Raw genomic sequence first — 72,089 nt, 5'->3', positions numbered from 1 at the left:
GCTATTAGAATATATTTGTAATATATATTATATAATTTAAAAAAACAATGATTTTGGTGTCTGATAATGCATTCTTAAATAAACTTGGTGCCAAATATCCTGGCTATAGTTTTATTGCTTAACGTTTTGTTTTCTTTTTTTTCCTGTTTCAATGATAATAAGCATAATTATTTGGTCATCTTTAATTTGCTCAATTTTCATATTTGTCAGCTCATTATCCAGAATCTACATCTTCATATGACAATTTGGGGGCTTTCTTGGTGGCTCATTGGAGAAAGCAATGGCCACCCACTCCAGTACTCTTGCCTGGAAAATCCCATGGACGGTGGAGCCTGGTAGGCTGCAGTCCATGGGGTTGCAAAGAGTTGGACACGACTGAGCAACTTCACTTGGTGGCTCAGATGGAAAAGAATCTGCCTGCAATGCAAGAGACCTGGGTTCAATCCCTGGGTCAGGAAAATCCCCTGCAGATGGAAATGGCTACCCATTCCAGTATTCTTGCTGGAGGATCCCATGCACAGAGGAGGCTGGTTAGGTACAGTCTATGGAGTCGCAAAGAGTCAGATGTGACTGAGGGGCTAACACTTTCACTTTCATGAAAATTTTAATTTAAAAATTAGACCAGAGTATAAGACAAGAGAAATAATAATATATGCATATTTTAATTTATGGAAATAAAAATAACATTTGATTAAAAAAAAGATGACTCTGTCATCAGCCTAGGACACATTTTATTTCCATTCCTTCCTGTTTACAGTCAGGCTGCCAACTTAGAGACTGGCATTTAAGCTCAGAGTAGAAGTTGGCCTAGTCCTTGTCAATCTCTGTGAATAATCTAGCCTATGTCTCAATTTTTGGATGTCACAACACAACAAATCATTCTGTGTTATGACAACAATTATGAAGATATTTTTTAAAGAAATCTAAAGATTTAACATCATGATCAGATAAGATTTATTTCATTTATTTCACATGAATTGTTCACCATCCAGAAATCAATCAATGCGGTAAACCACATTATCAAAAGGAAATACAAAAACCACATGACAGTATCATGGATGCAAATGTCATGCATATTTTGAAAGTAATTGCATTAAATATGTGGATTTCTTTGGGTAGTGTAGCAATGTCAAAAAAGCATTTGACAAAATTCATTGTCCTCTCATGATATAAAATTATCATTAAAGTGGGTATAGAGGGAACATATCTCAATATGTAAAGGCATTTTATGGCAAACTCACACCAACATAATCAGTCAGTTCAGTCGCTCAGTCGTGTCCAACTCTTTGCAACCCCATGAATCGCAGCACACCAGGCCTCCCTGTCCATCACCAACTCCCAGAGTTCACTCAAACTCACATCCATGGAGTTGGTGATGCCAAAGGAGATCAGCCCTGGGTGTTCTTTGGAAGGAATGATGCTGAAGCTGAAACTCCAGTACTTTGGCCACCTCATGTGAAGAGTTGACTCATTGGAAAAGACCCTGATGCTGGGAGGGATTGGGGGCAGGAGAAGAAGGGGACGACAGAGGATGAGGTGGCTGGATGGCATCACCGACTCGGTGGACGTGAGTCTGAGTAAACTCCGGGAGTTGGTGATGGACAGGGAGGTCTGGTGTGCTGGGATTCATGGAGTCGCAAAGAGTCGGACACGACTGAGTGACTGAACTAATTGCAACTTTCATCCTTCACTTATTACATTATACCTTAATATTTATTTTTCTTCATTATATAGCAGTTTAATTCTGATTGATTCCTACTCCTTTTGCTCTTATTGTCAAATATTTTAACTTTACATACAATTAAAACTTTAGAAGATTTTTAAACAATATTTAAAACACAATATATTTATTTGTGTTATTGACATAGTTTTTCCACTATTATTTCTAACTTTCTCTTTTTTTCATTTTGGAACTTTTTCCTAGAAGAACCTCCTTTAGTATTTCTGTCAGGATAGATATACAGGAAATTAGATCATTCCACTCAACCCTGAATTGATTGCTTATGTTGAGAAATCTGCATTCAGTCTCACTGTAGCTCTTACCAAAATAAGTTAGTTTTCTTCTCTGGTTGCTTTTCATATTTACTTTTTGACTTTCATTAAATGAAAATATCATGATGAATCTAAGGAACTCAGGAGTATTTTGAATTACATTGCTACATTTATTCTCAAACATATGCTATATAAATTCCCTGGTGGCTCAGATGGTAAAGCGTCTGCCTACAATGCAGGAGACCCAGGTTCGATCCCTTGGTCAGGAAGATACTCTGGAGAAGGAAATGGCAACCCACTCTAGTACTCTTGCCTGGAAAATCCCATGCACGGAGAAGCATGGGAGGCTACAGTCCATGGGGTGGCAAAGAGTCAGACACGACTGAGCAACTTCACTTTCACTATGCTATATAAAGTTTATCAGAGTTCCTTTACAAGTAGGTCCAGAATTAAATAAAGTTGGGAAAACATTGGATTTGTCAAATCTAAACTTAACTTTAGAATCACAGATAAGTAAATACCCATGAAAGTGTTACACAGCATATTATGAATATTTGAAAAAATATTACCATGTTGAAGAAATAGATGCCCATGGATCAATTTTCAAGACAAACAGTCTCACTGTGATCCACTTCTACCATATACCCATTGTTCTGCACTGTGTATGAACACCGTTCCTAGGAGAAGAGCTGCTGCTGCTGCTGCTAAGTCACTTCAGTCGTGTCCGACTCTATGCGACCCCAGAGACGGCAGCCCACCAGGCTCCCCCGTCCCTGGGATTCTCCAGGCAAGAACACTGGAGTGGGTTGCCATTTCCTTCTCCAATGCATGAAAGTGAAAAGTGAAACTGAAGTCGCTCAGTTGTGTCTGACCCTCAGCGACCCCATGGACTGCAGCCTACCAGGCTCCTCTGTCCATGGGATTTTCCAGGCAAGAGTACTGGAGTGGGGTGCCATTGCCTTCTCCGTGGAGAAGAGCATAAAGTTTAAATGTCATACATAGGACTTCTATAGCTTGATTTCTCACATGTACCTGCTGTGTGTTCTTTGGAAGTTACTTAACTTCTAAAATGTGTCTTTTTTTCTTATTTTTAAAAGATAATAATAATGCCTATATGGGGTTTTTGTGAGTACTGTATTATTTAGCCTGACATATAATATATGCTCAGCAGTCATATATATGTTATGCAAATAACATAATCTACATTATATATAAGTTAAAGTTAAAGTGACAGTCACTCAGCTGTGTCTGACTCTTTGTGATCCCATGGACTATACAGTCCATTAATTCTCCAGGCCAAAATACTGGAGTGAGTAGTCTTTCCTTTTTCAAGGGGATCCTCCCAACCCAGGGATCGAATCCAGGTCTCCTGCATTGCAGGCGGACTTTTTTACCAGCTGAGACACCAGGGAGCCCACATAATATATATGTGAACACACATATTGTTGTAGCCACATGTTCCGGGAAACAAACTCACTCAGAAGGACAATGCAGATAGTGGAGTGCAGTTTATTTCACCGGCGGGCCCAAGGCAGAGTATCCTCTTAGCCAAGGACCCCAACCAGTTTTTGTGAAAACCTTATATACCCTAAGTGTATAAGGTTCCCTGAAACTACTTTGAACAAAGGAAAAAGAAAGATACAATCAAAGTTAACCAGTGATTCATATGCCTTAAGCTTAGGTAGTTAACACTGGACAATTATCAATAGGCATGTGGTCATACCCAAATAAGCATAATAGAATGTATGATTCTATTTGATTACACAGATAATTAGGGTATTCTTTTAGGTGATGGAGAGCCCTGGGGCTCTTCCTTCCGGGGGTCTGGTTTTCCAGTTGGTTTTTCATTTCCATAGATACTGGGCATATAGCTCTAAGTCCACATTCCGGCCCAAGATGGAGTCCTGCTTTCAAGATGGAGCCTGTTCTAATTCCTCCTTCAACATGTATCAGATCAGATCAGATCAGTCGCTCAGTCGTGTCCGACTCTTTGCGACCCCATGAATCGCAGCACGCCAGGCCTCCCTGTCCATCACCAGCTCCCGGAGTTCACCCAGACTCACGTCCATCGAGTCGGTGATGCCATCCAGCCATCTCATCCTCTGTTGTCCCCTTCTCCTCCTGCCCCCAATCCCTCCCAGCATCAGAGTCTTTTCCAATGAGTCAACTCTTCACATCAGGTGTACATATATATATATATATATATTATACTATTAATGAGGACAACATTGCAGTCATTCTAAATGCTAATAGCAACTGACTTGTAATTTTCTGACCATAATCATCACTTTCTATTTGTAGCATAATAATTTGTATGCATGTTCTATATTCCAATTTAAAGCATAAGCTTCTGTGTTTTCTGGGAAAAAAGGATTTAATATTTGTGTGTTCTTAAGGGAGACTTAATAAAAGAATATAAGCAATAATATTATTTTTGAGTGATTATCACTTTAGGCCATATAATGAGATTATATATAAAAGTTGCCTTCCAAGGATATTGTGATACAGTGATGCGTGCAGTAGTATCATGCCTATGTTACACATGTTTAGAGTTTCATAGTAAAAAATGGGGAATCTGGTATTTATATGTCTGCCTGAACTTTATATGCTCATCTCTCTCACACGATATAGCTGTTGCCCAACCATGGACTTAGAAGAAAGATTCTAATGCATTTCTAATAATAAGTGTAGCAGCTGTTTCTTCCAGGATGAGAACAGTAAACAACAGACACTGGTCGACTAAGATGGTCTCAGTACTCTGGTGTATGAGAATTCCATTCAGTCATGCCTCCGTAGTGTAGACATGAGTTACTCAAATTGTTACCAAGTCTAAGCTTGCTCTGTTAGATGCATGAATTGGAGAGAATGAATCACAGGCCAATGAATCAGAGAGGGTTGGGTGACTGAGAAGATACAGACTAATGTCCCAAAATATCCATTTTATGGGGTCTGGATGCCAGGTTCTTTTGTGGATCAGGAAACAAAGTAAAAAGTCCATTAATCTTGCACGTATATCCAAGGGTGGCAAGCCTCAGGCAGGGGATGTGTTAATTTCTTCCTTCCTGACATCTCCAGATGGACAAGGGTCTGAACAAAGGCTCTTCAGATCAAAAGTTAGGCAGAGGGGCAGGATTCTCTGGGGCGGGCCATTGTGTATGATTTTAATGACAAAAGCAACTAAAAGCAAGTCAAAGAAACAGAATCAGAACTGATTTTTAAAATTCTAGGAATTACTGCACTGAGGCTTTTCAAACTGATAGGCTGTAAGAAATAGATTTTAGGTATGATGGATTCTCCTTGAGAAGTAGGTTACAGCTTGGCACACAATGATGCATGTTTCCAAATCAGTGGGAATAAAATGTACTCCAGTCTGAACCTGATCGTCAGTCCCAGTGGTTTTTGCTTCATGCAGGACAGGATTTGAGTTATACTAACCAGTTGTCCACGCTGGTCCTATGGTCCACACCAATCATTCCTCCTGATAATTTTGGTGTTTGGGATGGGCATTTTTGTTTGCTTGTATTTGTTTATGAATTTTGTTCTGGAAAGGACACTGAAAACAAACTTTCCAGGAACAAGTCTTGCTAACTGTGCTGCAGTCCCTCTGGCTTCTTTAGATTCTGCCAACTTCCTTGACAACTTGAAGACACTGTACCTTTTCACTTTGTTTGGGCAATCCTTCCTATGCTGTGGAGAAGGAAATGGCAACCCACTCCAGAATTCTTGCCTGGAGAACTGCATGGAGAGAGGAGGCTGGTGGGCTACAGTCCATGGTTGCAAAGAGTCAGCCACAACTGAGCAACTGTCATTCACGCTTACTATGTCTATTCATCCTTCATGCATTGGCTGAGGTGTTGATTCTCTGAGAAAACCTTCTGCCTGTCATTGAAAGCGTGTTTTTATGGGGCTTCCCTGTAGTAGTCAGTGGTTAAAAATCTACCTTGCAACTGCCTTGCAATTTAGGCAACAGATTCAATCCCTGGTCTGGGAACTAAGAGCCCACATGCAGAGGAGAAACTGAGCCCTCTTGACACAACGAAAGATCCTGCCTCGTGCAACGAAGATCTCATGGACCAACTAAGATCTGAAACAGTCAAATAAATGAAGATTTTCAAAAGTAGATTTTCATTATTCATTCTCATGTGGGCACCTTGTCCTAATTATAATTTTATATCCTTATTTGTGAGTTTGCTTAATGCTTGTCTTCTCCTATTAACCTGAGCACGTGAAACTATGAACATGGTTGTTTTGCATGGATATTTACATCCATGGTCAGGACTATGCCTAAACTCATCTGGGACCAATACACAATTGAATGAATGAATGAATAAGTTTTGTCAATGGTGCAAATGTTTGAAATGAATTAAGGCATGCAATTCTGTCTGAAATCCATTTGGCTTAATAACAGACTTCTGTACCTGTTATTCCATGTTTATGCCAATATTCAGCCCTAGAAGTATTGTGTAACTTGATTTTAGCATCATCAAAGAGAATTAATTCAAGCTATGTTAATACACTCACGGTCTCCCCCAGCAAGCAGAATCGGATTCCTATGCACACATTCATCACTTTCTGTCCAGTAGTCTGAGATAAGGACCTATTGTTGCTCTCATGGGAACTTTGTCCCCTGAGAGCTCCATGGGTGTATAACTCTCTCTTTCAGTTCCCAAGCACATTTGCTTTATATGTAAAAGACCAAGTGCCAGAGTTCCTTGACCATTCATTCACTCAACTGATTGTCAATGCTGTCTATTACCTTGTATGGCATCTCCCCGGAGTGAGATCTCTCCAAACTGGGATCCTTCAGTAATGACCAGGGCAAATACCTGCAAATGCTCATGACTTTGATTGTGATGATCACCATTTTCAAGACACTATAAGGATTCTCTTCTGTTCTCATGCCAGCTGTAGTCTTTCAGTGAGGGTGTTGTTTGGGCTGTCTTTCTAATATCTCCATTTTATAAATGAACATATAGTGACTTAAAGCAATTAGGTGACTTATCTGAGGAGACAGATCAGCAACTCTTACCGCACAGTCATGTTAGCTACTTCTGTGGCATTGCTTTTTTTTTTTCTCATTCTCTCTTGGCTCTGAAGAACTTTTCCCCTTTGATCAAAGGCTAAGAAGAACATCTCAATTGAATGTTTCTCATCGTTTATGAATTGAATTTCTGATTTGAGTCTCATACGTGAAATCAATGAATTTTCTTATTCATTGTTCAGGAGCCAGGTAAGCCTCTAATCAAATCTACAATCTGTATAAATTCTCAGGGCCAGAGGTAACCAGGAAAATATATTAAGGTACCCATTTCCCTCTTGATTTATGCATAACTGAATACTGAATGTTTTGAATGTCACTATATGCTTGTGATATTTAATGGCAGACTGAGTCACAAATACCATGGGATTTCTTAAGGAGGATATGCATTTATCTTGTAAAAAAAAATAAATACATAAAAGGAACAAGAGGTTCCTGAGTCCCTGCTTTGCCATACATGAGCTTGCAGACCTTGGACAAATTGTTAACCCTTTCTCAATTTTAGCTTCCTCTTTTGGAGTATGGTAGTGTTAGCTATCAGAGAAGGCGATGGCACCCCACTCCAGTACTCTTGCCTGGAGAATCCCATGGACAGAGGAGCCTGGTGGGCTGCAGTCCATGGGGTCAGGAAGAGTTGGACACGACTGAGGGACTTCCCTTTCACTTTTCACTTTCATGCATTGGAGAAGGAAATGGCAACCTACTCCAGTGTTCTTGCCTGGAGAATCCCAGGGATGGGGGAGCCTGGTGGGCTGCCATCTATGGGGTCACACAGAGTAATGTTAGTTATGCTGGCTAATCCCAAATTCTTTAAAAGTATCAAATTGGATCACAATTTGAAATTTTATTATAATTTGGAGAATACTTAACAACATTAATGAAAAAGAGAAGGAATAGAGAGAATAAGAAAAGGGGACCCAGGCTAAGTGACCAACTATAAAAATGCACTGAAAGGAGAGGTGTAAAAATCACATCAGAATGAAGAATTTATGGGAATGAGGGAGCCTGGACTTTAGTTTTTATTCTGAATATTTGCTTGTATTAGGCACCTACATTGATTAATTATTAGATCCACTGGCTAGTGAACTATAGCATAAATAAATGAGGCCATGGTACCATCCCACTGGCTTGAAGACAAAAGCAATGCTCTCTGCTTGGGAATAAAAAAAATAGGAATGTCTGAAATAAGCAACATTTTATATGTTTCTCTTGGTCTTCTATACTTTCTGACCAGGGAATATGTCCTTTATGTCATTCTAGACCTCATGTATTGTAAGGACTTGGTAGCTGAAGAAAGATGAATGTTGGATGAATTACTGAACAAATTCTAGCATTTTATGTGGCTTATTAATTAGGGTTACTCAAAACTTATGTAACTTTCAAACATATGTAGAGGTATTCTTTCCTTTCCTTTTCTTTCTTGATAGAGGGGAAAGGAATTTGATTGTAAACGTGTGGATATAGTCCTTGTCACTCAACTTGGATTCAGAAAGATAGTATATTAGCTAAATTCCCAACAGCTAATTGTATATTTGATTCCAAAAGTCCATGCTCTTTATTTCTCCACATTACTTGTGAACAACACACTCAATAAATTAGTCATTCATGAATCAGCTCAGTTCAGTGCAGTCGCTCACTCGTGTCTGACTCTTTGCAACCCCATGGACCAGCATGCCAGGCTTCCCTGTCTATCATCAACTCCCAGAGCCTATGCAAACTCATGTCCATTGAGTCAGTGATGCCATCCAACCATCTCATCCTCTGTCATCCCCTTCTCCTCCTGCCCTCAATCTTCCCCAGTATCAGGGTCTTTTCCAATGAGTCAGCTCTTCCCATCAGTTTGCCAAAGTATTGGAGTTTCAGCTTCAACATCAGTCCTTCCAATGAACACACAGGACTGATCTCCTTTAGGATGGACTGCTTGGATCTCTTTGCAGTCCAAGGGGCTCTCAAGAGTCTTCTCCAACACCACAGTTCAAAAGCATCGATTCTTTGGAGCTCAGCATTCTTTATTCATTCATGAATAGGCCAATATAATGAATAACATTTCTGTGCCCAGGGCTGGGGTAAGAGATTACATATAAAATATAAGGAAAATATTTCTTAGTGTTCAAAATCTCAAGCTTTGATTCAAAATGACGTTATTTCAAATACCAGCTCTGCTATTAGATGGTTTAATGGACTTCGTTATGTAACTCCTTGTCAGCAAGCTTCAGTTTCCCCATATGTTAAATGGGAATAATATCTCACATGGTTGGGTGATAAATCAATGGAGGTATAGCATGCATGAGGTTCCCTGAACATAGAAAGTGCTCAGTCGTTTCTAGCTACCATAGTTCATTATTTAAGTTTGTACATCTGCTTATATAGTATTGAAGTCCTATATGTGAGATACAGCTTAGATTAAGACAAAACAAATTATTATAAGTAACAAAGTGACCAATGGTGCTCCATAGGTTATAACAGAATGGCAGTGTTTAGCGGAGAAGGCAGTGGCACCCCACTCCAGTACTCTTGCCTGGAAAATCTCATGGATGGAGGAGCCTGGTAGGCTGCAGTCCATGGGGTCAGAAAGAGTTGGACACGACTGAGCGACTTCTCTTTCACTTTTCACTTTCATGCATTGGAGAAGGAAATGGCAACCCCCTCCAGTGTTCTTGCCTGGAGAATCCCAGGGACGGGGGAGCCTGGTAGGCTGCCGTCTATGGGGTCGCACAGAGCTGGACACGACTGAAGTGACTTAGCAGCAGCCACAGCAGTTTTAGAAAGGAGTTTTTGAAGACTTCGTGGAAGCTTTGAAACTCATGTTATTCTTTGAAGAACAAATTTGAATTGTACTAAGGGCACAGAACATCTTGTACCCTTTTAAACTATGTCCTGAATATCCAATATGTGGTGGCCCAATCAAACAAAAAAATGTAAAAAGGATTGCTAAAATGTCAACACGTGATTTAAAGACATTTTATAATTCTACCTTTTCAGTAGATTAATGTCAACACAGGAATGTGCTTGAAACTATTTTTTCTCCCCTGTAGGAAAGTGCAGGATTAAGACTCCCTTCTTCATTTTGTTGAGAAGAAAGATGGTAAAAAAATAAAATAAAATGCTTTCAGTACATTCTACCCCCACCCCCAGATTTGCGGGACATCTAATATGAGTATTGATTAAGGTAAGTAGGAACCAAGAGGGTGTCTTCTCTGAATGATAATGCCTCCCAGTGGCCCCCCTACCACCAGCAGCAGGAGTAAAGATGGAGTGGACAGCTGCAGGCTCCTGTCAAGACTTTCACCCTCCCCTTCCCCCCACAACCTCCTAGCCTGGTTGCCACCCTCTAGACCATCTAATCTAGAGATTAGACCTGAGGACTAATCTCCTGATTCTCTTTACTGGTGTGTCATTCACCAAGCTGAGGAATTCAAGTCAGCCCTAAACTCCTGTTAAATAATGTCCACATCTCTTCATATCCCTCTTTCTAAACCCAGCAGCCACTCCTGCCCAAATCCTGAAATCACTCTACTGTTCCTTCTGGAATTTACAGAAGGATTTACATTTATCAGCATAACCAGGATATCTGGACGCTCCCTTTACCAACTGCTGCTAAGTCACGTCAGTCGTGTCCGACTCTGTGTGACCCCATAGATGGCAGCCCAACAGGCTCCTCTGTCCCTGGGATTCTCCAGGCAAGAATACTGGAGTGGGTTGCCATTTCCTTCTCCAATGCATGAAAGTGAAAAGTGAAAGTGAAGTCGCTCAGTCATGCCTGACTCCTAGCGACCCCATGGACTGGAGCCTACCAGGCTCCTCCCTCCATGGGATTTTCCAGGCAAGAGTACTGGAGTGGGGTGTCATTGCCTTCTCTTTACCAACTAGTCCACCTGAAATCTGTGTCCTGGGGCAGGGCTTCCCTCGCAGCCATCTCTGTGGTGACAATTTTCATTCTCACTTTCCTCTTAATGCTTTATTGTTCCATGTTCTTAAATTTGTAACATTATCATACTCTGATTTTTTTCTCTAAACTCTTTCCTTTAATGGTCTGAGTTAGATGTGTGGGTTTAATATGATATATGAAGGTTAAACAAGTAGCAAATAGCCAATATAATTAGAATTAATAAATTCTGATGCAACCAGTCCAATTGTTTATGCAGCCCTTCTAAGTTAGATGGCCAAGAAGAATCTCCAACTCACCATGACTAATCTGAAATCATCATTCTTGCTCTTCCTCAAACATCTGCTTCTTCTACTCCATTCCCTTCACGATTCATACAAACAAATGGAATCATTTTTCCCTCTTTCTCTAATATCCTCTCTAAACTCCAGCAAGCTCTACTTTATAGAAATATATCTAGAGTTTGGTAATGTCTCCTTGCCTTTCTCCCTACCACCTTGCTCCACACCATCATCTATTGCATAGGTTAATGAGACAAATGCAGAGAATATGAATTGGGTGAAATTATAGCATCCCACACTTCATTCTCAACATGAGAGCTTTCCTTAACCTCGGACCTTACGTATTACCACCTGAGCCAGAGCCCTGGGTCAATAAGATACATAGAATGTATAATTCCACTCCACTGGAATGCATCTACCCACTCCAGTATTCTTGCTGGGGAGATCCCATAGACAGAGGAGCCTGGCAGGCTAAGGCCATGGGGTCAAAAGAGTTGGAAATGACTGAGCAACTGAACATATTAGGTCCCTTGATAGAGTCCATCACTATCTTCTAACTGTAAGATTATCTGCATTGATTGAATCCTACTACATGCCATGAAATATTGTTGTATCCACTTTAGATATGGAGAAGCTGAGGCTCAGAAACCTTAGCTAATACACAGGATGACTCAGAAGAATAAATTAATTAATACTCAGTATAGCTGTGCCCACCACTATCTGAGTAGAGGAGAAATATTGTGTGAAAATTAGAGGAAGGCATAAATGTAATATGACAGTGGAAGCGATCTGGAGCAGAAGCAAATGGAGTGAGTGAGGATATAGGATGTTTGATTTACAGTTATCTGCAATTCCTCGATTATAACATCCACTCCTTTAATCAATACAGAAACAAATAACTCTGTCCTAGTCATAGTGTGTAAAAGCCTACCATGCCAGTTTGAATTGTCACTCCAGTTTGATAATGAGTTCAAGGAAAAACTGATGGACAAATGATATTGAGCAATACCCAAAGTCAGTCATCTAGTACAGGATGGAGCAGGATTGTGCATCCAGATGTCTCTAGCTTGGAATCACACTTTTAATGTTTATTCTCTGGATGTCTTTATTCTTTCTACAGGATTTTCTACAGTAGCCCTTTGTGTTGGAATTATACATTCTGTGTATCTTATTGACCTAGAGATCTGGCTCAGATGGTAAAGAATCTGCCCAAAATACAGGAGACCCAGGTTTGATTTCTTGGTCTGGAAGATCTCCTGAAGAAGAGAATGGCTACCCACTCCAGTATTCTTGCCGGGGAGATCCTATAGACAGAGGAGCCTGGCAGGTTAAGGCCATGGGGTCAAAAGAGTTGGAAATGACTGAGCAACTGAACATGTTTCCTATTATCCTCTGAGGCTATTGAAGAATCAGTTCAGTTCAGTCACTCCATGGACTGCAGCACGCCAGGCCTCCCTGTCCATCACCAACTCCTGGACTTTCTCAAACTCAAGCCCATTGAGTCAGCGATGCCATCCAACCTCTCATCCTCTGTCATTCCCTTCTCCTCCTGCCTTCAATCTTTCCCAGCATCAGGGTCTTTTCCAATGAGTCAGGTCTGCACATCAGGTGGCCAAAGTATTGGAGTTTCAGCTTCAGCATCAGTCCTTCCAAAGAGTATTTAAGGTTGATTTCCTTTTGGATTGACCAGTTTGATCTCCTTGCAGTCCAAGGGACACTCAAGAGTCATCTCCAGCACCACAGTTCAAAAGCATCAATTCTTCAGCACTCACCTTTCTTTATAGTCCAAATGTCACATCTATACATGACTAATGGAAAAACCATAGCTTTGACTAGATGGACCTTTGTTGGCAAAGTAATGTCTCTGCTTTTCAATATGCTCTCTAGGTTGGTCATAGCTTTTCTTCCAAGGAGCAACCATCTTTTAATTTCATGGCTGCAGTCACCATCTGCAGTGATTTTGGAGCCCCCCAAAATAAAATCTGTCAGTTTCCACTGTTTCTCCATCTATTTGCCATGAAGTGATGGGACCAGATGCCATGATCTTAGTTTTCTGAATGTTGAGTTTTAAGCCACCTTTTTCACTCTCCTCTTTCACTTTCATCAGGAGGATCTTTAGTTCCTCTACACTTTGTGCCATAAGGGTGGTGTCATCTGCATATCTGAGGTTATTGATAATTTCTCCCAGAAATATTGATTCTAGTTTGTACTTCATCCAGCCCAGCATTTCTCATGATGTACTCTGCATATAAGTTAAATAAGCAGAGTAACAATATACAGCCTTGATGTACTCCTTTACCAATTTGGAACCAGTCTGTTGTTCCTTGTTCGGTTCTAACTGTTGCTTCTTGACCTGTATACAGATTTCTCAGGAAGCAGGTAAGATGGTCTGGTATTCCCATTTCTTTAAGAATGTTCCACAGTTTGTTGTGATTCACACAGTCAAAGGCTTTGGCATAGTCAATAAAGCAGAAATAGATGTTTTTCTGGAACTCTCTTGCTGTTTCTATAATCCAATGGATGTTGGCAATTTGATCTCTGGTCCCTCTGCCTTTTCTAAAACCAGCTTGAACATCAGGAGGTTCACGGTTCACATATTGCTGAAGCCTGGCTTGGAGAATTTTGAGCATTACTTTACTAGCATGTGAGATGAGTGCAATTGCGTGGTAGTCTGAACATTCTTTGACATTGCCTTTCTTTGAGATTGGAATGAAAACTGACCTTTTCCAGTCCTATGGCCACTGCTGAGTTTTCCAAATTTGCTGGCATATTGAGTGTAGCACTTTCACAGCATCATCTTTTAGGATTTGAAATAGCTCAGCAGGAATTTCAACACCTCCACTACTTTTGTTCGTAGTGATGCTTCTTAAGGCCCACAACCATTTTGCCTTTTTGCATTTGTTTTTCTTGGGGATGATCTTGATCACTGCCTCGTATATAATGTCATGAACCTCTGCCCATAGTTCTTCAGGCACTCAGTCTATTAGATCTAAGCCCATGAATCTGTTTGTAACTTCCACTGTATATTCGTAAGGGATTTGATTTAGGGCATACATGAATGGTCTAGTGGTTTTCCCTACTTTCTTCAATATAAGTCTGAATTTTGCAATAAGGAGCTTAGAACATGATATATTAAAACTTCTGTTGTTAGATCAAGTATATTCCCCTTGATACAATTGTAGTGAAATGAAGTAAATTGCAGTAACCTATTTTGTTACATGAATATTCTGTATCAGTTTTTAAAGTCTGACTTGTGATGCCAACATATCTCATTTAGTAAAAATCCTGTAATTTTTCATAAGTGACCTCTATTTCTGACCTTAAATGTTATCATTTACTAGGGTAGAAGATTGGGTTGTATTATCTACAAAATCTTTTAAGCTAGAATAGTCTGTTTTCCTGTTGTTGTTACTATTTAGTCTCTAACTCATAACAGATTCTTTGCAACTCCGTGGAGTGTAGCCCTCCAGGCTCCTCTGTCCATGAGATTTCCCTGGGTTGCAATTTCCTTCTTCAGGGGATCTTCTTAGCCTAGGGATTGAACCCGCATCTCCTGCATAGCAGGTGGATTCTTTACTACTGAGCCACTTAGGAAACCTATCAATTTAACAATGATGTTTTGTTATTAGGCCCAGTGAAATTCACAGAATCCTGATATAAATTATTCAGCTCAGTTCAATTCAGTTGCTCAGTCATGTCTGACTCTTTGTGACCCCATGGACTGCAGCATGCCAGGCTTCCCTGTCTATCACCAATTCCCAGAGTTTGCTCAACCTCATGCCCATCGAGTCAGTGATGCCATCCAACAATCTCATCTTCTGTTGTCCCCTTCTTCTCCTGCCTTCAATCCTTCCCAGCATCAGAGTCTTTTCCAATGAGTCAGTTCTTCCCATCAGGTGTCCAAAGTATTGGAGCTTCAGTTTCAGCATCAGTCCTTCCAATGAATATTCAGGACTGATTGCCTTTAGGATGGACTGGTTGGATCTCCTTGCAGCCCAAGGGATGATCCAGAGTCCTCTCCAACACCAAAGTTCAAAAGCATCAATTCTTTGGCACTCGGCTCTCTTTATGGTCCAAGCCCACATCCATACACTGGACACTATGAGAGTTCTAACTCAGTTACTTAGCAGTTCCTTTCCTTTTCTCTTTTTAATTGCTATAGGACACTCACATAACGCACAAATGACCCCAAAGAACAGTACAGAGGTGACTGAGTTCATTCTCGCCGGGATAACTGATGACCCACAACTGCAGATCCCACTCTTTCTAGTGTTCACACTCATCTACCTCCTCACTCTGGTTGGGAACCTGGGGGTGATCACGCTGATCCTGCTGGACTCTCGTCTCCACACTCCCATGTATGTCTTCCTCAGCCAGCTCTCCCTGATGGACTTTGCTTACTCCACAGCTGTCACTCCCAAAGTGATGGCAGGATTCCTCACGGGAGACAAGGTCATTTCCTACCATGCTTGTGCTGCTCAGCTTTTCTTCTTTGCTGTCTTTCTCATTATGGAAACTTTTCTCTTGGCCTCAATGGCCTATGACCATCATGCTGCGGTGTGTCAACCACTCCATTACACCAACATCATGACACCAAGGGTGTGTGCCTCGATGGTCGTAGGGTCCTATGTTCTTAGTTTTCTGGAGGCCTCTGTTCACACTTGGAACATATTCAGTCTGTCTTTCTGCAGATCCAATGTGATTGATCACTTTTTCTGTGATGCTACTCCTCTCCTGGCTCTCTCTTGCTCAGACAACAAGAGAAGTGAGATTGTGTTTTTCATTTTGGCAAGCTTCAATATCATCTCTTCTGTCCTGATCATCTTGATCTCTTACCTGTTTATCTTTGTCACCATTCTGAGGATGCACTCATCTGAAGGACATCAGAAGGCCTTTTCCACCTGTGCGTCCCACCTCACTTCTATTTCCATCTTCTATGGGACAGGCGCCTTCATGTACCTACAGCCTGGCTCCCGCCATTCCATGAGCACAGACAAGATGGCGTCTGTGTTCTACGCCATAGTCATCCCCATGCTGAATCCTCTGATCTATAGTCTGCGGAACAAAGAGGTCAAGAGCACCTTTCACAGGCTGTGTGGAAAGCAACGTCTTCTATAAAATTCATATCTTAATTATATAGATACAACAATAAGGTGGTTTCATACAGGTCAGATCAAGTTATGGGAAGTATAGGCCAACATTATGCACATTTTTGATATACTTTCTCAAGTTCTTAACCAAGTCTATGACACAAATGGCTTGAAAACAGGATATCTCAGGAATAATATCTTAGGAATATCAACCTTGAACCTAGAAGTCTTAGTGCATAGTTTCTTCTTAGTTACATTTCATTATTTCTCATGATCATCCCGTCTCACTTTATTCAATGCATATTTAAATACATGCCCACAGAAACATCATTTAAGCAAGCTGGTGCAACTCACACATCCATGAGTGACAGAAAAATGAGTTCAAAGATGAATGGGATTAGTCTATTTTCATAGTATAATTTAAAGCAGTGATTATGATATCTGATAATTCATTCTTAAATTTAAACTTGGTGTCAAATAGTCTGGGTATAGGTTTATTGCTTAATTTTTGTTTCTGTTCTTGTTTCAGTGATAATCAACACCATTATATGGTTATCTTTAATTAGCTCAATTCTTGTCTTTATCAACTCATTATGCAGAAGTTGCATTGTCATATGACAATTTTAAAATATCAGACCAGAGTAAGAGAAATAAGAATAATGGCATATTTTAATTCACTGAAAAAAATAGCCTTTAATTTTAAAGTAAGGCTTCAATCCATCTTCAGATGGTCAATCTTGTACTCCTTTAATGCTCCCTCTTTCATGTAGGCATTCAGGCCACCAAATTATAGATTGGCATTTGGGCTCAAATTAGAGGTTGACCTGATTGGTCCTTGCCAATCTCCAAGAATAACCTATCCTGGCTTTTAAATTTTGGCATATTAGGACACTATGAATCATTCAGGGTTATGATAACACTTATAAAGATACCTTTTAAGGCAATTTGAAGACTTAACATCATGCATGACAAGTTTGATTTATTCCATGGTCACATGGGTGGCTCATCATACAGAAATCCATGTGGGACAGCACATTAACAAGAGAAAAGTTTAAAAATCACATAGTAGCCTATATGGGAAAAGAATCTTAAAAAAGAGTAGATATTTGTATAATTGATTCACTTTGCTGTATACCTGAAACTCACACAACATTGTAAATCAACTACAGTCCAATAAAATTTTTTAAATGAAAAACATTTTTAAATTTCATCACATTATAATCTCAATAAATGCAAGCCAAGAATTTGACAAAATCCACTGTCCATTCATGATAAAAAAAAAAAATCTCATCCAAGTGGGTATAGAAGGAACAAATCTCAACATGATAAAGCCATTTTATAACAAAACCACAGCCAACATAACACACAGTGGGAAAATCTGAAAGCTTTCCAGTTTGATTTGACAAGAATGACCCCTCACTACTTCCATTTAATATAGTTTTGGGAGTCCTAGCCACAGAAGTCAGACAAGAAACAAAATTACAAGCCATGCAAACTGGAGGAAAGAGTAAAACTGTCACTTTTGTAGATAATATGTAATATTTTATATTGTGTAAAAATCCTTCTTCCAAAAAAAAGCCCAAAAAACTATTAGAACTATTAAGTGAATTCAGCAAGATTGCAGAATACAAGATTAATATACAGAAATCTGCTGGATATATGTACACTAGTAATGAAATATCAGAAAGAGAAAGTAAATAGTCCTATTTAAAGTCACATCAAAAAACCTAAAGTATCTAGAAATAAATTCTATCAAGGACTTGAAAGATCTGTACTCTGAAAACTATTAAACACCAATGAAGGAAACTGAAAATGATGTAAAGAAATGGAAAGAATGTAGCCCATGCTCTTGAGTTGGAAGAATTAATGCTATTAAAATTGCCATGGTATCCAAAGAGCTATGCATACTTAATGCAATCACTATCAAAATGCCCATGACCTTTTTACAGAACTAGTACAAATAACCGTAAAATTTATATGGATCCACAAAACACCCATAAGTGGCAAAGCAATTTTTGAGAAAAAGAACAAAGCTGGAGGTATCTCACTCCCAGACTTCAGATTGTACTGTAAAGGTACAGTAATCAAAGTAGCAGATATTGGCACAAAAATAGACACACAAATCAATGGAATAGAATAGAGAACTCAAAACAAACCCACACAGTTAACGGTCAGTTAACCAATTACAAAAAGGGTAAGAGAAATATCAATAACCTCAGATATGCAGATGGCACCACCCTTATGGCAGAAAGTGAAGAGGAACTAAAAAGCCTCTTAATGAAAGTGAAAGAGGAGAGTGAAAAAGTTGGTTTAAAGCTCAACATTCAGAAAACAAAGATCATGGCATCTGATCCCATCACTTCATGGCAAAATAGGTGGGGAAACAGTGGAAACAGTGTCAGACTTTACTTTTTGGGTCTCCAAAATCACCACAGATGGTGATTGCAGCTATGAAATTAAAAGACGCTTACTCCTTGGAAGGAAAGTTATGACCAACCTAGATAGCATATTCAAAAGCAGAGACATTACTTTGCCAACAAAGGTCTGTCTAGTCAAGGCTATTGTTTTTCCAGTGGTCATGTATGGATGTGAGAGTTGGACTGTGAAGAAGGCTGAGCACCGAAGAATTGATGCTTTTGAACTGTGGTGTTGGAGAAGACTCTTGAGAGTCCCTTGGAATGCAAGGAGATCCAACCGGTCCATTCTAAAGGAGATCAGCCCTGGGATTTCTTTGGCAAGAATGATGCTAAAGCTGAAATTCCAGTACTTTGGCCACCCATGCGAAGAGTTGACTCATTGGAAAAGACCCTGATGCTGGGAGGGATTGGGAGCAGGAGGAGAAGGGGACGACAAAGGATGAGATGGCTGGATAGCATCACCGACTCGATGGACGTGAGTCTGGGTGAACTCCGGGAGTTGGTGATGGACAGGGAGGCCTGGCGTGCTGCGATTCATGGGGTCGCAAAGAGTCGGACACAAGTGAGTGACTGAACTGAACTGAAGAATATACATTGAGAAAAGGACAATCTTTTCAAGCAGTGGTGGTAGAAAAACTGGACAACACATATAAAACAATGAAATTAAAACATTCTCTCATACTGCATACTAAAATAAACTCAAAGAAAGTTAAACATAAGACCTGAAATTATAAATTTCTAGAAGAGACCATAAGTGAAGAAGTCTTTAACATAAGTTGTAGCAATATTTTCTTAGATCAGTCTTCCAAGGGAAAATAAAAGCAAAAACAAACAAATGGGGTCTAATTAAACTTACAAGCTTTGCAATGAAATAATAACCCACAGACTGGGAGAAAATTTTTGCAAGCAGTGTGACCAACAAGGGATTAATTCTCAAAATATAGAAAAAGCTTATGTAACTCAACAACAACAACAGCAACAAACCCATAAACAAGCAAATTTGAAAAACGGTCAGAAGACCTAAACAGACATTTCTCCAAAGAAGACATACAGGTGGTCAGCAGGCACATGAAAAGATGGTCAGCATCATTAACTAATAGAAAAATGCAAATTAAAGCTACAATGAGATATCATCTCACACCCATCAAAATGGCTATCATCAAAAAGTCTACAAATAAAGAATGTAGAGGATGTGGAGAAAAGGGAACCCTCCTACACCATTGCTGAAAATGTAAATTGTTGCAGTGATTATGCAAAACAGAAGTTACTTAGAAAACTGAAAATAGACCTAGCATATGATTCAGCAGTTGCATTCCTGGGCATTTATCCAATAAAGACAAAAGCCCTAGTTCAAAAAGATACCTCCGCTCCAATGTTCCTGGTAGCACTATTTACAATAACCAAGACCTGGAAGCCATCTAAGTGCATATTGACATATGAATGGATAAAGAAGATACATATCTACATGAAATATTAATCAGAAACAAAAGAATGAAATAATCCTATTTGCAGTGACAAAGATGGATCTAGAGATTATCATACTAAGTGAAGTAAGTCAGAGAAAGACAAATACTATAGGAGATCACTTATATGTGGAATCTAAAAAACAGTAAAAATGAACTTATTTACAAAATAGAAACAGACTCACAGACATAGAAAACAAGCTTATGATTACCGAAGAGGAAGAGGCGGAGGGATAAATGAGAGTATGAGATTGACAGATACACACTACCATTTATAAAATAGATAAATAGCAAGGATTTATTGTATAGTGTAGGCAACAGTATTCAGTACCTTGTAATAAACTATAATGGAAAAGAATTACAAAAAAAGAATATAAAGTGTATGAATATATACGTGTATATATCCAACCACCAAATCATTGGATTATATATACTTGAAACTAACACAATTTTGTCAATCAAACATACTCAGTTAAAAAGAACGTTTTTCTTTTGATCCATAAAAAAGAAATTGTGTACTTTTTAATTTATCAATAAAGCTCTAGGCCACAACTTCTTTGTTGATACAAATTAGAATTTTTGTTAAAACATTGCTTTGATTCCCAAATATCACTTAAAAATTGTAAATATAAAACAGATTGTATCAAAAAGCTCACTTTTATTATGTTTAAATAAGAATATATTGGTGTTTTTAATTAATATTTATTCAAAATATTGAGAGTCTAGCAATTCAAAATAAATAGCTTTCAAGTTAAAAAATGTTTTCCACAACAAGGGAAACCACTGAAAATAAGAAAAGACAATGCATGGAACTGGAGGAAATGCGTGCCAGTGCTGTGGCCAAGGGCCTCTGGTTCCTGCCTTTTCTAAATCCAGCTTGTAAATCTGGAAGTTCTTGGTTCATGCGCTGTTGAAGCTCTCTGCAGGTCATGAGGTTGCACAGAGTCAGACGGGACTTAGAAACTGAAGAACAGCAACAACAGTTGAGTGCAGCACGTTCACAGCATCATCTTCTAGGATTTGAAACAGCTCAGCTAGAATTGTATCTCCTCCACTAGCTTTGTTCATAGTAATGCTTCCTAAGGCCACTCTAGGATGCCTTTCTCTAGGTGAGTGATCACACCATCATGATTACATAGGTCATTAATACCATTTTAAATAGTCCTTCTGTGTATTCTTTCCACTTCTTAATCTCTTCTGCTTCTGTTGGGTCCTTACTGTTTCTATCTTCTGTCTTGCCCATCCTTGGCTGAAATAGTCCCTTGCTATCTCCAATTTTCTTGAAGAGATCTCTAGTCTTTCCTATTCTATTGTTTTCCTCCATTGTTTTGCATTGTTCACTTAGGAAGGCTTTTTTATCTCTCCTCGCAGTTTCCTGGAACTCTGCATGCATTCAGATGACTCTCTTTCCCTTTCTCTCTTGCCTTTCACTTCCCTCCTCAGCTACTTGTAAAGCCTTCTCAGACACCACTTTGCCTTCTTAAATTTTTCTTTGGGATGGTTTTGATGATCACCTCTGTCCGTAGTTTTTCAGGCCCTCTATCTACCGGATATAAACCCTTGTATCTGTTTGTCACCTTCCCTGTATAATCATAAAGGATTTGATTTAAGTCTTACCTGAATGGCCTTGTGGTTTTTAGTACTTTCTTCAATTTAAGTCTGAATGTTGAAGTGAGGAGCTCATGATCTGTTACAACCAATGCCAGGTCTTGTTTTTGCTGACTGTGTAGAGCTTCTCCATCTTCTGCTGCAAAGGACATAATCAATCTGATTTTGGTATTGACCATCTGGTTATCTCCATGTGTAGAGTAGTCTCTTGTGTTGTTGGAAAAGGTGTTTGCTATGACCAGTGCATTCTTTTGACAAAACTCATTAGCCTTTACCCTGCTTCATTTTGTACTCCAAGACCAAACTTGCCTGTTACTCCAGGTATCTCTTCACTTCCTACTTTCGCTTTTCAATCCCTCATGATGAAAAGGACATATATATATATATATATATATATATATATATATATATATATGTGTGTGTGTGTGTGTGTGTGTGTGTGTGTGTGTGTCTGTGTGTGTGTGTGTGTGTGTGTTTTTAATAGTTCTAGAAGTTCTTGTAAGTATTCATAGAACTGTTCATCTTCAGCTTCTTTAGCATAGTGGTTGGGGCATAGACTTGGATTATTGTGATACTCAATGGTTTGCCTTGGAAACAAACTGAGATAATTCTGTCATTTTTGAGGTTTCACCAAAGTACTTCATTTCAGACTGGCTTTTTTGTTTGTTTGTTTGTTTTTACTATGAGGGCTGCTCCATTTCTTAAGGCATTCTTACCTGCAGTAGTAGATATAATGGTCATCTGAATTAATACTTTGGCCACCTAATGTGAAGAACAGACACACTGGAAAAGACCCTGATGCTGGGAAAGAGTGAGGGCAAGAGGAGAAGGGGCCAACAGAGGAAGAGATGGTTGGATGGCATCACTGATTCAATGGACAGAGTTTGAGTAAACTCAGGGAGACAGGGAAGGGCAGGGAAGCCTGGGATGGATGCTGCAGTCCATGGGATCACAAAGAGTTGGACATGACTGAGCGACTGAACAACAAAGTGAAGAGCTAATTCCTGGAGTCCACTTCACTTTTTTAATTACAAAGTATTACCCCATCCCCCAGTATTTATGTCAAATTGCAGCCCCAGAGATCATGCCATGGATGATTTTGTGCATCAGCAAAAACAATTCCTGCAAATTGTATAAATCCACTCATGGTCTCCCTCAGCAAGCAGAGCTGGATCCCCACAGACACTTCAATCACGTGTTCCCTGGTTAGGTGAGATAATAAGGTTTGTAGCCGTCACAGGGGGGTTGTCCCCTGAGAGTTCCACGACTACATAACTCCCTTCTGGTTTCCACATGACTCCAACTGTTATCAGAGCAGAGTGCAGTTGAAAAGTCAGAGTTATTTTGACCATTTATTTTTCTTTTCATCTGTTAATAATCATCTAGTAGCAACAATGACCTTCCCCCAAACTGTGATATTGCTAAGAACATTCAACAATGTCCAGGGAAAACAACCCAAAATAATTGTCATGATGACTGTGATTGTGATGGTCACCTTTACCAAGTATGAGGTACTTTTGGACTTTATTTTCTTATCATAGCAAGAGTCTTAAGTGAGGGTGTAACTTTCTATTATTTTCATCTTATAGATGAAGATATCGAAGTTCAAAGAGTTCTTATCCAAGAAGAGTGACCAGCAGATCAAAGAGTAGAATTTCAGGAAACTGATTCCAATAGCATTTTTTCCCTTCAGTTTCTTCCTATCTCTGGAGAATTTTATGCATTCTGGCCAAACACTGAAGAACAACATCACAATAGGGTGTTTACTTTTTTTTTTCATTGATTGAATCTCTGATTTAAGATCCACTCACATATGAAGGTGCTAGACTTGCATGTTGAATTGTTCCAGGAATAAGATAAACCTTTAAATCTACTAGATGAAATCTAGTGTCTGCATAAATTTGCATGGATGGAGGTAATCAGAAAAATCTCTTTAGAGAAAGGAACAGGTCTCTCATTTATTCAGTTTGATGGGCTTGATGTTTTGAAGATTTCTTCTGTTTCATGTAATTGGGAATTGTACATCTAAACAATATATAGATCCTATTAGAACATGGATGCTTATTGTGTGGCTAAGAGGAATACACAAAAATATCTTGAGTGTCTGCTAAGTATAAACTTGTTGAACTTTGAACAAATTAAGCGTCTTTAATCTGCTCTGTCTTTCAAGTAATGTAATAATATTAGTCATTTGGACTAATCCCACAGCTGTAGCAGTTTATATCTCTTAACCCATACCCCTCTCTCCTTTGCTTCCTCTTTGGTAAGCACTTTTGTTTTTTCAGTCTATGAGTCTGTTGTTGCTGTTTTTTAGTTGTATACGTTCATTTGTGTTATTTTTTTAGAGTCCACATACAAGTGATGTCATTTGTATTCATATACACAAATTCACGTTCACAAATACATCATAGGATTTGTCTTTCTCTGTATTCTTTCACTAAGCGTATTATCTGGGTCCATCTGTGTTGCTGCAAGCGGCAGAATGTCACTCCTCTTTATGGCTGAGTAATATTCCATCATACTGATGGATATGTACCGTATCTTCTTTAGCTATTCATTTGTTGATGGGCACTCGGGTTGCTTCCATGTCTTGACTATTGTAAATAGTGCTTCTGAATACTGGCGTGCATGTGTCTTTTCTAATTATTTTGTTCTTCAGCTATATGCTCAGAAGTGGGATTGTTGTATCATATGGCGATTGTGTTTTTAGTTTTTTGAGGAACCTCTCTACTGTTGTCCATAATGGCTGCCACCATATATTCCCACCAACAGAGTATGAAGATTCACTTTCTCCCAAATCCTATCCAGCATTTGTTATTTGTAGAATTTTTGATGATAGCTGTTTTGACAGGTGTGAGGTGATAACTCATTGTGGCTTTAGGACATGTCTTATTTAACTGTCTTTCGTTACCATATTCAGATGTTCTGATGCAACAAAAAAGACAATGTCAGTTGAAGTAAAGTTAATTCAGTTTCACATTAATTTTATTAAACTATTGTAGTTTAATACAAAAATAATTTGTGATTATTTTGTAAACTTTGACTTGGCTGTCTGAGCTGCTCTGGTTAGCAACTAATCTGATAAAATTGCTTAAATCCTTTCTTTTATTTTTATCTGAATTCACTTTTCTATGAACTTAGGAGATTGGATGTGTTATCTCCAAGTCCTTTTACCTGGACTATTCTATGGCTTATTTATAATCCAAAATTGCATTTGGTCGTCATGGCCATGCTTTAAATCTAAAAACTCCTGGGAACAAGTTATTGCAATACTGAAATAAGGCACGAGTAAACACGCTGACTGGTTTCAGTAGAGTCTTTCCTCTATTTATCATCCTGATTCTATTTTCCCATTGCTACAGAGCAGGCACACAATTCCCAGTTGATCTCCATGGAAAACGCTACAGAGGTGACTGAGTTCCTCCTTGTGGGGTTATCCGATGACCCGCAAGTGCAGATCCTGCTCTTCATCACTTTCTCTCTCATCTACCTCCTCACCCTGGTTGGGAACCTGGGGATGACCGAGCTGATCCTGCTGGACTCTCGTCTCCACACGCCCATGTACTTCTTTCTCAGCCAACTCTCGCTGGTGGACTTTGGTTACTCCTCAGCTGTCACTCCCAAAGTGATGGCTGGATTCCTCACAGGAGACAAAACCATTTCCTACGAGGCTTGTGTCACCCAGTTCTTCTTCTTCGTAGCCTTTATCACCGTAGAAAGTTTCCTCTTGGCCGCAATGGCTTATGACCGCTATGCCGCCGTGTGCAAACCCCTGCACTACACCACGGCCATGACGACCAAAGCGTGCGCACGTCTGCTCGTAGGCTGCTACTGCTGTGGCTTCCTGAATGCCTCCGTCCACACTGGGAACGTTTTCAGGCTCTCCTTCTGTAGGGCCAACGTGGTCAATCACTTCTTTTGTGACGCTCCTCCTCTGCTGGCTCTCTCATGCTCAGACAACTACGTCAGTGAGATGGTTATTTGCTTTGTGGTGGGTTTCAACGCTCTTTTTTTCTGTCCTTGTCATCTTCATCTCCTACCTGTTTATATTTATCACCATTCTGAGGATGCGCTCTTCTGAAGGACGCCAGAAGGCCTTTTCCACCTGTGCTTCCCACCTCACTGCTGTCTCCATCTTCTACGGGACTGTCATCTTCATGTACTTACAGCCCAGCTCCAGCCACTCCATGAGCACAGACAAAATGGCGTCCGTGTTCTATGCCATGGTCATCCCCATGCTGAATCCACTGGTCTACAGCCTGAGCAACAAGGAGGTCAAGAGTGCCTTTAAGATGGCTGTGGGGAAGGCAAAGTCTTCTATAGGATTTGCATTTTAATTACATTAAACCTATAATAAGGCAACTTTGCTGCTGCTGCTGCTGCTAAGTTGCTTCAGTCGTGTCCGACTCTGTGCGACCCCATAGACGGAAGCCCACCAGGCTCCCCCGTCCCTGGGATTCTCCAGGCAAGAACACTGGAGTGGGTTGCCATTTCCTTCTTCAATGCATGAAAATGAAACGTGAAAGGGAAGTCGCTCAGTCGTGTCTGACTCTTAGCGACCCCACGGACTGCAGCCCACCAGGCTCCTCTGTCCATGGGATTTTCCAGGCAAGAGTACTGGAGTGGGGTGCCATTGCCTTCTCCCACTGCCATTGCCATTGCCTCCCAAAGTGGAGGCAACTTTATCCACCTCCAACTATCTAGGGAAAATATTTTCCTGTCTACCCCACACATTTCTAAATTCTTATGGCAATTTCTCCAGCTGTTGATTAACTTCACAAATTAAAATCTCCAAAAATATGATAACAATGAAGAATAGGTTACCAGGAACATGGAATTTTTATTTTAAATATTCTACCTAGTAAGCCTACTCACCCACACTCTCACATGAACATATACATTTACATGTATGTATTAGCATATGCACACATGTACATCACTCATGAGAAACTCATGAAACCCACACATCTACAGAAGAGAAATTAGTTAAGACATAAAGTAATGCTCAAAATTCTCCAAGCCAGGCTTCAGCAATATGTGAACCGTGAACTTCCAGATGTTCAAGCTGGTTTTAGAAAAGGCAGAGGAACCAGAGATCAAATTGCCAACATCCGCTGGATCATCGAAAAAGCAAGAGAGTTCCAGAAAAACATCTATTTCTGCTTTATTGACTATGCCAAAGCCTTTGACTGTGTGGATCACAATAAACTGTGGAAAATTCTGAAAGAGATGGGAATACCAGACCACCTGACCTGCCTCTTGAGAAACCTATATGCAGGTCAGGAAGCAACAGTTAGAAGTGGACATGAAACAACAGACTGGTTCCAAATAGGAAAAGGAGTTCGTCAAGGCTGTATATTGTCACCCTGCTTATTTGACTTATATGCAGAGTACATCATGAGAAACGCTGGGCTGGAAGAAGCACAAGCTGGAATCAAGATTCCCAGGAGAAATATCAATAACCTGAGATATGCAGATGACACCACGCTTATGGCAGACAGTGAAGAGGAACTAAAAAGCCTCTTGATGAAAGTGAAAGAGGAGAATGAAAAAGTTGGCTTAAAGCTCAACATTCAGAAAACAAAGATCATGGCATCCAGTCCCATCACTTCATGGGAAATAGATGGGGAAACAGTGGAAACTGTGTCAGATTTTATTTTTTTGGGCTCCAAAATCACTGCAGATGGTGATTGCAGCCATGAAATTAAAAGATGCTTACTCCTTGGAAGAAAAGTTATGGCCAACCTAGATAGTATATTCAAAAGAAGAGACATTACTTTGCCAACAAAGGTCCATCTAGTCAAGGCTATGGTTATTCCAGTAATCACGTATGGATGTGAGAGTTGAACTGCGAAGAAAGCTGAGAACCGAAGAATTGATGTTTTTGAACTGTGGTGTTGGAGAAGACTCTTGAGAGTTCCCTGGACTGCAAGGAGATCCAACCAGTCCATCCTAAAGGAGATCAGTCCTGGGTGTTCTTTGGAAGGACTGATGTTGAAGCTGAAACTCCAGTACTTTGGCCACCTCATGTGAAGAGTTGACTCATTGGAAAAGACTCTGATGCTGGGAGGGATTGGGGGCAGGAGGAGAAGGGGACAACAGAGGATGAGATGGCTGGATGGCATCACCCACTCTATGGACGTGAGTTTGAGTGAACTCTGGGAGTTGGTGATGGATAGGGAGGCTTGGTGTGCTGCGATTCATGGGGTCGCAAAGAGTTGGACACGACTGAGCAAATGAACTGAACTGAACTGAGATGGGTCTATTATTATAATAGAATTTAAAACAATTATTTTGGTGTCTGGGAACACATTCTTAGTATAAATATTTGACTTAATGTAAATAAGATATATATGTTTGGCTTTTTGAAAATTGTATTTCAGTTGATCTTTTTTACATTGAAAAAGCAATAGGTTACTATTTTTTTTAATAACATTTATGAAAGTGCTTCCAACGCGTTTTGAGTATAAATTATTGAGTTTGTTTATTCCTATTTTTAATAAAACTGAATGTCTTTATACAGGCATTTATTTTCCTAAATAAATTTTCATATGTCATACCTAAAAATAATTTTTATATGACATTTTAAATAATGTGCAAAAATATAGGAAAAAGAAAAGGATCATAAAGGCAAGTTTAATTTACTTAAATAAAAGTATAATATTTAATTTTAAAATTTTGAGCACCAAGAATTACAGTAGTATTAATAACTTCTCTGCATATAAATGCTATGAATTGTTACTGTCCAAAGGCATTAATATTTTGAGTCTCAAAATGTTAACAATTTTGATTTATATATATGTCCATTGTTTGTGTCAGATTTGGCATGTTTTTGCTATTATTTCTTCAAAGATTTCCTGTCCCTTTCTCTCTCTCCTTTTGGGAATTGCATTATGAGTATGTTGGTTCTTTTGGAGTATCCCACTGTTCTCTGAGACTATTTTTTATTCTTTTTTATCTCTGTTCCTAGGACTGTATATTCTCAACTGACATATCCTAAGGTTCACTGTTTTTTTTTTTCTTCTGCCAGCTTAAATCTGCTATTCATACACTTTAGTGAATTTTATACTTTATATATTTGATTTATTTATTTATGTCCTGGGATAAAACTGCTAGAGGTCTACTGTACCCAGGGTAAGTCAGGATCACTGAGAAGGGCCCCACCTCTGAGATCAAGGAGATTTCTGTGTAAGATGAAAGCCATATCAAAACAGTGAAAGGACTGTGCTTTTTGCAAGTGGGCTAAGCAACTTTGAGCAGTAAGGAAACACGACCTACTGCTAGGAGCGGGGCAAGATCGTGGAGGTCCTGTCTAAGGCTCAAGTGCAAAGGAAAGGTTTAAAACTGATATGGTAACAGATATTGAGAAACATCTTGTAAACCAGCCTCCATCCTAAAACGTGGCCAGGCTGTATGAAGTCTCTTCATGTGTGATTCATTGACAGTAACTATAGAAACAAGATCCAAATTCAGTTTGACTCGTCTGTAACTAGATTGACTCAGCTGTCTACACTAATATTTTAGCCAAACAACAACAAGAACAAAAAGTAGACCTATCTTCAGGCATAAAGTCTACCACCAGCTTTATTGCTTCATCCACAATGCGTGGCTTCCAAAACAAAATTGTAAGAAATACAAAGAGGCAATACATTCCTGAGTGACAAAGCAACTGACCGAATCAAATGCTGATGTGACAGAGATACTGAAACTATCTGAGAGGCCATACGAAATATTGGGTTGGCCAAAAAGTTCATTTGAGTTTTTCTGCAGCATCATAAAGAAACCCTGACAAATATGTTGGCCAACCAATAAATATGATTAATATGTTAAAGATTCTGGTGGAAAAATTGGAAAAACATAGCCATCAGGCTGATGATTTTGATAAAGGAACGAAAACTTATAAGAAATGATCAAATGGAAGTGCTAAGGTCCAGAGCATCCACAACTGCATGGTCCACATAAAAAGTCTGGCTGGACTTCTATCACTATACTGAAGTGGTTAGAGAGGGCACCTTGTCTATTTCCTGATCTTAGAGAAAAACTTTCAATTCTTCACTGCAGAGTATGATACAGCTGTGGGTTTGTCATGTATAGTGTTTTTTAGTACATTACTTTCATACCTAATTCATGGAGAGCTTTTATCATGAAAAGCTGTTGAATTTTGTCAAATGCTTTTTCCACATCTGCTGAGATAATCATAGGAATCTTGTGTTTCATTCTATTAATGTGATATATTACATTGATTTATTCTTTTATGTACAACTATCCTTTTCATCATTGTGTGTGATCAAATCTAATAATATATAAAATGCTTAAAAAGTCATGACCAAGTGGGATTTCAAGTTAATTGCAAGTGGGACTTCAAAATAATATCCTATATTAAGATGTTGTGGAATTTTTTATTTGTATGTTTTTTGTTCTCTTTTAATTAATTTCTATTGAGGTTACATTGGTTTATAACATTATGTAAGGTTCACATTTACTGTACATATTTCTAATTCTGTAGACACTACAGCAGCCTCACCACCAAAAATTTAGTTTCCATTTATTCATTATATTGATTACCTTTACCAGTTTTGTCCTCCCAACTGCCTCTTCCTCTCTAGTACAACTACTCTGTTCTCTGTATCTGTGTGTGTGTTTCTGTTTGGTTTGCTGTGTTCATTAATTGTCTGCTTCTTTTTTAAATGTATACTGGAGGTGATGGAATTCCAGTTGAGCTATTTCAAATCCTGAAAGATGATGCTGTGAAAGTGCTACACTCAATATGCCAGCAAATTTGGAAAACTCAGCAGTGGCCACAGGACTGGAAAAGGTCAGTTTTCATTCCAATCCCAAAGAAAGGCAATGCCAAAGAATGCTCAAACTACCGCACAATTGCACTCATCTCACATGCTAGTAAAGTAATGCTAAAAATTCTCCAAGCCAGGCTTCAGCAATATGTGAACCGTGAACTTCCTGTGTTCAAGCTGGTTTTAGAAAAGACAGAGGAACCAGAGATCAAATTGCCAACATCCCCTGGATCATGGAAAAATCAAGAGAGTTCCAGAAAAACATCTATTTCTGCTTTATTGACTATGCCAAAGCCTTTGACTGTGTGGATCACAATAAACTGTGGAAAATTCTGAAAGAGATGGGAATACCAGACTACCTGACCTGCCTCTTGAGAAATCTGTATGCAGGTCAGGAAGCAGCAGTTAGAACTGGACATGGAACAACAGACTGGTTCCAAATAGGAAAAGGAGCTCATCAAGGCTGTATATTGTCACCCTGCTTATTTAATTTAATGCAGAGTACATCATAAGAAACACTGGACTGGAAGAAGCACAAGTGGAATCAAGATTGCCGGGAGAAATATCAATAACCTGAGATATGCAGATGACACCACCCTTATGGCAGAAAGTAAAGAGGAACTCAAAAGCCTCTTGATGAAAGTGAAAGCTCAACATTCAGAAAATGAAGATCATGGCATCTGGTCCCATTACTTCATGGGAAATAGATGGGGAAACAGTGGAAACAGTGTCAGACTTTATTTTTCTGGGCTCCAAAATCACTACAGATAGTGACTGCAGCCATGAAATTAAAAGACGCTTACTCCTTGGAAGGAAAGTTATGACCAACCTAGATAGCATATTCAAAAGCAGAGACATTACTTTGCCAATGAAGGTCTGTCTAATCAAGGCTATGGTTTTTCCCGTGGTCATGTATGGATGTGAGAGTTGGACTGTGAAGAAGGCTGAGCGCTGAAGAATTGATGCTTTTGAACTGTGGTGTTGGAGAAGACTCTTGAGAGTCCCTTGGACTGCAAGGAGATCCAACCAGTCCATTCTGAAGGAGATCAGCCCTGGGATTTCTTTGGAAGGAATGATGCTGAAGCTGAAACTCCAGTACTTTGGCCACCTGATGCGAAGAGTTGACTCATTGGAAAAGACTCTGATGCTGGGAGGGATTGGGGGCAGGAGGATGAGGGGACGGCAGAGGATGAGATGGCTGGATGGCATCACTGACTCATTGGACATGAGTCTGAGTGAACTCCGGGAGTTGGTGATGGACAGGGAGGCCTGGCGTGCTGTGATTCATGGGGTCGCAAAGAGTTGGACACGACTGAGCAACTGAACTGAACGGAACTGATAGTTGATTTACAATGTGTTAGTTTCAGGTGTACAGCAAAGTCAATCATTTATACACATGTGCAGTTTGTTTCAGATTCTTTTCCAATATAAGCCATGACAGAGTACTGAGCAGAGTTTCCTGTGCTATACAGTAGGTACTTATTAGTTATCTAGTTATCTAAATATAGTAGTATGTATATGTCAGTTCCAATCTTCCAATTTATCCCTCTTCCTCCTTAACCCTGGTAACCATAGTTTATTTTTTTCATTGTAACTATTTCTGTTTTGTAGATAAGTCCGTTTATATGACCCCTCTTAGATTCCACGTAAAAGCAATATCATATGATATTTGTCTTTGTTTGACTTCGTTAGTCTGACAACCTCTAGATCTCTCCATGTTACATGTTTGTTTGTTCTATATTCCACATATGAATGAAATCATATGGTAGCACTAGACTAAACCATACAGTCATCTCAATAGATGCAGAAAAAGCCTTAGACAAAACTCATCGTTTATTGACAATGAAAACTCTCCAAAAGGTATGAGTAGTGGGAAACTTCATAAACATGATAAAAAAACAGCTATGAAGCATAGCTGGCTTCACACTTTATGATGAAAGACTGAATGCTTTTTCCCCAAGATTAGAAATAGGCAAGGATATCTCCTCTTACCACTTCTATCCATCATGATAGACATTAATACAGCAAAGCAAGAAAAAAAGAACACATTGGTTGGAAAGGAATAAATAAAATTCCCACAATTCAGAGAATATATGACTTTCTGCTTATAAAATCACAAAGAAAATAACAAAACTATAGAACTAATGAGTTTAGTAAGTTATCAAGAAGATAGGTCAATATTCAAAAATCCATCATAATTCTATATAATGTCAGTAAATGATTGGAAATTGTATTTTATTTATTTTTTGTTTGTTTTTTCCTGTATTTTATTTTTAATTTACTTATTTTAATTGGAGGCTGATTACTTTACAATATTGTAGTGGTTTTGGCCATACATTGACACGAATCAGCCATGGGTGTGCATGTATTCCCCTTCCTGAACCCCCCTCCCACCTCCCTCCCCATCCCATCCCTCAGGGTTATCCCAGTGCACCGGCCCCGAGCACCCTGTCTCATGCATCGAACCTGGACTGGCAATCTGTTTCACATATGATATACAAATTGTAATTTTAAAGCAGTACCATTTGCAACAGTAGCAATGACATAAAGTCCTTAGGTATAAGCCTTGCAAGATATGTGTAAGATGTGTTGAAAACTATAAAATTTTGAGGCTTCCCTGGTGGCTCAGTGGTAAAGAACCTGCCTGCCTATGCAGGAGACGCAGGTTCGATCCCTCAGTCAGGAAGATCCCCTGGAAAAGGAAATGGCAACCCACTCCAGAATTCTTGCCTGGAGAATCCCATGGACAGAGGAAACTGGTGGGCTACAGTCCCTAGGGTTGTAAAAGAGTTAGACATGACTTAGTGATTAAACAACAACAAAAATATAAATCAGATATGATAAATGGAGAAATTCAGTACATTCATGGATTGGAAGACTAAATAATTTTAAGATATCTGTGTTCCCAAATCGAAGAAAGAATTTTTGTAAAATTTGGGAAGCACATTGGAATATTTATATGGAAAACCAAATAAATTAGAATAACCAAGATAATTTCAAAGAGCAGCAAAGTCGAAGCACTCACAGTCCTCCTTTCCAGATCCACCCTTAAACTACAATAGTCGAGTAGTGCAATATTGGACAAAGGATAGCTGCATTCGAGTAAACGTTACTGGAGCTCGACAGAGATTTGAGAAATACAGCAATATTGATACAGTTAGTGGCCATTTGACAATTTTTGCAAAGGCAATTTTAAATAGAAAGTATAGTATGTATTTTCCACTGATATAGTTGGAATATTTGTTAAAAACTCTAAAAGGTATGTTACGAACCAGGGGAAAGTGTTTACAAATCACATATGAGTCCTTATCAGTAAAGGACTTGCATTTTGAAATACATAAAGTATTCTCACATTGCTATCATAATAAAACAAGCACAGTAAAATGAGCAAAAGATTTTAACAGACACTTCACAAAAAAGGATAATAGGGATGGCAAATAAGCACACAAAAACATGTTCAACATAATCAGTCATCAGAGAAATGCAAACTAAAAAAAAGAGAGAGAGATACACTAGAAACCTACTGGAGTAACTAATTTAAAAACCTTGTAAATATCAAATACTGCCAAAGATATGGAGCAATCAGAACTCTCATACATTGCTGGCAGGAAAGCAGAATAGTATACCGTCTTGGAAGACAGGTTGACTATATCATATAACCCAGAAATCTCATTCCGAAGAATCCATCCAAGTGAAATATAAGCATATGCTCACATAAAAGGCTGTATGTGAATGTTTATCGACACTTTATTTGTAATAGCTAAAAACTGGAAACAACCCAATTTTTTTTCAGCTGTGGAATGGATAAACACTCTGTGCTGAGTACACAGATTACCTCTCAGCAATCAACAGGAACCGACTGCAGAAGAACTACACAAATCCATAAATTGCAAATTCATTATGCTAAGAGAAAGAAGCCACCCTCAAAAGCCAACCTATGGTTTGATTCATTTTTTAATGACATTCCTACAAAGTCAGAACTGTAAGGGCTGCAAACAGGTTCGTGGTTGCTAGGCGGTAGAAGGGTCAAGCACCAAGAAGCATGGGAGATTAGGTGAGTTGATAGAACTGTTCTGTGTCATGATGGGGTGGTGGCTGGCATGGGAGATTAGGTGAGTTGACAGACCTGTTCTGTGTCATGATGGCGTGGTGGCTGGCATGGGAGATTAGGTGAGTTGACAGAACTGTTCTGTATCATGATGGGGTGGTGGCTGGCATGGGAAATTAGGTGAGTTGACAGAACTGTTCTGTATCATGATGGGGTGGTGGCTGGCATGGGAGATTAGGTGAGTTGATAGAACTGTTCTGTATCATCATGGGGTGGTGGCTGTATGGCCACACCCTTTTGCACAAGCTGTTAGAGCTATACATTAAAAAGTGTGGCTATAACTTGATGTAAATTATGCATCCTCAGCCAGACAATGATTTTTCTAAGGCCAAGTAGTGCAAATGAATCGGTGCACTTACTCAACAGGCGCTCACACTCCCCACAGACCGTTTAATTGCTTTTCTACTAAACAAGCGAGATGAAGAGCTGTGGATGTTCTCATAAGGGGCCTATTCCCCTGACTGTTCTGTGTCCCTATGACTTCTCTAGGTTCCCGTTCAGTAGCCTTTGGAATCTCCAAAGTTACTACTTTAAACATCACAATAGAGGGCCAGTCTGTGCACACAGCCCCGGTGTTCCTTTTCTTATTCACCTGAATGGTAATAGTTTCTAGCACACATGTCAGTTTTCCTCCAAACAGGATTTGCTTAGAACCTGCAGCCACAGTCAAAGAAAACACTCCAAAATCAGGATTATACTTATTGAGGCTAAAATGATAACCCCTTTGCCCGAGTGTTTTGTACATCATTTTTCATTTGCTACTCACAGACAGATTTCTGTGAGATGTGTGGGACAGGTAAGTTTATTATTTTGTTTCATAAATAAGAAAACAGAACTTGAAAGAGGTAAATGACTCTTCCAAGGTATCATAAATAATACATTCAAGATATAGGGCTTGAACCCAGGTTTCCTAGTTCCATGTAAATGATTTTTCTTCCACTTATTCACTCTTCAGAGACCTTAAAATCTTTTTGCCAGTACCCGAGAGAGCTTTTCTGATAGACTTATACATTCCACCCTGGCTGAGTTTCTGCTGGTTGCCTTTCCCGTTTTGTCAAGGAGCAGGGTAAGCTTCTATGTTTTCCTATATAGTTTTAGTGAGAAGTGAAATCCATGCAAAAACAGTAAGGAGGCTGGGTCTACTATGTGATATTGTCACAGAATATTGGATGTTTTCAGTATTTTCCTCAAACTGTGAGGAGGAACTGGTTATGAAATATCAAAATCTACATCAGTGGGGAGTTTGTGATACTCAGGAAACGCCGCACAGGCAGTGTTCCTAAGAGGATAAGAGCAAACAGACAGCAACAAAAACAGAACAGAGCATGTGAAACAGACTGTGCTCTGATGTGGTAGCTTCATTCTGTTTACTAACTCTAGGCTTGTTATAGAAGTTAAATAGAACGGGGTGAAATGACACTTCTTTGGACCAGCAGAGGATCTCCATGAATTATGAAGCCTTTATTTCAGCCTTCTTTCCCCCTTAATGTCACTCACATTATTACCAGCACACCGTGTTGTTGTTAGATGCTCAGTCGTGTCCAACTCTTTCGTGACCCCCTGGACAGGGGTCCATGGAACCCCCACAGGGTTCCTCTCTTCACGGGGTTTCTCAGGCAAGAATATTGGAATGCATTGCCATTTCCGTCTCCAGGAGATCTTCCCAACCCAGGGAGTGAATTCGTGTCTCCTGCATTGGAGGCAGATTCTTTACCACTGAGCCACCTGGGAAGCCCCTAGCACATCCCGAAAAGTCAAAAGAGTGGTGGCTAAGGGCATAAGCTTTAAAATCTCTCTCACCTGGGTGTGACTCTTGAATTTATTTCTTATTAGGTGTGGAATTTTTTGAAGTAATGTAGCCTCTCAAATCTTCAGTTTCCATAACACCAAAATGTGGATAATAATAATCCATACCTTATAACACTGTAGGATAAAGTTGTAGAAAAATGTAACTTATAAGTTATTCCTGTCAACTCATAAATTACCTTAATAAATATCATAAGCATTGTGTAAATATTATGCTACCTAATTTAAGTCATGAGGATAAAATGAAATATATACACAGTTGCATATATAAAAAGCTCTTACTAGAGATTATAGAACAAAGAATATGCTAAAAAGTTATTTATATTAGTTTAGGGTGAACAAATACAATTGTCTTTATGCTCTGGGCATGAAAATTGTGAAGGGGAAGATGGTAAAGAAGAGTGGTTACTAATAAAGGGAAGCTGTGACATAAGCTTCAGGTCCAAATGAAAAAATTTAGAACGTGAAGATCACCTCAAAAGCAGATCTGAAAGCTAATCAAATACAATTTCAACCCTAGATTTTTGTGATGCAGATTATAGGTGATGGCCATGGGAGTAAGTTGAAGCAGAAGAAGACTCTTTCAACCCAAGGTAAAATATGGATCTCAAAGAATAACTTGAGCAAATGGCCACTATAGCCAATGACAGGCAGGGAAGACACAGTGAGGCCGGCTGGAGGGGTCAGAAGATCTGAGTGGATACCGTGTGTGTGCGTGCTCAATAGCTCATTCGTGTCCAGCTTTTTTGAGATTTCATGGACTGTAGCCCACCAGGCTCCTCTGTCTACGGAATTTTCCAGGCAGGAAAGAGGAGCCTGGTGGGCTACAGTCCATTTCCTACTCCAGGGAATCTTCCCGACCCAGGGATTGAACCCATGTCTCTTGAGCCTCCTGCATTGGCAAGTAGATTCTTAACCAGTGTCACCTGTATGAGGAAAGACTAGTTAAGAAGAGAGGCTATCACACTTCAAAAATAATCCACAGTCTGAAGACTTGACTATTGCATCCTACTTTTTTCAAACCAAGGTAGAAACCATGCTTTCATCCTGATATATTATTAGAGCTAGCACTCATCAGGCTTATGCTTATTGCTTCTCAGGCATTATTTTATTAACTTTAACTATGGCCCCATTCACAGTACATCTTTGTTTTTAATGAGAAATGTGAGGCTCAGAAAACTTAAGTTAGTACAGTGTCTCCCGATAGTAAATGGTAGGGCACTTTCAGAATGCTATTCAGCTCGTCCCAGATCTCGAGTTCTTACACTCAGGGCACTATTTTCCTTCTGTGCTGTTGTTTCTGGTTGGATACATTTGCTGTTGCGGTCACTGTGCTGCATGTGCATATGTCTCTGTTACTCCATTGTAAGTCCCAAATCCAGAGACAGTACATTAGTTCTTTCAGTATTCCTAGGAACTAATATTGAGTGTGGCCCAGTGCACTTGGTGAAAGACGTAAGTTGAATTAGTTCACTTCAGTTCAAATTTCAGTTAATATCATGAGAACTAGGAACTAGTCTATCCGAGCATAAAGCTTGGCTCTGCCAGTTACTACTCATGTAAATCAAATTAAGCAATCTTTTGGAGCCTAAGTTATCCCATAAAATCAGTGATGGTAATGACTAATGACTATGAACCTCATAGCATTGTTGAGAGGATGAAATGAATATATGTACATACAGTCAATCTTCAGATTCACAGATTTCCTATTTACAGATTTTCTTATAGTTAAAATTTATTTTAATCCTAAAATAAATATTTGCAGAGCTTTTGTGATCATTTAGGGACATGTGCAGAGTGGTAAAAAATCTGAGTTGCTTGACATTCACATTTCCAGCAGAGGTTGAACAAAGCAATTGTTCTACCTTCTTATTTCCATTTCCATGTTGTTTTTTATTTTTTGATATTTAATTAAAGGGTAATTGCTTTACAATGTTGCATTGGTTTCTTCCGTATGACAGCATGAATTAGTCATAGTGTAGTGAAGTCGCTCAGTTGTATCCGACTCTTTGTGACCCCATGGACTGTAACCTACCAGGCTCCTCCGTCCATGGGATTTTCCAGGCAAGAGTAGTGGAGTGGGTTGCCATTTCCTTCTCCAGGGGATCTTCCTGACCCAGGGATCAAACCCAGGTCTCCTGCATTGTAGGCAGATGCTTTTACCGTCTGAGCCACCAGGGAAGTCTATCAGCCATAAGTATATACATATGTCCCCTCCTTCTTGAGCCTCCCTCCCTCCCACCACCAACCTCACCCCACCCCTTTAGGTGGGGTTGAACTCCTTGTGTTATACAGCACCTCCCCTGGCTGTCTCTCTTACACACGGCAATGTCTCTGCTTCAGTGCTCCTCTCTCAGCTCATCTCACCCTCTCCTTTCCCCGGTGTCCACAAGTCTGTTCTCCGTGTCCGTGACTCCATTCCTGCCCAGTAACGGTACAGCTCATCTGTACCATTTTTCTAGATTTCACGTATATGTGCTGTTGCTTTTCAGTCACTAAGTTGTGTCTGACTCTGCAACCCCATGGACTGCAACATGCCCGGCCCCCCGGCCCTCACCATTTCCCGGAGTTTGCCCAAGTCCATTGTCATTGAATCGGTGGTGCTATCCAACCATCTGATCCTTTGCTGCCTTCTTTTCCTTTTCCCTTCAATTTTTCCAAGCCTCAGGGTCTTTTCAAATGAACTGGCTCTTCGCATCAGGTGGCCAAAGTACTGGAGCTTCAGCTTCAGCATCAGTTCTTCCAGTGAGTATTCAGAGTTGATTTCCTTTAGGGCTGCTAGTTTGATTTCCTTGCAGTCCAAGAGACTCTCAAGAATATAAATATAAATATATATAAAATAGTCCATTTTATATATGTACTACAATTTCTTTTTTTTTGTTTGTTTGCCACTTTATTTTTGTTATTGAAGATGTGTTAGTTTCTGGTGTACAGCAGAGTGATTCAGTTATACATTCTTTTTCATATTATTTTCCATTGTGGTTTATTACAGGACTGAATATAGCTCCCTGTGCTACACAGGAGGACCATGTTGTTTATTCATTCTGTGTATAATAGCTTGCATCTGCTAGTCCCGAGCTCCCAATCCAGCCCTTCCCCACTCCTGTCCCCCTAGGCAACTGCAAGTCTGTGTCAGTGCATCTGTCTCTGTTTCATGGATAGATTCGTTTCTGTCATATTTAGATTCCACATGTAGATGATACCATACGATATATCTTTCTCTGTTTTACTTCACATCATATGATGGTCTCTAGTTCCATCCATTTAGTTGCAAATGGCATTATTTCATTCTTTTTGTGGCTGAGTACTGTTCTCTTTTGTGTGTGTGTGTGTGTGTGTGTGTGTGTATCTCGTGTGTGTGTATCTCGTGTGTGTGTGTGTGTGTGTGTGCTTGCTTGTGTCTCACATCTTCTTTATCCACTCAGCTGTCAGTAGACATGTAGGCTGGTTCCGTGTCTGGGCTATTGTCAATGGTACTGCTATGAATGTAGTGAAAGTCACTCAGTCATGTCCGACCCTTTGTGACCCCATGGGCTGCAACCTGCCAGGCTCCTCTGTCCATGGACCTCTCCAGGCCGGAAAACTGGAGTGGGTAGCCGGTTTTCTTCCCCTTCTCCAGGGGATCTCCCCAAGCCAGGGACCGAACCCAGGTCTCCTGCATTGCAGACGGACTCTTCACCATCTGAGCTGCCAGGGAAGCCCATGAACACGGGGTGCATGTGTCTTTTTGAACTATACTTTTGCCCTGATATATGCCAGGAGTGGGATTTCTGGATCACACGGCAACTCTATTTTTAGCTTTTTAAGGCACCACCATGCTTTTCTCCATAGTGGCTGCACCAATGTACGTTCCCACCAACAGTGTAAGAAGGTTCCGTTTTTTCGACATCTTCTCTAGCATTTGTTATTTGTAGACTTTTTAATGATAGCCACTCTGACCAGTGTGAGGTGGCACCTCGTTGTGATTTTGATTTTGTTTGCCACTTTGAATAATCCTCAAACAAGCAAGTAGCAACAAAGTATCTCCCAGAGAATTTCCTGGTGGTCGAGGGGTTGGGACTATAATTTCTTTACCCATCCATCTCTTGATGGACACCTAGGTGCTTCCACGCCACGGATACTGTACAAGTGCTTTCATGCAGGCTTTGCAGTGTCAGTTTTCACATTTTTATGCTTCCTGTTCTGTGATTTTTTAATTAAGAAAATTAAATTTTCCTGAGTGTAGTGCTAAAAGAAGACTGTGATGTGCCTTAAGGAGAAAATAAGTATATGACATATAATGCTGTTGGCTGTGAGATCAATGTTAATGAATCCACAGTATATATTAAATAAGATCTCTTTAAAGAGAAACATACATAAAAAATATTTTGGATTGAACGACTGATGAAAATGTGGCCAGAGTCTTGCAGGAAACTATTTTTGCTGGGAGCAAAGAAGCATTCATGAATTCGCTGCTCACTGTTATTTTATAGAACCTAACTGCTACAGATAATGGGGACCAGCTGTGACATATATATATATGTATATGTATATATGTATATTCCTGAAAGTGAGCACTGTAGAAGGGTAAGCTGTTTCTATTCTCAGTAGATATGATTTGGAAGATGGAGTCATTCCAGATATGTGATGACCTTCAGTTCAGTTCAGTTCAGTCACTCAGTTGTGTCTGACTCTTTGCGACCCCGTGGACTGCAGCATGCCAGGCCTCCCTGTCCATCACCAACTCCCGGAGTTTACTCAAACTCATGTCCATTGAGTCAGTGATGCCATCCAGCCATCTCATCCTCTGTCGTCCCCTTCTCCTCCCGCCTTCAATCTTTCCCAGCCTCAGGGTCTTTTCAAAGGAGTCAGTTCTTTGCATCTGGTAGCCAAAGTATGAATAGTACGATGACCTTAGACAAGGTCGTCATAACCCTTTCTTTACCTCAGTTTCTCATATACAAAATTAGTAAATGGGGTGACTGATCCATGAAACTCTTAAATTTCAACTATTAATTTTTTTTTACTAATTTTCTTATGTGTATGCTTTAGAGCTGTAGAACAAATTATGCTGTAATTGAAATAGTTCACAGCGCATTTATGCATCCAGTCCCACTGTGCCCTGTCCTTTCCATTCCTCTGCTCCTTTACTTCTCATTGTTGCAGGGCATCCTGCGATTCCTAAATGACACCATGGACAACAAAACAGAAGTGACTGCGTTCATCCTCCTAGGACTTGCTGATGCCCAGGACTACAGGTCCCACTCCTCATGATGTTTACCCTCACTTACCTTATCACTCTAGCTGGAAATCTGGGGATGATCATGCTGATTCTGCTGGACCCTCACCTTCACACTCCTATGTACTTTTTCCTGAGTAACCTCTCTCTGGTGGACTTTGGTTACTCCTCAACAGTCACACCCAATATGACAGCAGGATTCCTTACAGGAAATAAGGTCATTTCTTACAATGCATGTGCCGCTCAGCTGTTCTTTTTTATGGTCTTTGGCACTGGGGAAAGTTACCTCTTGGCATCAGTGCTTATGACCGATATGCAGCAGTGTGCAAACCTCTGCATTGTGCCACCACCATGACAAAAAATAGGAGTGCTTGTCTTGTCGTAGGCTCTTACGCAGGTGGTGTTCCGAATGCCTCTGTAAACGTTGGAGATAACTTCAGTCTGTCTTTCTACAGGTCCAGTGTGGTCCATCGCTTCTTCTGTGACGCTCCAGCACTCATAACCCTTTCCTGCTCTGAGAAGCACGTCAGTGAGTTGGTTCTTGTTCATATCAATACCTTCCATGTGGGTTTTACTCTCATGATTCTCTTTATTTCCTACCTGCTCATATTATCACCATTCTGACGATGCACTCAGCTGAGGGACATCAGAAGGCTTTGTCTACCTGTGCTTCTCACCTCACTGCTATCTCCATTTTTTATGGGACAGTCATATTCATGTACTTACAGCCCTCCTCCAGTCATGCCATGGATACAGATAAAATGGCCTCTGTGTTATATGCTATGGTCATACCTATGCTAAACCCTGTGGTCTATAACCTGAGGAACAGGGAGGTCAAAAGTGCATTCAAGAAGGTTGTTGAGAAATCAAAATTGTCTCTAGGATTAGCTCTTTAATGATGTAGGATCCAGAAAAGTTAGCATCATCTCTAAGGTATCCTTTCGTCATCTCTAAGGTATCCTTTGCTCAGTGACTCACATGTTAAGGCCCACACTGCACTTATCTTCCTGAGGAGATATGCCCCCATCGTATGATGTTAGATTCCTAGTGGAAACCGATTATTATCATGTTGATGCAAATGGACATGCAAAAACAGGAGCATACACAAGCCTAGGGTTAGAACTGTGTTTCTTTGTCCCATGTATGCACATACAGACTGGAGCAGGAAATTTGTTAAATAAATAAATCACATATGGCTAGTTTTTGAAAAAGAAAAGACTTAAATGATCGATTGGGGTACCATATGATCCAATAATTCCACTCCTGAGAATATATCAGGACAAAACTATAATTCAAAAACATACATGCACCCTTATGTTCATGTCAGCACTATTTGCAATAGCTAAGATATGGAAATAACCTCGATTTCCACTGACAGATGAGTGGATAAAGAATATGTGGTACATTTATACGATGGAATACTACTCAGCTATAAAAACAAGAATGGTATTTGTACCAACAGGGAGGGACCTGGAGATTATCATATCAGATAAAGTAAGTCAGAATGACAAACACCTGTGATATCACTTACGTGTGGAATCTAAAATATGATACAAATGAACTTATCTACAAAACAAAGTGTCTTGCAAGACACAAAGAACAGACTGGTGGTTGCCAAGGGGAAGGGAGACGAAGGAGAGCTGGATCGGGAGTTTGGGATGAACAGATGAAAACTATCACATATGAAATGGATAAACAGCAAGGCCCTACTGTATAACATGCTGTTTCCCTTTTCCCCATCTATTTGCCATGGAGTGATGGGACCAGATGCCATGATCTTAGTGTTTTGAATGCTGAGTTTCAAGCCAGCTTTTTCACTCTCCTCTTTCACTTTCATCAAGAGGCTCTTTAGTCCCTCTGCACTTTCTGCCATAAGGGTGGTGTCATCTGCACATCTGAGGTTACTGATATTTCTCTCGACAATCTTGATTCCAACCTGTGCTCCATCCAGCCCAGCGTTTCGCATGATGTCCTCTGCATAGAAGTTACATAAGCAGGGTGACAGTATACAGCCTTGACGGACTCCTTTCCTATTTGGAATGAGTCCATTGCTCCATGACCGCTTCTAACTGTCGCTTCTTGACCTGCATACACGTTTCTCAGGAGACAGGTAAGGTGGTCTGGTATTCCCATCTGTTTTAGAATGTTCCACAGTTTGTTGTGATCCACACAGTCAAAATGGAAATGAGTTTGGGTAAACTCCCGGAGTTGGTGGTGGACAGGGAGGCCTGGTGTGCTGCGGTTCCTGGGGTCACAAAGAGTCGGACACGACTGACCAACTGAACTAAACTGAGCACAGTCAAAGGCTTTTGCGTAGTCAGTGAAGTAGAAGTAGATGTTTTTCTGGAGTTCTCTTGCTTTTTCTATGATCCAACGAATGTTGGCAATTTGATCTTTGGCTCCTCTGCCTTTTCTAAATCCATCTTGTACTTATGTATATATTCAAACTAAAACATAAATTCCATATGAGAAATAGCTTCATCTGTTTTGTTCATAACTCCTCGGTAAAAGTGAGTGAAAGCATTAGTTGCTCAGTCATGTCCAACTCTTTTTGCCCTCCAGACTCCTCTGTCCATGGAATTTTCCAGGCAAGAATACTGGAGTTGATAGCCATTCCCTTCATGGGATCTTCCTGACCCGGGAATCAAATCTAGGTCTCTTGCATTGCAGGCAGATTCTTTCTCATCTGAGTCACCAGGGAAGCCCCTAGTCCTTGGTACCTAAATCAATTTCTGGATCATAGGAAAGTTAAATAAATATTTTTAAATGAATGAATGTGTGAATGAATGGATGGATGAAGCTTTTATTTCAGCTTCACCCATCAGGATGAGTATATTAAATATCTGAATCAGGATATTTATAATTCATTCATAAAATAAATCTTCTATGTAAAATTAACATTTTAAGAGGCATGACTGGTGTTTTGTTTGACTGAAATATTTTCTACATTGTCACTCAGTGCTTTTGATTCCCACTGACAGACACAATGATTATCTGGAAACTTTGTCATCATTCCTTAGAAATGATATCTCATTGTTGCTAAGTCACTTCAGTCGTGTCCAACTCTGTGTGACCCCATAGATGGCAGCCCACCAGGCTCCCCTGTCCCTGGGATTCTCCAGGCAAGAACACTGGAGTGGGTTGCCATTTCCTTCTCCAGATATCTCACTGACAACACATCAAACAGATTCTATCTAGTGAGTCATAAAAGACAAAGAGCTGACTTATTTGGAAAGACCCTGATGCTGGGAGAGATTGAGGGCAGGAGGAGAAGGCGACGACAGAGGATGAGATGGTTGGATGGCATCACCGACTCACTGGACATGAGTTTGAGTAAACTCTGAAAGTTGGTGATGGACAGGGAGGCCTGGCGTGCTGCAGTCCATGGGGTCACAAAGAGTCAGAGATGACTGAGCAACTGAACTGAACTGAACTGAACTGAACTGAAAAGACAAAACATATCAAACTATTTTAATGCTTAATATCTGAGTTGGTTATGGTAATGCAGTTCATTCCAGTGACTCTAAGCCTCCATAGATAATGTAAACATAATCGTACTTATCAACAGTAAACATAACCTATATTAAGTATCCGAGTAGAATAATATTTATGTGTTTTACTTTGATCCTTGGGGAACTCAATTCTGTAATAAAGATGCCCATAGGAACTTGCACTGATATTCCTTTCTCTGCGTCTACATACTTGGAGGCTTCCGTACTCCCAGTATTTGCAAGACTGAGTTTGGATGTACTGAGATGGACAGCAGTGTGGACGGATGTTGTAATCCTAATATAGTCTCTTCTGGCTCTAAGTTTATGATGATAGTGATGTGTCTTCTACTGGGGCCATTTAAAAGCTACTTTTTAAACTTTTTTAATCGTAGGGTGAGTATAATATTGTGATGTTTCTTCGTACAGCACTGTGAAATGGCCGTAGGCGTACATGTGCCCCCTCCCTCTTGTACTTCTCTCCCACTCCTCCCCCTCCCAGCCCTCTAGGCTGTAACAGACCAGCAGCAGCGTCCCACTGGCTGTCTGTTTCACACGTGACATTGTGTGTGCCAGTGCTGTCCTCTCAAACCGCCCCACCCTCTCCTCCCCCCACTGTGCCCCAAAGTCTGCTCTCTGTGTCTGTGTCTCCTCCACTGCTCTGCACGCAGGATCATCGGTGCCAACTTTCTAGATTCCTTACGTATGTGTTAATATACAGTGCTTGTCTTTCCGACTCACTTCACTCCATATAATAGGCTCTAGGTTCATCCATCTCATTAGAACTGACTCAAATGTGCTCCTTTTTATAGCTTAGCAACATTCCAGTGTGTATATGTACCACAACTTCCTTATCCATTTATCTGTCAATGGACATCTAGGTTGCTTCCATGTGCTAGTTACTGTAAATAATAAATGCTTTTAGGATATGTTTTAGATTTACAGAATAGGAGCAAAGATATGTGAGCCACAAAACAGAAAGAACTTGGATTACTGTTCTACTGAGCTTCTGTAGAACAACTAACTGAACAATAGATGAGCAAGAAAAATCTCTGCGGTTAAGCCACTGTAATTTTGGACTTTGCTTGTATAACAGCAAAAATAGTAGTATTTATACCAACTAACATAAAGAGATTCCCCAAGACAATCTGGATGCTGCTTGCAAGAAGCGGAAGGACACTGTGGCAAGAAACACCGTGAAGTGTCTACAGCACAATTTAATTTCACTGATATCTGTCGATTCTCAATCAGCTTCTAAAACACAACCAGGAGGAAAAAAAAACCCACAAGTTTTTGGGGGAAAAAGACCATTCTAACCACATTTTCTTATCTAAGGAAATTTACCAAAGTCTTCTGAGCTTCTTGCATTTATTCATGGTTTTGTGTGTCCAGTGTTTTACTGATATGCTTGTGTTGTTATGTGGTAGAGAAAATAAGAGCATATGAATGAATCAAATATAATTAATAAAGTTTATTACAAGCAGGGCACCAAATACTCAAAGACCCCTGTGGACATCCTCATTCAGATATTACTTAGTTGGACATTTTATCTTTTCTTGGTGATGGACTTTTGAAGGAGAAATGGTAACAGTATCTCAGTAATTTAAGAGTAGTGTGGGCCCTAAAATGTGGATAATTTCATGGTTAAAACAGGAGAGGAATGAAACTAGGTTATTTGGAATATTACAGCTTTAAAAGGTAAAGCCTAGAGACAAGTTTGCTTTTTCCACTGCCTTCTTGAAAGCACTTTTAACCTCCTTGTTTCTTAAACTATAGACCAGGGGGTTCAGCACGGGGATGACCATCGTATAGAACACAGATGCGATTTTGTGTGTGTCCATGGAATGACTGGAGCTGGGCTGGGAGTACATAAAGATGGCGATCCCATAGAAGATGGAGACTGTGGTGAGGTGAGAAGCACAGGTGGATAAAGCCTTCTGATATCCCTCAGCTGAGTGCATCTTCAGGATGGTGACAAATATGAACAGGTAGGAAATCAAGATAACCAAGAGGGCAAAAAAGATATTGAAGCTTGCCACAAAGACGAGAACTAGCTCACTAACATGTCTATCAGAGCAAGAGAGAGCCACGACTGCTGGAACATCACAGAAAAAGTGATGGAGTAGGTTGGACCTACAGAAAGAGAGACTGAATGTGTCCCTGCTGTGAACAGAGGCACTCAGGAAGCCGTAGATGTGGGGGCCTGCAGCCAGCCCAGCACGCACACGGGTTGTCATGGCGGTCGTGTAGAGCAGGGGTTTGCACACGGCTGCGTAGTGATCATAAGCCATTGAGGGCAAGAGGAAATTTTCCACGGTGGCCAGGGCTACGAAAAAGAACATCTGAGCAGCACACGCATTGTAGAAGGTGACCTGGTCTCCCATAAGCAGCTCAGCCATGACCTTGGGAGTGACAGCTATAGAATAACAAAAGTCCGCTAAAGACAGATTACTAAGGAATAAGTACATGGGAATGTGAAGACGAGAGTCCATGAGAATCAAAACAACCATCCCCAGGTTTCCAACCACGCTGAAGAGGTAGATGAGAGTAAACACGATGAATAAGGGGACCTGCAGTCCGGGGGCACTGGCGAGTCCCAGCAGGACGAACTCAGTCACTCCTGTTTTGTTCTCCATGGGTGTGGTTTGGGAATCACAAGACGCCCTGGAGCAATGAGAAATAAAGGAACAGAGAAATTGAATGGAGAGAAATTGAAACAGATCGGTAACTGGATGATTGGTAGATAGGTAGATGTGCATTATTGCATTATAGCAGTAATTATAGCCTCAATATTATTCATATAAAATATGGCTTTGGCAACAAGTTTTGCTGCATATTAATAAATTATAGAGTTATACATTGTTGAAACTGAAGGATCTTTATGGTTCATCTCCTACTGTCTAAATTTTATAAACTTGTAAACTGAAATATGAAAATATAAAGTCTTGATCCAGATGGCATGTCTAGAGTGAATACATGTCATTTCAGTTCCCTGAGCCTCGTAAATGCTTACATTTCTATGCTGCTGTTGTGCCTGGAGCTGCCCTGTACACTTCACCTGGGTATCAATTTGCTTTTCTCAATAAGCTCGTAAGACTGACTAGTCGTTACCCTCTTTTAACTTTGGAAGTATAGGGGTTGAGTATTGTATTTAAATTCACAAAATGATTACCGTCGAAGTCAAGTTTTGTACCCATGAAGAGTTGTTCTTTGGCCCCCTGGTCTGAGACTTTGGGATTAACAGATGCAAAGTATGGTATACAGGATAGATAAACAATAAGGTCTGCTGTAAAACACGGAGAACTGTATTCCATAGCTTGTGGTAAACCATGGTGGGAAAGAACATGAAAAAGAATGTGTATGTATAACTGAGTCACTTTACTGTACAACAGAAGTGAAACACGCAGTGTAAATCAACTGTACTTCAAAAAATTTTTTTAAAGAAATAAATTAAACTCACCTCCAATAAATAAATAAATAAAATTGAGTTTTACTCAATTTACGATTACTCATTGTCTCCATTGGCCCAAACTCAGTGTTTGGGTTTCCCCATTAAGTGGCTGAGACACGTGTGTGCAATAGATACAGCGGGATAACTAGAGCACTAGCCCGCACAGGCCGTCCTGAGGGGAAGACAGAGCATTGGGCGTGAAGCTTGGGTTCTGGGAAGAGATGGGTGTGAGTCATACCATTTGCTACCCAGGAGTCTTTGGTTGTAACCTAACTACTTGATCCTGGTTTTCTCCATGTACAGAAGAATAATACCTCAAGGTAGTATTATGAGAATTAGATGAAATAATGTACCAAAAAAAAAAAAAAAGTCAAATGCTGAGTGCCTAGCATCTCCTGATAATCATTAGTTGTGACATTATCATTAGGATGGAATGAGAGGCTACATGTTTGAGAAAGGCAGGTGAAATCAGGGATTCAGGTGTGGATGAGTTTTGAAGTCTTGCAGCCTCTCTCTTCCTTTATCTCACACTCTGTCCACCAAAACTTTTGTGTCTTCCAATGTCTCCCAGTCTACTGGGTCTCTGCTACCATCAATGGCTGTTCCAGCCACTCCACATGAACCATTCGTTTGTCTATTTTCTTTCTTAAAGTCTTTATTTTAGCATGAGTTGAGTCTCTTTCTTTAAGCTCATTCTTTCTCTCATTACCCGCATCTCACCTCATTGGCTCGCTACAGAGAGCATGTATGTGCTGTGTTGTGTGCATGTGCACTCAGTCATGTCCAGCTCTTTGCGATGCCATGGACTCCCCACCACGCTCCTCTATCCTTGGGACTTTTCATGCAAGAATACTGGAGTGGGTTGCCATTTCCTTCTCCAGGGGATCTTCCCCACCCAGGGATCATACCCACTTCTCTTACATCTCCTGCATTGGCAGGTGGGTTCTTTAGCAGCTGAGCCACTGGGGAAGCCCCCATTAAGAGCATATGCATCTATGTTTATGCGTATGTATACACATATAGTTACTCGTGTGTTTATATGTATTTACACATGTATACAAATAATACACACACTCATTCCTCTGAGTGAGTGAGTGAGTGGAAGTTGCTCAGTTGTGTCCAACTGTTTGCAACCACATGGACTATAGTTTGCCAAGCTCTTCTGTCCGTGGAATTCTCCAGGCAAGAGAACTGGAGTGGGTAGCCTTTCCCTTCCCCAGGGAATCTCCCCAACCCAGGGAAATTCTTTACTGTCTGAATCACCAGGGAAGCCCACCTTTCCTTTTAATCCTCAGTGATGCTGTAAGGTGGACCATGTTATAATACCCATTTTACCAGTAAGAACACTGAGGACTTGAGCAGCTATGTAAAGCTGCACAATTACAGAGTTAGTGTGAAAAAGATTCAGGATTCAAGATTCAAACCCGACCATGACCAAATCAGAAGCCTGTGCTTTCCACCACCTCACTAGCTGCATTTGCAAATGTGTGAGTAATCACAAGGATGAGATTATGGGGGAAGATTACAACAGAGTAAAGATCTCGCCAACTTGATCAGAACACTTCTGTGGTTTGAAGAAGGGTTATTTCACTCTCTTGTGGTTTTCTTTCTTGCCTCCAATGAGAGGACATAGGAGAGTAACTAACATGAGATTAAGACTTAGTAACAGGACCATTTATAATTAATTTTTTTTTGCTATTCTTTTATAGGAGAACAACATGAGTTTATCCATACATATCTCTAAACTCCTGTTAATGGAAATTTTGACATTCAAACTTCAGCCTCAACTCACCATTTTAGAAAAAAATGTTGAAGCCATCTCTTTCTGTGCTCAGATAATTCATAGTAGACATAGCTGCCGCATAGATTTTACATGAATTATACTTCTCACTAAAAATGTATATGAAACATAGAAGCTTACCTTGCTGCTGGAAAAGAAGAGAGTCAATCCGAAGAGTGATAATGCAATCAGATATTTAGTCATGGAATAAAGCGCATATCCCTTGTAGCTCAGTTGGTAAAGAATCCGCCTGTGATGCAGGACACCCTGGGTTCAGTTCCTGGGTCCAGAAGATCCCCTGGAGAAGGAAATAGCAACCCACTCCAGTACTCTTGCCTGGAAAAATCCCATGGACAGAAGAGCCTGGCGGGCTACAGTTCATAGCTTTGCAAGAGTTGGACACGACTTAGTGACTAAACCACCACTGTTGAGACGTTCTTTATCAGATACTGGTCCAAAGATTCCAAGACCTCGAAGACAAGTAAAGATGGAGGAAGGCACCCAACATGGAGTTAGAAACCTGCATAAAAGTCCCGAATTCACCACTAATTCTGACTATGCTCTTGGAGAAGTCACTTTTCTTCTCCTTGTTTGAAAAACAATTAATAATATTACCTCTTTTCATATATTTTGTACAGACTTGTGCTTGCAACTAGCAGATGAGGGAAGCTCCATGAAACACCTTGCTGAGAGGTTATCACTTTAAAGCTGATCAATATAATTTTACTCTGAGACGTTTTCTCTGGCCACTATAGCAAATCCTCAGGTTTGAGGTCAGACAGGGATGCCTGTGTTTGCTAAACGATGGCCAAGGGGCTCAGCACAGTCAGTGATGTCATGTAGATTTATGTTGGGATTTCAGAAGCTGGCTCATGGGAGTCAGAAGGGAGCCATAGAAACACAGAATTCTCTGCGGCTTTCCCCCATGAGAGCATCTGTAGCTCTCATCCCATGTTTTTAGGGAAGACAGAATTAAATAGCTTGTGGGATTCTGCTGGATATATTGAGAGTGTACACGTGTTTTCACATTCACTGCTTGTTCTTCATTTTTTTTCCACTTTTTCCTCAAAGTATAATTTACAAACCATCAACATCCACAGCTTCTAGTGTATTATTCTAAGAGTTTGGTTAAGTTTTATCTGGTCAGGTACCACTGCCACAACTACAATAGAAGAGTTCTATCACCTAAACAAAACCCTGAGCTTTTTAATGCCAAGAGCAGACTATCAATGTCTTAAGCTCAAGCAGTCAAGTAGAAAGTGAATTCAACTTGCTACCATTTTGTTTTATTCAGGCCCACAATGGATTGGATGGTCATCACTCACATCGGAGAGGGTCATCTGCTTCACTCATGTCGCTGATTGAAATGCTGGTCTCGTCTATAAACACCCGCACAGTCACACGCAAAGACAGTGGTTAATAATGTATCAGGCATTCCCTGACCTACTCTAGTTGATACATATAATTAGCCATCACAGAGCGACTAGTTATTTTCGTTTTGCTGTCTTTTGCTGTCTTGTAGCTATCCCCCCCTCTTTTATTCTCTTGATACCTTGCTTTGTGCGTCGCTGACTTTTTGTAGTGATAGACTGATTCCTTTCTCATTTTCTGTGGTGCGTCTTCTGCTGGTACTGTCTTTGGGATTACCCTGGGGCTTACACAAAACATCTCATAGTTACAACTGTCTTTTTGACTGGTAACAATTTAACTTCCACCACTTACAAAACTCTGCTCCTATATACCTCTCTCTTTTCCTTACTCATATCACAAACTGTATCTTTCCATATTTGGTATCTGGTAATACAAAATTACAGTTACAGTTATTTTTATCTGTTTACCTTTTATATTCTATGCTAGAATTCAAAGTGATTTACATACTTCAATTACCATATTGCAAAATTCTATATATTTGCCTTTATTGGTGAGTTTTCTATTTTCATATGCTTTTGTATTGCTGTCTAATGTCTTCTCATTTCGACTTGAAGGACTGCCTTTAGCATTTCCTATCAGGCAGATCTACCAGTGGTGAACTCCTTCCGCCTTCCTAAAAGTTGGGCGCAGAATTGACATACAATGGTACATGAGTTTCAGGTGTATAACACTGTGACTTATATGCATTAAAGATGATCACCGCAATGAGGTTAGTTACCATCTCTCTCAATTTAAAGTTTTTGTAGCACTATTAACTAGTATAATTGGAGATGGTGCCTTTTAATCGCTTTCACCTACTTCACCAATCCCCCACCCTCTCCTTACGGCAGACAGCTACACAGCGCCGCCCCGCCAGCTGCCTGTTTTGTTTATGGTGATGTGCACGTCCCAATGCTGCTCTCTCGATCTGCCCCACCCTCTCCTTCCCCGCTGTGCCCACAGTCTGTTCTCTGTGTCTGCGTCTCTATTCCTGCCCTGCAAATAGGTTCTTCAGTACCATTTTTTTAGATTTCCTATATATGTGCTAGTACACAATATTTGCTTTTCTCTTTCTGACTTACTTTGCAGGAATTTTGATTGGAACTCTACTGAGTTTGTCTCCTCAAAATTCAGAATTGCCTAGTCCAGCCCTCTAGTGTTTCACCCTATTACCTTTAACATGTGACGTCTTGTGAGGGAAAGTGTCTTGAAACAGAGTTCCCTCTTCTAGCAGTTTTTTGTCTCCTCATGTAAAGGTACTTCAGGGGAATTTACTCTAACAGAAGTGAAAGAAAGTGAAAGTGAAAAAGTCTCTCAGTCGTGTCCAACTCTGTGACCCCATGGACTATACAGGCCATGGAATTCTCCAGGCCAGAATACTGGAGTGGGTAGCCTTTCCCTTCTCTAGGGGATCTTCCCAACCCAGGGATCCAAGCCAGGTCTCCTACATTGCAGGCAGATTCTTTACCAGCTGTGCCACCAGGGAAGCCCAAAAATACTGTCATGGTTAGCCTATCCCTTCTCCAGCAGATCTTCCTGACCCAGGAATTGAATTGGGGTCTCCTGCATTGCAGGCAGATTCTCTACCAACTGAGCTATCAGTAATAGAAGAGTTTGGACCAATTCTTCAGCACCCACTTATCCAAAACTTAAAGACTACTAGTAATATATGGAGATTTGCTTTTTACCACATGTCCAAAAATATCTGTTATAATCTGTTTATTCAGTTATAGCCATCCCAGTGTATCTGATATGGTGTCTCATTGTCATTTTAATTTTTATGATTTATGATCATTATCTCTTCATGTGGATGTTAGATACTAATACATGTTTTTCTATAAAATGTATTTTCAAATTTTCCCCATCTTCAATTGAGACATTTGTCTTCCCATTACTGAGTTATAAGATTTCTATCTTCTCAAAATTATCTTTTTAATTAGATATTTGGTTTGCAAACTTTCTCTCCAAATTTGTGGTTTAATATTTTTATTTTATAAATGATGTTTCTTAATATAGAAACATTTTGAACTTTAATAAAGTTAAAATTATAACTCCAGAATTTCTAACTGCTTCTTTTTTATAACTTTAATATCTTTGTTGATATTCTCTATTAGATGTTGTTGTTTAGTTGCTAAGTCAAGTCCAGCTCTTTGTGACCCCCATGGACTATAGCCCTCCAGGCTTCTCTCTCCATGGGACTTTCCAGGCAAGAATACTGGAATGGGTTGCCATTTTCTTCTCCAGGGGATCTTCCTGACCCAGGGATCAAACCCACATCTCCTCCATCTCCTTCACTGGCCGGCAGATTCTTTACCGCTGAGCCACCAGAGACTCCCAGTCTCTATTAGATGAGTCACTGTAATCACGTGTGTTTGTGTGAACTGTTGCTTCATTCCTGCCCGACTCTTTGCGACCCTATGAACTGTAACCTGACAGGCTCCTCTGTCCATGGGATTCTCCAGGCAAGAATGCTGGAGTGGGTTGCCATTTCCTCTTCCAGGGGATCTTCCCGTCTCAGGGCTCGAGCCTGCCTCTCTTATGTCTCCTGCAGTAGCAGGCGGGTTCTTTACCAATGTGCCACCTGTGTTTTCCTTCAATTCTTTACCTGTTGTTTCCCTCAGCTCTTTGAAAGTGTGTGGACATCCTCAGAGAGTTTCTGTTGACTACTTTTTCATATTTTCCTCCAAATTTTCATGATTCACATTGTGTGTGTGTGTGTGTGTTAAATAAATGGATGCTTTAGACAATATAGTGTAGAAACTGAATTCTGACTAGCTCTGCGAAGCAACAGTTAGAACTGGACATGGAACAACAGACTGGTTCCAAATAGGAAAAGGAGTATGTCAAGGCTGTATATTGTCACCATGCTTATTTAACTTATATGCAGAGTATGTCATGAGAAACGCTGGGCTGGAAGAAGCACAAGCTAGAATTAAGATTGCTGGGAGAAATATCAATAACTTCAGATATGCAGATGACACCACCATTATGGCAAAAAGTGAAGAGGAACTAAAAAGCCTCTTGATGAAAGTGAAAGAGGACAGTGAAAAAGTTGGCTTAAAACTCAACATTCAGAAAACAAAGATCATGGTATCTGGTCCCATCACTTCATGGGAAATAGATGGAGAAACAGTGGAAACAGTGTCAGGCTTTATTTTTTGGGGCTCCAAAATCACTGCAGATGGTGACTGCAGCCATGAAATTAAAAGACGCTTACTCCTTGGAAGGAAAATTATGACCAACCTAGATAGCATATTCAAAAGCAGAGACATTACTTTTCCAACAAAGGTCTGTCTAGTCAAGGCTATGGTTTTTCCTGTGGTCATGTATGGATGTGAGAGTTGGACTGTGAAGAAGGCTGAGCACTGAAGAATTGATGCTTTTGAACTGTGGTGTTGGAGAAGACTCTTGAGAGTCCCTTGGACTGCAAGGAGATCCAACCAGTCCATTCTGAAGGAGATCAGCCCTGGGTGTTCTTTGAAAGGACTGATGCTAAAGCTGAAACTCCAGTACTTTGGTCACCTCATGCGAAGAGTTGACTCATTGGAAAAGACCCTGATGCTGGGAAGGATTGGGGGCAGGAGGAGAAGGGAACAACAGACGATGAGATGGGTGGATGGCATCACCGACTTGATGGACGTGAGTTTGGATGAACTCCGGGAGTTGGTGATGGACAGGGTGGCCTGGCGTGCTGTGATTCATGGGGTCGCAGAGAGTCGGAGACGACTGAGTGACTGAACTGAACTAAACTGTAATTGTTTGATATTTGCTTTTGTTTGTTTAGTGACCTGACTGTACTAATTTTAGGGTCTGTTTCCCTGTGCTGTAGAGCCACTAAAGTCTCTGCCCAGTCTTTTAAAATCTCATTTTTATTTATAAGCCTGTCTTCTCTGGGGTTGCAGCTGTTGTGTTGGCCAACCAATAGTCAGAGTTTTCCCTATACACATTTTGATGAGAGGGTCTGAATGTGTGGATTGGGGACCATATCCGAAATTTAGACAGTTGACAGATCTTGCTTTGGGTTTTGCTTTCTGTTTGTGCAGGTCCTCAAGGTCAGCTGGAATAAGTAATTGGCATCTGCTCTGTTCTTTCCTCATAGCTCAGTTGGTAAAGAATCTGCCTGCAGTACAGGAGACCCAGGTTTGATACCTCGGTCGGGAAGATCCCTTGGAGAAGGAAATGGCAACTCACTCCAGTATTCTTGCGTGGAGAATCCCATGGACAGAGGAGCCTGGCAGGCTACAGTCCATGGAGTCACAAAAGTCAGACAAGACTTAGCGACTAAACCACCAATTGTTCTTTCCATAATCTTGAACATGACTATAACCTTCTCAATACCCAGGGAAATGTCAGAACTTCTTAAAGCCTTTGTATCATTTTCTAGATATCATTAAAAACTTTCATTTTTCCCTTACTTCTCCTGAACAATATCACGGCTTCAGGCACCTATGGTTCCAGCAATTGCTACTGTGGAACCAGTCGACTTCCCTAAGTTCTGTAAGCAACATAACTTCCTCACGGCCTAGTACCTTCACTCAGCTGCTTCGTTCTGTCAGGAACACTCAACCCTGGTGTAGACAGTACCAAGGACTGGCAATGGCATGAAGGAATTGGGATACTTTACCGGTGGGAATGCAAGTGGTATGTTACTTGTTTATAAAGTTGGCAGTCTTATAAAGTGAGACATAAACTTACCCCATCAGCCAACAATTCCACTTAAAGGTATTTACTCAAGCGAAATGCAAACCAGTGTTCAAACACAAAACTATATGCAAATGTTTATGGCAGATGTAACTGTAATCAATAAAACTAAAAAAAACAGCCTGGCTATATTCCGTATAATAGAATAGTACTTGATAAATAAAAAATACCAATCTACTGATATGAGCCACAAAAGGATGAATGTATTATATGTTATCCCAGATGAGAGTAGCCAGACTCCAAAAGCTACGTGCTATATGATTTCACTTGTATGATGTTTCTTACAAAGGAACAGTCATATGACAAATTCAGGTCCCGGTATCTGGGAGTGGCAGGAGAGCTTCCCTGAGAAACAGCAGGGAAATTTGAGGGCAGACAAGCCTGTTTTAATTTTGATTGTGTTGGTGGTTACATGATCACACACATTTGTCCAAACTCTCAGAACTGTACACTAAAATATGAAGTTGCAAATAAATTACAGTTAAACTGAAAAAAAGAAAGAAATGACATGAAAATAATGTAAATATATCTGCGTGCTCCTGGCTCAGGAAGCCAAGCTCATTCTCGAGGCAGTTTAATTGCTTCTTTCTAGAGTAAGTGGAATGAGCGCCTTTGGCTATCTCATGGGGGCTTGTCCTGAGACGAGCTCAAGGTCCCTAACATTCCCTCCTGGCTCCCATTAATTAGCTTCCAAAATCCCAAAACAGTTCTCCTTGACATCATTTTAGAAGGAACAGACTACATACGGAACCTCTCTGGCCATTTATTTACTCATCAGAATGTGAATAGTTGCTAGTACACATAAAGGCCTTCCTCAAAACAGGATTTCCTGTGAGTCTGCAACCACTGACAGGGGAAACCCCAAGATAAACATCACATGGAATGTAGTCAAAATGACAGCGATTTACTGAGCCATACTATAGACCTTCTGTCCTTAGCTCTTCGTGGCCACAAGTCGCTGAATTATGCTGATGTGTCAATCATATTATATCTATTTCACAAAAGTTTGTTCTAAGGTAAGTGACAATTATAAGGACACCCTTTGGTTAGCATCACACAGAGAGCTCCTTCCACAGAATTTTTAAATTCTACCCTTGAAGAGCTTTAGATCAGACTGAAAATTCAGGATTTGCAGCTATTTTCAAGAGACAGGTAAGCTTCTATATTCCATCCACGTTTTGAGCAAGTGTAATACATGTAAAAAGCAGTCAGGAAGCTGATACTGTGAGCTATTTGAGCTCAAATTGGAATGTCATAAACATTTTCCTGAAAAAACTGGGATAGAGTCACATTACAAAATAATTCCACTAGTTGGAAGTTCAGTTATGCTCATGAAGCTCTACATTATGTTCCTAAAGGGGACGGGCAAAAACAGCAGGAGATGCTCCGACTGAGTAGGTGGCAATTTCATTGTTTTCTCTCTTCTCATGTCATTGTGGTGGAAGCTTACAGTGTTTGAATTAACAGTTGTTTAGATTCCAGAAGAGTCCTCATGAGATTTTTTTAGATCTGTATGCTATTTACTATCCTTTACCTCACAATCTTACCCTTTTCAGAAAATTTGACGGAGCAGTCATTTAGAAGCAAAGGTTGTAAAATCAACCATATATTCCTTTAAATCTTAAATTTATGCTGTATTAGATATGCAATTTAGGAAATACCTTCTCAAATTCTCATTTTTAGTATCTCTAAAACATTCATAAAAGAGTTAACATTTACTATGAAGATTGAGACATATCTATATCTAAATATATACTTCTCTTATTAGAGATCATAGGACCTAGCGTATGCTATAAATTGTTATAGGTTATTTTACCATGTTTTTCAGAAATTGATAAGCTCAAACCCTTTAGAGACTAGGAATGGAAACTTAAATAGCAGTATGGACAGAGAAAGATTTTAGAGACAAATGCTGCCAGAGAATGAACATTCTTCCAATATTCCAAATCTAAATTAAAAAGTAAAAACATGGACCTTGCCCCAGAACAGAGGTGCAGACTAGAATTAAACTCCTGGTCCAACATTTATCAATCCTATATTTCTGTGACCCAGCTAGTGAATGAGAGTGAAGTGAGTAAAAATGAGTTTTATAGAAGAAAACTCCTTCAAAGATGGATCAGAAGGAAAATTAAGCAAGGTAGGCTGAACATCCCTGAATTTTCATATAAAATGTCTGCGGTTGTTAAGTAACTAAGTTGTGCTGAAATCTTTTGCAACCCCGTGGACTCCTCTGTCCATGGGATTTTCCAGCCAAGAATGCTGGAGTGGCTTGCCACTGCTTACTCCAAGGGATTTTCCCCATCCAGAGATCGAACCAGCACTTTCTGCATTGACAGGTGGATTCTTTACCAACACACCACCAGGTAAGCCCTAAAATGTCTGGGATAGAGTAAGAAATCCTGCAGGGCACAGGAAAGACTAAATGAACTCATGTGTGAGGAAAAGGCACATGAAGAAATAAGTCTCCCAGACTTCAAACTCACCCATATTTTGAAACCCTAAAAATCACCATCCACCTTTCCTAAACCAAGATCAGATCAGATTAGACACTCAGTCATGTCTGACTCTGCGACCCCATGAATCGCAGCACGCCAGGCCTCCCTGTCCATCACCAACTCCCGGAGTTCACTCAGACTCACGTCCATCAAGTCAGTGATGCCATCCAGCCATCTCATCCTCTGCCGTCCCCTTCTCCTCCTGCCCCCAATCCCTTCCAGCATCAGAGTCTTTTCCAATGAGTCAACTCTTCGCATGAGGTGGCCAAAGTACTGGCGTTTCAGCTTTAGCATCATTCCTTCCAAAGAAATCCCAGGGCTGATCTCCTTCAGAACAGACTGGTTGGATCTCCATGCAGTCCAAGGGACTCTCAAGAGTCTTCTCCAACACCACAGTTCAAAAGCATCAATTCTTTGGTGCTCAGCCTTCTTCACAGTCCAACTCTCACATCCATACATGACCACAGGAAAAACCATAGCCTTGACTAGACGAAACTTTGTTGGCAAAGTAATGTCTTTGCTTTTTAATATGCTATCTAGGTTGGTCATAACTTTCCTTCCAAGGAGTAAGCGTCTTTTAATTTCATGGCTGCAGTCACCATCTGCAGTGATTTTGGAGCCCAGAAAAATAAAGTCTGACACTGTTTCCACTGTTTCCTCATCTATTTCCCATGAAGTGATGGGACCAGATGCCATGATCTTCGTTTTCTGAATGTTGAGCTTTAAGCCAACTTTTTCACTCTCCAGTTTCACTTTCATTAAGAGGCTTTTTAGTTCCTCTTCACTTTCTGTCATAAAGGTGGTGTCATCTGTATATCTGAGGTTATTGATATTTCTCCCAGCAATCTTGATTCCAGCTTGTGTTTCTTCCAGTCCAGCGTTTCTCATGATGTACTCTGCATATAAGTTAAATAAACAGGGTGACAACACACAGCCTTGACATACTCCTTTTCCTATTTGGAACCAGTCTGTTGTTCCATGTCCACTTCCAACTGTTGCTTCCTGACCTGCATACAGGTGTCTCAAGAGGCAGGTCAGGTAGTCTGGTATTCCCATCTCTTTCAGAATTTTCCACACTTTATTGTGATCCACGCAGTCAAAGGCTTTGGCATAGTCAATAAAGCAGAAATAGATACTTTTCTGGAACTGTCTTGCTTTTTCCATGATCCAGTGGATGTTGGCAATTTGATCTCTGGTTCCTCTGCCTTTTCTAAAACCAGCTTGAACATCAGGAAGTTCACAGTTCACATATTGCTGAAGCTTGGCTTGGAGAATTTTGAGCATTACTTTACTAGCGTGTGAGATGAGTGCAATTCTGTGGTAGTTTGATCATTCTTTGGCATTGCCTTTCTTTGGGATTGGAATGAAAACTGACCTTTTCCAGTCCTGTGGCCACTGCTGAGTTTTCCAAATTTGCTGGCATATTGAATGCAGCACTTTCACAGCATCATCTTTCAGGATTTGGAACAGCTCAACTGGAATTCCATCACCTCCACTAGCTTTGTTCGTAGTGATGCTTTCTAAGGCCCACTTGACTTCACATTCCAGGATGTCTGGCTCTAGGTGAGTGATCACACCATTGTGATTATCTGGGTTGTGAAGATCTTTTTGGTACAGTTCTGTGTATTCTTGCCATCTCTTCTTAATATCTTCTGCTTCTGTTAGGTCCATACCATTTCTGTCCTTTATCGAGCCCATCTTTGCATGAAATGTTCCTTTGGTATCTCTTATTTTCTTGAAGAGATCCCTAGTCTTTTCCATTCTGTTGTTTTCCTCTATTTCTTTGCATTGATCACTGAAGAAGGCTTTCTTATCTCTTCTTGCTATTCTTTGGAACTCTGCATTCAGATTTTTATATCTTTCCTTTTCTCCTTTGCTTTTCACTTCTCTTCTTTTCACAGCTATTTGTAAGGCCTCCCCAGACAGCCATTTTGCTTTTTTGCATTTCTTTTCCATGGGGATGGTCTTGATCCCTGTCTCCTGTACAATGTCATGAACCTCATTCCATAGTTCATCAGGCACTCTATCTATCAGGTCTAGGCCCTTAAAACTATTTCTCACTTCCACTGTATAATCATAAGGGATTTGATTTAGGTCATACCTGAATGATCTAGTGGTTTTCTCTACTTTCTTCAATTTAAGTCTGAATTTGGCAATAAGGAGTTCATGGCCTGAGGCACAGGCTGCTCCTGGTCTTGTTTTTGCTGACTGTATAGAGCTTCTCCATCTTTGGCTGCAAAGAATATAATCAGTCTGATTTTGTTGTTGACCATCTGGTGATGTCCATGTGTAGAGTCTTCTCTTGTGTTGTTGGAAGAGGGTGTTATGACCAGTGCATTTTCTTGGCAAAACTCTATTAGTCTTTGCCCTGCTTCATTCCGTATTCCAAGGCCAAATTTGCCTGTTACTCCAGGTGTTTCTTGACTTCCTACTTTTGCATTCCAGTCCCCTATAATGAAAAGGACATCTTTTTTGGGTGTTAGTTCTAAAAGGTCTTGTAGGTCTTCATAGAACTGTTCAACTTCAGCTTCTTCAGCGTTACTGGTTGGGGCATAGACTTGGATTACTGTAATATTGAATGGTTTGCCTTGGAAACGAACAGAGATCATTCTGTCATTTTTGAGATTGCATCCAAGTACTGCATTTCAGATTCTTTTGTTGACCATGATGGCCACTCCATTTCTTCTGAGGGATTCCTGCCCGCAGTAGTAGATATAATGGTCATCTGAGTTAAATTCACCCATTCCAGTCCATTTCAGTTTGCTGATTCCTAGAATGTCGACATTCACTCTTGCCATCTCTTGTTTGACCACTTCTAATTTGCCTTGATTCATGAACCTGACATTCCAGGTTCCTATGCAATATTGCTCTTTACAGCATCGGACCTTGCTTCTGTCACTAGTCACATCCACAGCTGGGTATTGTTTTTGCTTTGGCTCCATCCCTTCATTCTTTCTGGAGTTATTTCTCCACTGATCTCCAGTAGCCTATTGGGCACCTACTGACCTGGGGAGTTTCTCTTTCAGTATCCTATCATTTTGCCTTTTCATATTGTTCATGGGGTTCTCAAGGCAAGAATACTGAAGTGGTTTGCCATTCCCTTCTCCAGTGGACCACATTCTGTCAGATCTCTCCACCATGACCCACCCGTCTTGGTTTGCCCCAAGAGCATGGCTTATTTTATTGAGTTAGACAAGGCTGTGGTCCTAGTGTGATTAGATTGACTAGTTTTTTGTGAGTATGGTTTCGGTGTGTTTGCCCTCTGATGCCCTCTTGCAATACCTACCGTCTTCAGTAATGATAACATAACAACTTATCAGGATTTGCTATGTTATCACCTTCCTGCCATATGGGAGACCTGTGTTCAATCTCTGGGTTGGGAAAATCCCCTGGAGAAATGAACAGCTCAGTTCAGTTCAGTCACTCAGTCCTGTCCAACTCTTTGCAACCCCATGGATTGCAGCACAAATAGTCTCCCTTGTCCATCACCAACTCCCGGAGCTTACTCAAACTCATGTCCATTGGTTCGGTGATGCCATCCAACCATCACATACTCTGTCGTCCCCTTCTCCTCCTACCCTCAATCTTTCTCAGCATCAGAGTCTTTTCCCGTGAGTGAGTTTTTCGAATCAGGTGGCCGAATATTGGAGTTTCAGCTTCAGCATCAGTCCTTGCAATGAATATTCAGGACTGATTTTCTTCAGGATTAACTCACTGAATCTCCTTGTAGTCCAAGGGACTCTCAAGAGTCTTCTCCAATTCCACAATTCAAAAGCATCAGTTCCTCAGTGCTCAGCTTTCTTTATAGTCCACACATCCATACGTGACTACTGGAAAAACCATAGCTTTGACTAGACAGACCTTTGTTGGCAAAGTAATGCCTCTGCTTTTTAATATGTTGTCTAGGCTGGTTATAGCTTTTCTTCCAAGGAGCAAGCATCTTTTAATTTCAAGGCTGCAGTCACCATCTGCAGTGATTTTGGAGCCCAGAACTATAAAGTCTCTCATTGTTTCAATTATTTCCCCATTTATTTGCCATGAGTGATGGCACCGGATGCTTTAAGCCAAATTTTTCACTCTTTTCTTTCACTTTCATCAAGAGGCTCTTTAGTTCTTCTTCACTTTCTGCCATAAGTGTGGTGTCATCTTCATATTTGAGGTTATTGATATTTCTCCTGGCAATCTTGATTTCAGCTTCTGCTTCATCCAGCCCAGCATTTTGCCTAACATATAAGTTAAATAAGCAGGGTGACAACACACAGCCTTGATGTACTCCTCTCCCAATCTGGAACCAGTCTGTTGTTCCATGTCCAGTTCTAACTGTTGCTTCCTGACCTGCATACAGGTTTCTCAAGAGGCAGGTCAGGTGGTCTGGTATTCCCATCTCTTTCAGAATTTTCCACAGTCCATTGTGACCCACACAGTCAAAGACTTTGGCATAGTCAATAAAGCAGAAATAGATGTTTTTCTGGAACTCTCTTGCTTTTTCCATGATCCAGTGGATGTTGGCAATTTGATCTCTGGTTCCTCTGCCTTTTCTAAAACCAGCTTGAACATCAGGAAGTTCACAGTTCACATATTGCTGAAGCCTGGCTTGGAGAATTTTGAGCATTACTTGACTAGTGTGTGAGATGAGTGCAACTGTGCAGTAGTTTGAGCATTCTTTGGCATTGCCTTTCTTTGGAATTGGATTGGAAACTGACTTTTTCCAGTCCTGTGGCCACTGCTGAGTTTTCCAAATTTGCTGGCATATTGAGTGCAGTACTTTCACAGCATCATCCTTTAGGATTTTAAATAGGTCAACTAGAATTCCATCACTTCCACTAGCTTTGTTCGTAGTGATGCTCCCTAAGGCCCACTTGACTTCATATTCCAGGATGTCTGGCTCTAGGTGAGTGATCACACCATCGTGATTATCTGGGTTGTGAAGATCTTTTTTGTACAGTTCTGTGTGTTCTTGCCATCTCTTCTTAATATCTTCTGCTTCTGTTAGGTCCATACCATTTCTGTCCTTTATTGAGCCCATCTTTGCATGAAATGTTCCCTTGGTGTCTCTAGTTCTCTTGAAGAGATCTCTAGTCTTTCCCATTCTATTGCTTTCCTCCATTTCTGTACACTTGTCACTTAGGAAGGCTTTCTTATCTCTCCTTGGTATTCTTTGGAACTCTGCATTAAAATGGATATATCTTTCCTTTGCTTTTAGCTTCTCTTCTTTTCTCAGCTATTTGTGAGGCCTCCTCAGACAGCCATTTTGCCTTTTTGCACTTCTTCTTCTTGGGGATGGTCTTGATCACTGCCTCCTGTACAGTGTCATGAACCTCCATCCATAGTTCTTCAGGCACTCTGTCTATCAGATCTAATCCCTTGAATCTACTTCTCACTTCCACTGTATAATCATAAGGGATTTGATTTAGGTCGTACCTGAATGGTCTAGTGGTTTTCCCTACTTTCTTCAATTTAAGTATGAATTTGGCAATAAGGAGTTCACGGTCTGAGCCACAGTCAGCTCCTGGTCTTGTTTTTGCTGACTGTATAGAGCTTCTCCATCTTTGGCTGCAAAGATATAATCAATCTGATCTCAGTATTGACCATCCTGAGATGTCCATGTGTAGAGTCGTCTCTTGCGTTGTTAGAAGAGGGTATTTGCTATGGCCAGGGCATTCTCTTGGCAGAACTATGTTAGCCTTTGCCCTGCTTCATTCTGTATTCCAAGGCCAAATTCGCCTGTCACCCCAGGTATCTCTTGACATCCTACTTTTGCATTCCAGTCCCATATATTGAAAAGGACATCTTTTTTGAGTGTTAGTTCTAGAAGATCTTGTAGGTCTTAATAGAACCATTCAGCTTCAGCTTCTTCAGCATTACTGGTTGGAGCATAGACTTGGATTACTGTGACATTGAATGGTTTGCCTTGGAAACAAACAGAGATCATTCTGTCATTTTTGAGATTGCATCCAAGTACTGCATTTCGGACTCTTTTGTTGACTGCCCACTGCACTACTCTGGCCTGGAGAATTCCATGGACCATGGGGTTGCAAAGAATCAGACAGAACTGAGTAACTTTCATTTTCACTCTCTTTCACTTTCATAGCAACACTCTAGTTGTGCTTTTAAAAAATATATTACCTCATTTAACTGTTATAATAATTGTTGATCTAATTACCATCTCATTTTATAGAGACAATGAGGCTCAAAGATGTTATTTCATGAACAATGTCTCCTAGGTTTTAAATTATAGGGCTGCTTTTGAACACATATGTACCTCTTTTCAGAACCCAAGCTCAACATTCCATGGCACACTTTCTTTTAAGAATTGCTCCTTTGGCTATGTATGCCTCTACGATATGCAATGAATAAATATAAGCTTTAGTTTAAAATAAATTCAATTAAATTTCAGTTAGGAGCATGCGTCCTGGAAATCACTCTGCCTGAGTCCAAAGCTTGACTCTGTCAGTTGATACTCAGATAAACTTGCTCAAAACACTTAACCTTTTGTAGGTTTGTTGAGAGGATTAAGCATATTTAAGCATGTTAAACTTAAATGTACTTGGAGTGAGCACTGTATAAACTTAATCTGTTGGTAGATTCAAGTGATTTGTTTTGGAAGATGTGTTTATGGCAAATGTGTAATCAGTCAGTTCAGTTCAGTTGCTCCGTCATGTCCAACTCTTTGTGACCCTATGGACCACAGCACGCCAGGCCTCCCTGTCCATCACCAACTCCTGGAGTTTACTCAAACTCACGTCCATTGAGTCTGTGATGCCATCCAACCACCTCATCCTCTGTCATCCACTTCTCCTCCCTCCTTCAATCTTTCCCAGCATCAGGGTCTTTCCAAATGACCTTCTTCACACCAGGTTGTCAAAGTATTGTGTGATATAAGACTGATAATAATCTCTTTCTGCACCTCAGTTTGTTCATTTGCACAAGTGGGAAATTGACAATGTAATCTGCATGGCTCTTTCAGCTTCAACAGCATGTAACTGTTAGATAATTCATTTGCTAAGTTTTTTATTCCACCCTATGCTTTATTTTTCCCCCCACTTTTTTTGACTGTTTTGAGTCTTTGTTGCTGCTCATGGGCTTTCTATAGTTGTGGTGGGTGGGGTACTTTCTAGTGGTGGCACATTGGCTTTTCATTGCCGTGATTTCTCTTGTTGTGGAGTTTGCGCTCTAGAGTGTGTGGGTTTCAACAGTTGTGGTGCATGGGCTTGGTTGCTCCACAGCATGTGGGACTCTCCTGGATGAGGAATCCAACCCATGCCCCCTCCATCAGCAGGCAGCTTCTTAACCACTAGACCACCAGGGAAGACCAAAACTATGCTTTAGATCAGAGAATCAAGAAGAATAATTTATTGCCATCATAAAATGATAAAATAACAGGGTGTTTATATAATTCCAGGGCAAACTCTTTGCTGTTTACCAGATGCTCTTTGCTTTTTCATTACTACAGAGAATTTAGAAAATTCCCATGGAGAATGGCACAGAGGTGACGGACTTCATCCTGGTGGGTCTAACCAACGCTCCAGAACTTCAGATCCCCCTCTTTATTGTGTTCACCCTCATTTACCTCATCAGTGTTTTGGGAAACCTGGGGATGATCACACTGATCCTGTTGGACTCCTGTCTCCACACCCCAATGTACTTTTTCATCATTAATCTGTCTTTGGTGGACTTTGGCTACTCCTCAGCTGTCACACCGAAAGTGATGGCTGGGTTTCTTAGAGCAGACAAGGTCATCTCATACAATGCCTGTGCTACTCAGATATTCTTTTTCGCAGCCTTTGCCAGTGTGGAAAATTTCCTCTTAGCTGCAATGGCCTATGATCGCCACGCTGCAGTGTGTGAACCCCTACATTACACCATCACCATGAAGAAGAGTGTGTGTGCCCATCTGGCCATAGGCTCCTACGTCTGTGGATTCGTGAATGCCTCCATCCACGTTGGGGGCACGTTCAGTCTTTCTCTGTGTGAGTCCAAGCTGGTCCATCACTTTTTCTGTGATATTCCAGCTGTCATGGCTCTCTCTTGCTCTGATAAACATGTTAGAGAGGTGGTTCTCATTTTAATTTCAGGCTTTAATGTCTTTTTTGCTCTTCTGGTAATATTTATTTCCTACCTTCTCATATTTATCACTGTCTTGAAGATGCACTCAGCTAAGGGATACCAAAAAGCTTTGTCCACCTGCGCTAGTCACCTCTCAGCCGTCAGCATCTTCTATGGGACAATCATCTTCATGTACTTGCAACCCAGCTCCAATCACTCCATGGACACAGACAAAGTAGCCTCCATGTTCTATGCTATGGTCATCCCCATGCTGAACCCTATAGTCTACAGCCTGAGGAACAAAGAGGTGAAAAGTGCATTCAAGAAGGTTTGGGGGAAGGCAAAATTCTCTCTAGGATTTTAATGCTGCATGATGTACAATAATCTAGTTTTGTTCCTCTTAAGTCTTTCCATTCACATTTTTAGACTTGAAGTACATTTAATTGCTAAAGTTATATTCTTACCACTCAGAAATCTGTTGTATAATAAAAAATAAAGTGTATGTGATACTTGAACTAAATATGGCTCAAGTAAAGCATAAGATATTTTGAGTCCTGCTTCTTAAAAATATTTCTAATGGTTTTTGACCTATTCACTTGCTACACAGGCATTTTCTCTATCACATGGCAGTGCAAACATACATGTAAATCAGTAGGACCAGCAAGTTCATGAACAGAAACACATATGTATGCTCTGTGTGGGCATATGATCACATACGCATTGCCCTGGTAAATTTGTGGTATAGGTGGTTTATAATGCAATAATTTAAGATAATTTAAAGGTATTAGAATGCAAATTTATGTCTAATCTTCTTTATTTCTTTAATGGAATATCTGTTTTAAGAGCCTTAATTGGTTAAAAAAAAAAAAGTTATGTAATCCTAAATGAAAGGATGGGCTTCATTGGCACATTTTATTGAAAGACACATAAATATCACATTCAAATGAAGTTATATTTCTGTCTTGGCTGAGTCATTTTGTAAAACCAAATGTTCACATTACAATTTTCAAAAGGATAAACGAACTTGAATATAAGAAAAATAAAGGAAAATAAAAGCATTTTCCATTATTTATATATGACCACAAAGTTTAATGATATTTTTTAAAAATGCAGAGAGTATTGATAACATTGTGCATTTTCTGTCTGCAAATGCTTTGAAATGGTTGATGCGTCTCATTTGTTCATACTTTAGTTGAGTTAGGTCACATTTTTTGCTCTCCGAGTCTTCTCCCGGCTCCATTCACACCAATTCCCTTGCTATTTCTTGACAACTTCACATGTTTCTGCATCAGAGCCTTTGAATTTGCTGCTCCGAGTGAATGTCCTTAAATGTTATCCTAACCCAGAGACTTCCCTGACTATCTTTATAAAACACTCTCTCATCCCCTTACACACCAACTCTTAACCCTGTATTTTTCTTTATAATCCTTATCAACACTCACTCATGTATATTTATTTGCCCTCTGGTTTGTTAACTATTTCTCCCTGTTAGAATGTAAGTTCCTAAGAACAGTGACTTTATCTCTTTTTCTCATCATGTGATTCTCTGTATTTAATGGTTATGTGTTTCATAGTAGATTCTCAGTAAACAATTATCAAAAGTACAAATAAATTGAGTCTTTTTTGCATCATATGTTAAATCTTTGAACTGCTGATGATTATATTACAGTGTATTCCCCTTAGTAAAATCAAAATCAATTAGGGTATTGGAACATAAATTTATGTTGAACCTTTATTTATTTAATTGAAAAATTGTCCAATGTAGAAGAGTTTTGCCATTTTTCAAATGAAGGTATCATTTTATTGGCACATTTTATGGAAAGCTACCTAAGCATAGCATTTAATGGATTATAATAATATTTTCATCTTGACTCAGTCATTTTGGAGAAATGCATCTTCACATGATAATTTTCAAAGACATAAAATGACTAGAGTAGAAGAAAACTGGTGGGGCAGAGAAGTGAGGAAACGCAGAAACAAAGGGAAGTAGTCAAGGGAGACCAAATAATAACAGTTTAGTAAGTAAGCAAAGTCTAGGCCCTTTAGTTCCTTCTCAAGGGCTGTAGATAATATTCTGGGCCACAGATACTGAAACCCCCACCAGGTGGAGACATGATGATACGTAATGACCAGACTATAGTCACGACATAAGCTGCCACAATTCCAAGAATTGGCCAAAAAAAAACCATGGGAACAAAACGACCCTGGAACTGAAGCTTCATTGTCATTAAAACAATCAAAAGGACACTGGTCAGACCACTGAAGACCAGTTTCAAGATGACTGTATTGTGTCTACATGTAGCTCCCCCTCTCAGCCTATGAAAGCTTTTGCCCTCTGATTGTTGGGGTTGGGGACAGAGCTGGCCTTTGGACAGGAGTCTGCCCTTCCCGCCAGTTGCCATCATCCAAAATGAAGCAAATTTTCCTTTCCACCAACCTTGCCTTTAATGACTTTTGAGTGGTGAACAGTCAGAACCCACTTTCAGTTACACAATGAACTTTTGGAATCCACAGCATCTGATAGATCATCTGAAACCATCTTAAACATTTTTTCCTTTGGAATTATGTCTCATTAAGTGGTGAGTAACATCAGATAGATTCTATATAGTAAGTCACAAAAAACACAAAGATAAGAAACTATTAAAAGTTTTTAATATTTGATTCAGTTTGGAAAATTACTTCATATGCTGAATGTATAATTAACTCTAATAACTCTAAGGGCTTCCCTGGTGGCTCAGATGGTAAAGCATCTGCCTGCAATGCGGGAGACGGGGGTTCAATGCCTGGGTAGGGAATATCCCCTGGAGAAGGAAATGGCAATCCACCCCAGCACTCTTGCCTGGAAAATCCCATGGACGGAGGAGCCTGATAAGTTACAGTCCATGGGATTGCAAACACCCATATTGAATGTAAATATAACCTATATTCAGTAAACTAGTATGAAATATAATTATCACTTGATTTTTGCCTTCCAGTGATCTGTAATAATGCTACACAATGGTATTTGTTCCTTTGCCTTCTCTATCTCTATGCAATTAGAAGCATTCAGCATCTCAAGGTTTATAAGACTGTGCTTTAATGCCTTAAGGCAGTCATGCTGATTCTAGCGGGACAAGCATAAGTTTATCTCACCAGCGTGTGTTGATGGGATACTAGAGACATTCCCTCTAGCCCTAAAGTCCATGCGACGAGGAATGTTTCTCTTGCTAGAATCATTTTGTTATTATTATTTTAAATATTTTTAAAATTTTAGAGTACTCTAAAATTTTAAAAACAGTTTACAGAGGTATTACTGACAATTCCCATATACACATTCCCTGACCCAGTTTCCCCTACTGGGACTCTCTTTACCATGTGTGAAAGGGAAACTCTGTCAGTCGTGTCCTTCTCTCTGTTTCTTCAGGTCAGAATACTGGAGTGGATAGCCCTTCCCTTCTCCAGGGGATCTTCCCAACCCAGAAATCGAACCCAGGTCTCCCGCATTGCAGGCAGCTTCTTCACTGGCTGAGCCACCAGGGACCTTTGTCAAACCTGGACATCAACATTGGCATTACTACTATTTAAGCTTCAGATTTTACCTGGATTTTGCAATTTTTTCCAACCACATTTTTTTCTCTTCTAGGAGACAACTCAGGAACAGCATTGAGTGGACATCTCACGGTTCCTTCATCCCTTCTTGTCTATAACAGTTTCTCAGTTTTTCCTCATTTTTCATATTCCTAAAGTTTGGGGGAATACTAACTAGATGTTTTGTAAAGTCTCCTAACTTGCATTTGTTTGATTTTTTTTTTATCATCGTTAGATGAAGGTTGGGGTTTATGTGAAGAATAAGACCCCTTTTCATCGTCTTATATAAGGGGGTACATGTAAACAACATGATTTGAGGCTGTGATATTAACTTCAGTCACTGGCCCAAGATAGCTTTTCTATGTTATCCAGTGTCAAGAAAATTTCTCCCTTTTCTATTTTTTTTTTTTTTTTGTAAGCAGCTCACTAAGTCTATTTGATCCTCCAGGCTATGGAGGACTAAGGTTGACCTCCTGCAGAGGAGGAGAATATACCAATAAATTATTTAGAATGCTTATGAAGGGAAAAAATGATCTCTTCTTCACCACTTATTTATTTATTCAATTATTTGTTTATGTAACCATAGGAACACATACTTACTGTGCACTTTGTATTATAATCCAATATTATATTGATTTATTTATTTTGCTTAAATTGTTCCAAGTTTAGTCATTGGAAACTCTTTAATTTTTTTTCTTGTTTCCTTTTGACATGTCCCCTATCCTTTTATATTTGAACACTTATTTATATTTGAGAGTTACAAGACACTCAGGGTCATCTTGTATTTAACCTGCTCAGTCCCAGAATTAATAAATTATTTCTTCAAAGAGCTCTGCTTTAATCTATTGGAGGAAGATATTTAGAAAATAGGATCCAGGAGCCAGGAAGGCTCATTGTTACTGGGGTGCCACTTCTAGGCACTCTTAGAAGATAAAACTAGTAAATATATATGTACACTAACAAACATCTGGACTCCCCTGGTGGCTCAGTGGTAAAGAATCCACCTGCAATGCAGGAGTATGGGTTCAATACCAGGGTCAAGAAGATCTCCTGAAGAAGAAATGGCAACCCACTCCAGTATTCTTGCCTGGGACATTCCATGGACAGAAGGAGCCTGGTGGACTACTGTCCATGGAGTCACAAAAGAGTCAGATTTGACATAGAGACTTAATAACAAATATATACATCCAAAGGTGTGTTTCTTTCTATATCAATCTATCTATGTCTTCAGTAGTAGAAGGCAATGGCAACACACTCCAGTACTCTTACCTGGAAAATCCCATGAATGGAGGAGCCTGGTAGGCTGCAGTCCATGGGGTCAGTAAGGGTAGGACACAACTGAAGCGGTTTAGCAGCATATCTACAGTAAGCTAAATAATACATTCATCCTGCTGGTTCTTTCAGCCTTCTCCACTTACTTATGTGTGACTTCCCCTCTCTATTCCTGGCTTT

The 72,089-nt window shown here is 40.1% G+C and overlaps 4 protein-coding genes and 1 pseudogene across 4 annotated transcripts; 4 read left to right on the top strand and 1 right to left on the bottom strand.

Moving 5' to 3' along the window:
• The first annotated feature begins 15,379 nt into the window (after nt 1-15,379).
• LOC109569167 (olfactory receptor 5B12-like) lies at nt 15,380-16,315 on the top strand. Its single transcript, XM_019974468.2, has one exon. It carries the CDS (start codon nt 15,380-15,382, stop codon nt 16,313-16,315), a length of 936 nt encoding a protein of 311 aa, XP_019830027.2.
• Nucleotides 16,316-25,166: 8,851 nt separating this feature from the next.
• LOC109569391 (olfactory receptor 5B12-like) lies at nt 25,167-26,112 on the top strand. Its single transcript, XM_019974738.2, is given in 2 exon segments — nt 25,167-25,784; nt 25,786-26,112. Coding segments are annotated over 2 exon segments (945 nt in total).
• Nucleotides 26,113-41,653: 15,541 nt separating this feature from the next.
• On the top strand, nt 41,654-42,595 carry LOC109569313 (olfactory receptor 5B2-like; annotated as a pseudogene).
• Nucleotides 42,596-46,878: 4,283 nt separating this feature from the next.
• LOC109569166 (olfactory receptor 5B3-like) lies at nt 46,879-47,823 on the bottom strand. The gene has a single exon (XM_019974467.2). The coding sequence runs from the start codon at nt 47,821-47,823 to the stop codon at nt 46,879-46,881; it is 945 nt and encodes a 314-aa protein (XP_019830026.2).
• An 18,672-nt stretch (nt 47,824-66,495) lies between these two features.
• LOC109569324 (olfactory receptor 5B2-like) lies at nt 66,496-67,434 on the top strand. The gene has a single exon (XM_019974659.2). It carries the CDS (start codon nt 66,496-66,498, stop codon nt 67,432-67,434), a length of 939 nt encoding a protein of 312 aa, XP_019830218.2.
• The last annotated feature ends 4,655 nt before the right edge of the window (nt 67,435-72,089 follow it).

The sequence above is a fragment of the Bos indicus genome, chromosome 15, assembly GCF_029378745.1.
Source record: "Bos indicus isolate NIAB-ARS_2022 breed Sahiwal x Tharparkar chromosome 15, NIAB-ARS_B.indTharparkar_mat_pri_1.0, whole genome shotgun sequence".
Lineage (NCBI taxonomy): Eukaryota > Metazoa > Chordata > Mammalia > Artiodactyla > Bovidae > Bos > Bos indicus.
Note: the sequence above shows the minus strand (reverse complement) of the source record. Positions and strands in the feature narration are given on the sequence as shown.

Coding starts and splice junctions, on each gene's coding strand:
- LOC109569167 (XM_019974468.2), top strand. CDS start 15,380: ATGACCCCAAAGAACAGTACAGAGGTGACTGAGTTCATTCTCGCCGGG.
- LOC109569166 (XM_019974467.2), bottom strand. CDS start 47,823: ATGGAGAACAAAACAGGAGTGACTGAGTTCGTCCTGCTGGGACTCGCC.
- LOC109569324 (XM_019974659.2), top strand. CDS start 66,496: ATGGAGAATGGCACAGAGGTGACGGACTTCATCCTGGTGGGTCTAACC.